The 72,089-nt window shown below is 41.7% G+C and overlaps 2 protein-coding genes across 5 annotated transcripts in view; one reads left to right on the forward strand and one right to left on the reverse strand.

Annotated features, from left to right (window-relative positions):
- Nucleotides 1-1,675: 1,675 nt before the first annotated feature.
- mag.S (myelin associated glycoprotein S homeolog) lies at nt 1,676-56,736 on the reverse strand. Of its 3 annotated transcripts, XM_041571721.1 has the most exons (12): nt 56,532-56,736; nt 33,755-33,808; nt 20,578-20,653; nt 18,441-18,809; nt 16,171-16,467; nt 15,795-16,052; nt 15,146-15,406; nt 13,485-13,772; nt 13,129-13,225; nt 9,497-9,590; nt 8,403-8,443; nt 2,020-2,106 (listed from the first exon to the last, which is right to left on the reverse strand). In XM_041571721.1, the coding sequence occupies exons 3-11, from the start codon at nt 20,624-20,626 to the stop codon at nt 8,411-8,413; spliced, it is 1,746 nt and encodes a 581-aa protein (XP_041427655.1). In that variant the 5' UTR covers nt 20,627-20,653; nt 33,755-33,808; nt 56,532-56,736; the 3' UTR covers nt 2,020-2,106; nt 8,403-8,410. The 3 variants fall into 3 exon arrangements, with proteins under 3 accessions (XP_041427653.1, XP_041427654.1, XP_041427655.1); XM_041571719.1 differs by lacking the exon at nt 8,403-8,443 and having other exon boundaries at nt 1,676-2,106; nt 56,532-56,700; XM_041571720.1 differs by lacking the exons at nt 8,403-8,443; nt 56,532-56,736 and adding an exon at nt 35,879-36,110 and having other exon boundaries at nt 1,676-2,106.
- Nucleotides 56,737-63,797: 7,061 nt separating this feature from the next.
- The window catches only part of lsr.S (lipolysis stimulated lipoprotein receptor S homeolog), a 20,568-nt gene continuing 12,276 nt past the window's right edge, over nt 63,798-72,089 (forward strand). Inside the window, exons 1-3 of one of the 2 annotated variants that reach the window (XM_041570479.1) lie at nt 63,798-64,113; nt 66,578-66,919; nt 69,146-69,265. In XM_041570479.1, coding sequence (XP_041426413.1) covers nt 64,062-64,113; nt 66,578-66,919; nt 69,146-69,265 — 514 coding nt within the window. In that variant the 5' untranslated portion in view covers nt 63,798-64,061. 2 annotated transcript variants of the gene reach the window in all.

Genomic DNA, 72,089 nt, shown 5'->3' on the forward strand with positions numbered 1-72,089 from the left:
TGCCGTTGGTGGGCCTATCGGGGAAAGATCTGCTCATTTGTGTTATCAGTTAGTGATTAGGGTCTTGGTTCTAACTCCAGCCATAGTTAGTAGAGGGGGTCTTGGGTCTAATTACAACTAGAGTTAGTGGGTCAAACTCCGATGAGAGTTCATGGTCAAGTTTTTGGGTCTAACTCCTACCAATAGTTAGCACAATGATGCTTTTTGTATTTTGCTATGTAAGTACTACCACAGTTCAAAAGCATACTAATAGGTCCATTGGCTCCTGATGGGACTGACCAAAGTGTGCATGGTTGCCTGTGGTAGGGATTAAAAATTGTACTGGGACAGGAGATTAGAAGTCTTTGCCTAACGTTCCAAGACTTTATCTGCTAAGCCATCTAATAGGAATGTGCTGGTTAATGTCTCTGCTGGAATGAAATGCACCCACAACACGAACAGCAGGAGGAAGGCTCAAACTGAATTATGTTTCCACCAGAGCAGATCAATAGGTGGAGCAGATGCTGAGGGCCTCAGGAGTATAGTGGGGCCACTGGGTCCTTACTGATGTGGGGTTTCCTTGAATTTCCCAAAGGTCAGGAATATTTTGGCATGATGCCAAGCAAGTAGTTTTTACACCAGGTACTGGCACTCTCATTTCTAATCCTTTCTGCTCATGCCAAGCGTACCGACTTGCATTTTCGGAGGCTTAGTAATTGTGTAAAATCCATGTAACTATTTGATGGAAAGGAGCCACAAATAATTCCCAGCATGTTGAACTAAAAATATCCCTTTTCACTATCTGTTCCAGCAAGTGAAAAATGTAAGCGAATATTATCGGGGGGGGGGGGAATAAATATAAGGTTTGGGTCTCAGTGGCTAACAGCACAGAGTATTATAGATACAGGGCATAAATAAATCCATAATACAAAACACAGCATGTACTCACCCACTGCCACAGGAATGAATATTTACAGTATTGACTGTTGTGAAAGACTACGATATTTCTCCATGGTTGAGGAAAAAGGGTTTTGATGGGTGCAACTCTAGACCTTAAAGTCCTTCTTTTGGGTCCAATATTTGGTCAGAGCCATTATAACTTAATAGCAAGGCTATAGAAAAATGGAAAGACTCAACCTGCTATTATTCCAATAGCTCCTAAGGCAGCATAATAATAATAATAATAAGCACTCAACCGGTCTTCAGGCTGGGCCCACTTAGCTCAATGATACCGATATATAGAAACATTGGGGTAACAGTCACCCTGCTATAGTTCCAGGGGTACCCAGGGTACAAATAAGCACTCACCCCAAATCTCCCCTTAACTAACCTTCAGGCTGGGCCCCTTAGCTCATAACAAGGTTACAGATATATAGAAACACTGGGGTATCAGTCGCCCTGCTATAGTTCCAGGGGTTCCCATGGCAGCCAATGTGCATCCCCCCAAATCTTACCCTTACTGGCCTTAAGGCTGGGACCCTCACTGCTGTGGTTTCAAATCCCATGCTTAAGGCATCCTGACTTCAGACAAGCTTTTCAGCCTCACTGTGCCCCCGTCTCTATAAGTGGACAATGTTTGTTGGCCAGGATCTCATAACATCTGGAAAATTCTCTGTTCAGAGCTGCACAAAATTAATACTGTACATCGAAATAAATGACTGCAGCAGGGATATCTAGGCTCAGTGTCAATACAATATTGGTACCACCACTGGTTTCTTTTTATAGAAAGAATTTTAAAAATCCAAAATGTACTGGAGATGTTGACAATGGATCATTGTTTTAGTTTGAGAAGCTTCAAGGAGGACCTTAAAAACAAATGGTTCTATTGTGAGTCTTTGATGCCTAATGGGGTAGGATGTTCCTATCCTAATAATAAATAAATAAAAATGGCGTCTCCGTAGTCTGTTTGGGGGTGGCAGGCCGCGAGTAGCAGTTGTGCTTGTGCTGTTAGATGAGTGCCCGTCATTTGACCCGAATTTCGGCATATTCGGTAAGCTCCTCGGGCGAAGTGAAGCTGTCTTTTACATTCCTCTTTGTAAAGTCAATGTTTGCATAGTCTGTATCTACGTGTGAAGGTTTCTGCTTCTTGCTCAGTAGGAATTTTCCCGAAATGTTGAGAAACTGGCTCTAGAAAAGAGAATGGGAGAACAAAGTTCGGCATTAGTGCGAGGGTCAGTTCCATGGGGATCTGGAACAGTGTCCTGGAAATAAATAATTTCCTTTTAATACATATATATATATAGCATGCAAGTTATAGGACACCGAGTGCAAGAAAAGCAAAAAGAAAGGGTTTAACACAAAGCACAAATTGTCATGACAACACAAAGAATTATCCAGTGTTTGTAAAGCAACTGAAATTCCCATGTCTTTATCGAGTCAGGTCAGTGACCCTGAGGTTCATGTCTCAATGGCAAGAAAGTTAGGGGACAGGTAGGGGTTGGACAGGTTCATGGACCCTGCCAACCAGGCCCACTCCACTGCCTGAACCACCTCATCAGGAGCCAGAAGTTATGCCAAGCACTCATGCACACTCTTGCAGGGAGGGCACAGGGTCCATACATTGAGTGAGTAGCCCTTCAAGTTGCAGCCCCTGTGACTGCCGCAGTCTGATGCCTGATGCTGGATGTGTTTTCACCTTCCCACCACTCCTGAATGCAGTGCTGCCGAACTCAGATGACACTGTATTCATGGGGGAAAGCCTTGCTTTACATTCTGGATTGCAAGAACCTTCATCTATGGGTGCCATTGGCAAGACGGGGTACAAAGTGCTTAAACCATGGTTGCTGGTGCCAGTTTTCCTCATGTTGCCCCTGCCCCACTCATGGTCACTCACAGGCCCGGATTGGTGGTGAGGCCACAAAATACCCAGGCCTAGGACAGCAAGTTTTAGGGGGCGCATGCTGCAACATAAGGAGAACCAGGGACTAGCTTTTTCGCCAAGCATGGTTTTTTCTACCTCGCGAAACTCCAGCCAAAGTTCTGCGGTGAAAAATTTGCTCTGAGTTTCGTGAATTTGCCTATCACTACCGGGGACGTGTACTCCTGTAATCCCCAATGCTCCAGCTCGCACATGCAGGGGGAGTGTGTGCTTGCGAGGGCACGGGCACTAGGAACCAATGGGCCTAGGTGTGGCTCAGCCTGAAATCTGGGCGCATATATATATATATATATATATATATATATATATATATATATATATATATATATATATATATATATATGGCACTAACAGGATTTACATACAAAAGTAAATATGGATAAAAAGCAAAAATAGGTTTATTAATCCAATGTTTCGGTCCCACACAGGAACCTTTTTCAAGAAAAAAGGTTCCTGTGTGGGGCCAAAACTAAATTGCACTCAAGGGAACAATTGCCGTTAATTATGTTGCTTATGTATAAATCATTGAGTCTAACACACCACTCTCACCTCCTTCTATTGGACTGTTAGAATTGTTATTTTTATTTCTATCTTTACTCTCTCTTAAGTTCCATTATTTATATTTCACAAACTGGATTCAGCACATAAGTATATGGGGCATGACTATATAAGTGGGGAAAACACTGATAATGATTTTTACAATATGGGTTCCTCACACAAGATAGTGTTTGCAGTAAGTGTGGTTTTGATGGGGAAACATATACTTGGATTCAAGGGGTTTCGTTTTGTTTCTAAATCTTTCTGGGATACATGATTAAGGGTATTTGGGGGAATGAGTTAGTTGTGGTAATGATAATATACACTGTGGGGCGTGATCATCCATATTAATAATGGTCTCTTGTTACCTCCAAGATCAGGGAGAATGAAACATATTACAAGAAATAACTAAGGTGTTTGGGCCGGTCCTTTTTTAGCTATTCATTTTGAGGACAACAATAAAGGGGAATCAGTATTTGTAGATACCCGTAGAGGCATTTTATCTGATCACGCCAGAGACAGGTGACTTCCAGCTAGAGTCCTGCAGCAGGTCAGGTACCAGCAGGTACCCGTGGGTTACCCACAAAAACCTGCAGTACCCTGAAGTTCCGGGTGCGTGTATAGATGCAGGTCGGCGGTTCTGCGGGTTTGCGGGTCGCGGGTCTTCTCAACATTTTTTACTCCTTTTTTCTGATCACGCCTACTTCCGATGATGTCACTTCCGGTTTACAATGATAGCACTTCCTGTTTTACGCCTTTTTTTCTGATCACACATACTTCCGATGATGTCACTTCCAATTTACAATGACAGCACTTCCTGATTCTTGATGGTCAGCGTGTCTGGGTTGCGGATAAGGTACTTGCGGGTTGGGTAGTGGGTCCAAGCGGGTAAAAATGTGGGTTGCGGGTCCGGGTTGCGGATTGCAGGTTGATGGTATGGGTTCCAAAAAATGGACCCGCGCAGGACTCTACTTCCAGCTGAGCTATAGATTAATAGGGTTAACAATAGGGTCAATGTGCTAGTGCGCTAATTTAAGTGAAGGCTATGCCTTATAATATAAATCAGTCCAATAGAAGGAGGTGAGAGCGGTGTGTTAGACTCAATGATTTATACATAAGCAATATAATTAACAGCAATTTAGTAAAGAAATGATACATGAATGATATAGGTAGAACTAGCAACATTTTGTAACATTTCCTGTTTCTGTGAAGCACCAGGACAGATATAGTTATATAATACACAAAAGCCATGAATATCTTGTAAATTATATCCTTATAAACGGTGAGTTCTGATGTCATCAGTTATAAACGGTGAGTTCTGATGTCATTTCTGTCACATGACTCCCTAAAACGTGTGTATTATAATAAATAAAGTACCCCCAGTTGCAAAATATGAGGATATTAGAAGTTACCTTGGAGTTCTATGACCTGTACGAAAACACTCAGCCTTTCGGCCTCGTGTTTTTATATGGTCATGAAACTCCTCGGTAACTTATAATATCCTTATATTTTACAAGAGGGGGTACTTTATTCACTATATTATTGCTACTATGTTGTTGTTTTTAATTTCGTCTTTGTACTATGAAAGATGAATAAGTACATTTTATACATACAGACTTGAAGTATATTTAGTTGAACATTTAATTGGTGTTTATTGACGACTTTGATCATGTGACAATGCCGCGGCTCTTGGTTTTTCCGCCAGTGCGTGGTTAAAAGACGTGTCCTGAGATGATTTTGGCATTTTGAGAAAGGCGAAACGTCAGTCTGCTGCTAATTTTAGTAAATACATCTTTGTTTATTTTTAAGACCTGAGAAATGCTGATCGTTTTTTGCATGTATACATATATATATATATTAGGGATGCACCGAATCCACTATTTGGGATTCGGCCGAATCCCCGAATCCTTAGTGAAAGATTTGGCAGAATACCGAACCGAATCCGAACCCTTATTTGCATATGCAAGGAAAAAGTGGAAAAAAATTCTTCTTTTGTGACGAAAAGTCACTTGATTTTCCTACCTGCCCCTAATTTACATATGCAAATTAGGATTCGGTTCAGCCTGACACAAGGATTCGGCCGAATCCGAATCCTGCTCAAAAAGGCTGAATCCTGGCCGAATCCCAAACAGAATCCTGGATTCGGTGCATCCCTAATATATATAAGCATAATTTCATTGGCACTACCATTCTACAAGTCACTGGCCGGGTGCTCACCATTATTAATATAATTCCATAGTAGAAAGTACTCACAGCACACGGCTTTCTACTATGGAATTATATATATATATGTATTGCATGTACTGATGTTCTTCTTACAGTATCTATATTTACATGGACTAACGAGGAACATGTAAATACAGTTTTGTACAAGACAAACCGAAACAGACTGTGATTAATCAAGATACAATGACAATTTCACATTAAACATGCAACAAATCCAGACACTTAGGGGCAGATTTATCAAGGGTCGAAGTGAATTCGAAGGAATTTTCAAGGTAAAAAAATTCGAAATCCCAAGTAATTTTTTAGATACTTCAACCATCGAATAGGATTCTACGACTTCGAATTTACTTCAATTGAAGTAAAATAGTTTGAATATTTGATAATCGAAGTACTGTCTCGACTTCAATAGTTCGCCAAATTAAACCTGCCGAAGTGCTATGTTAGCCTATGGGGACCTTCTAGACCATTTTTCTAAGTCTTTATACATCGAAGTAAAATCGTTCGGTCGTATGCTGAAATCGTTCGATCCGAACGATTTAATCGTTCGATCAAACGATTTTACTTCGATCGTTCGATTGCCAAATTTGGTGAAAAATCCTTCGACTTCGATGTCGAAGTATTTTAATTCGATGGACGAATTTCTTAGTATTTTTTACTTCGAAATTCGACCCTTGATAAATCTGCCCCATAGTGTCCTGCGTCATGCACTCAGCTGTGCCTGTGTGTATTAATGGAGGGTTCCACAGATCAGCACGAGCAACAGGTGACACTTTTAGTTAAATCCATTTAGCCCAATAGTGACAGACTGCTCAGGACAGATGTAATGGCACCTCGGGGGCTGCCAGTGGTGAAATAATCCGCTATCCAGAAATAAGAGCCTGGTCTGCTGGGCATGCGGCTATTACCCCTATTTGGGAAGTGCGGTACAAATAAATTCACTCTAATAATACCAACAGGACAGGAGAAATACCCACAGCACTGGGGCTCATTTATAAACACTGGGCAAATTTGCACCTGGGCAGTAACCCATAGCAACCAATCAGTGAGTATCTTTTTTTCAGCCAGCTGCAGGTTGAGCAGTGAAAGCAATCATCTGATTGGTTGCCATGGGTTACTGCCCAGGTGCAAATTCGGCCCACTGTTTATAAATGAGCCCCCTTGTGTTATGTGAGTGCCAATATTAGGACATAAAACCCACAGCAAACCAAAATGTCTTTGTATTTTATCAAAACCTTTCTGGAAGATTGAACATTTTGTGAATGTAAAATTGATGGATGTAAGAAAGTTTAATATCTGTAGTCATGGAGCTCATGGGCAACACTTCTGAGCCACAATGATTTAGAAACAACTCTCTTAAGTCTTTTGTTCTTTTGTTTATAAGACTCATTATTTTCCATAAACCAATTCTATTTCTCAAGAAGGGATTCTTAACCTTGTGCTTTGGGCGAGGTTTGTTGGAATGTTATTAATATCAGTTTCACAGAAGACAGAATTTGAAAAATCATCCTCCTTTCGTTCATCTGAGGAACGTCTTAAGTATTGCTGTGTCCAGATGTTGCCATCAGTTGTACTGTAACAATCAACTAAGGGGTTTTAGGTTGGGAAGCACTGATCTTAATTGTCACTGGCACCATACTACCCTATTATACCTGCAGCAGAAGCAATTATCCCTACTGTTACTATAGGCACCATCTCTCCCTACTATACCTGCTATCCCACAGTCACACTCCCTTCCCAGAGACTATTATCCACTGTTACTATAGACACCATCTCTCCCTACTATACCTGCTATCCCACAGTCACACTCCCTTCCCAGAGACTATTATCCCACTGTTACTATAGGCACCATCTCTCCCTACTATACCTGCTATCCCACAGTCACACTCCCTTCCCAGAGACTATTATCCACTGTTACTATAGACACCATCTCTCCCTACTATACCTGCTATCCCACAGTCACACTCCCTTCCCAGAGACCATTATCCCACTGTTACTATAGGCACCATCTCTCCCTACTATACCTGCTATCCCACAGTCACACTCCCTTCCCAGAGACTATTATCCCACTGTTACTATAGGCACCATCTCTCCCTACTATACCTGCTATCCCACAGTCACACTCCCTTCCCAGAGACTATTATCCACTGTTACTATAGACACCATCTCTCCCTACTATACCTGCTATCCCACAGTCACACTCCCTTCCCAGAGACTATTATCCATTGTTACTATAGGCACCATCTCTCCCTACTATACCTGCTATCCCACAGTCACACTCCCTTCCCAGAGACTATTATCCACTGTTACTATAGACACCATCTCTCCCTACTATACCTGCTATCCCACAGTCACACTTCCTTCCCAGAGACTATTATCCACTGTTACTATAGACACCATCTCTCCCTACTATACCTGCTATCCTACAGTCACACTCCCTTCCCAGAGACTATTATCCCACTGTTACTATAGACACCATCTCTCCCTACTATACCTGCTATCCCACAGTCACACTCCCTTCCCAGAGACTATTATCCCATTGTTACTATAGGCATCCCTACTATACCTGCTCTCTCACAGTCATTTGTTACATTGTGCACTGCCACCCTCTTCCCAATAATAAATGTAACTCTGAATGATCAAGGGAAGTTGGTCATGCCGGGCCCAATCTAAAGTCAGCTCTGATCAGTCTCTTTTTCCAGATTTGAATAACAAAATTATTTCACCAAATGCAGAACATTTACATTTAAGAGACAGAGTGCCACACAAGCAGGACAGTACGTACCTTGTCGGTCATTTGCCTTCCAGTGAGCTGATTTCTCCTGACTATTAAAGAAGGGAGATCGGTCACTAAGATAGCAGTGCCTTTCCAATTCTGCTCCTTATATCACTTAATATGTGTAATGTGCCATCTACTACAAAGAAGTCCAGCAGTAGTTGTTGAAATAAGACCCTAAGCAGCCCCAGCAGATTTTTTGGAGTCATTTGCTGGACATGTTTGAGTTTCTCCCTAATAAATAGACATAGCTGGGTTGTCTGTTTACCATATTGCATTTCTTGTACTGGGCTTGCCTGGTCTGTATATAAATACAGAATTCTCCTGACACCCATTGGGTGTGACAAAGCCTATGGAAGAATACCATTTTCCAAGGATTTTAGGAGATAGTTTTCTCTCCTCTGGCTTTTTATTGCAAGCACCACCTAGTGGCAGAATAGTTTATTTTACAATAATAATTAGAAGTTGCATGCTGAGTGAAGAATATACAAATTTATAAAACTTCAAATAGTTGGAGACATGTTAACTGTCCTCGTGTCTATATATCAGGCACATTTTATTTATACATCTAAAGTTGTGGAATGTCCCATTGAATTACTTGTCAAGCAAAGACTTGGTTCACATACCATTCCACTTCTCAGCTTGGATGACGCAGAGTTGTATGTAGTACAGAGAGCTGGTATCACTCTCACATACCTCTAAACTAGTAATATTATATGGCAGGGCAGTGTTCCATGGCGCATATCTCCCCACGTGGATTTAACTGTAATAAGATAACCCCCCGGGAAGCATAACTCTCTGCAACACCCAATGTTGATATTTTCCCTTTCCCGATTATAAATCTTGGAGAATCTGGGTGCCATAGGATAAATATTTTCTTCTAAATGCATCAGAGGAACTTCTGGAGCCAGAAAGGCCAATCCAGACGCTTTAGGGTCATGTTCTCAACTGCAGAGATCATTAAAGGTCAGTAAAAGATCAAGGTTCAGGATGCCTCAGTCATAGTGTCAGACATTTTTGTTCAAACCACAGTCCCGTAAATACTCTCTGCTGGTGTTAATCTCTGCAACTGGCACAGATTGTCTCCCTTCTTTGGGTCTTACCTCTTTTTTTCCCAGATTTTTCTTGCCGTTGCCGCTACTGGACGTTGGCGATGCCTCTGTTTGTATAAAACTCGAGCTTTCAGTGATTTTCTTTCTACAAAACCAAAGAAAAGGTATGAAACACAACAGATATTGGGGAACACTGATAGTTGACCATGGAAATCCTGGACTTATGGGCTGGTTTGGAAATGGTGGCTCCAGGGTACACCTGCTCCAATAGGGGCAACTGTGCTAAATTTGGAAAAGGAGGCAGGTGGAAGGCAGCAGCACTGGGTATAGTTATAAAGAAGTGCAAGCAGCATATTGATACATGCTCCTTGAATAAATGGTGTGGAGTAGATGACTCTTTTTCCAAGCATAAGTCATGCGAGAGCTTAGGGCAGACTAAGGGGCAGATTTAACAAAATTCAAATTTTCAAGTTTTTGTATGGATAAAACTGTCAAATTCAAGGGACAGATTTACCAAAATTCAGATTTTCAAGTTTTTGTATGGATAAAACTGTCAAATTCAAGGGACAAATTTATCAAAATTCTAATTTTCAAGTTTTTGTATGGATAAAACTGTGAAATTCAACTAGGGAGTTCAATTCGGTTCAAGTTTCTATAAAAATTTCAATTTGATTTTCAAGATTTATCACACTATGGCCCTTTAAGAACTCGAATTTGACTACTCGCCACCTAAAACCTGCCGAATTGCTGTTTAAGTCAATGGGAGAGGTCCAGGGATCAATTTTTTGTTGTTATTTGCAGCCTTCCCAACATTCAAGTTTTTTTTCGGAGAAAAAAAAGTCGAATCGAGTTTTTTTAGATTCAAATCAAATTCGATTCGAGTTTTCAGTTCAATTCTATTCATCCGAGTTTTAAAAATTTGATTTTATTAGTTGGAGTTTATGGTAGTTTTTAAAAAACAAACATTCATTCGAAATTGAACCCTTGATAAATTCGACCCTTGATAAAAGTGACACACAGGATATAGTACATATAAGGATCCCCCTAAGGCTTGAGGGTGGGTGTGTGCGTTTCAAAGCTGGGGAAGGAAATTCAATGCCAGGTTGGTGAATGCAGACGCCTATGGAATGTATATAAAAGTATAGGAGCATGAAACAGTTACAGCCAGAGCACAGTCAGGTAGTATTAGGGATAGAGTTAAACCTCATCAAATGTTCCAGTAATGGCCAGACAGTGGCAGATACACCACATTGCTTGTCAGTACTGATAGTTACATAGTTAAATTGGGTTGAAAAAAGACAAAGTCCATCAAGTCCAACCCCTCCAAATGAAAACCCAGCCCCATACACACACCCCTCCCTACTGTCACATAAATGATATATACCCATGTCTATACTTACTATAGAGTTTAGTATCACAATAGCCTTTGTATTATGTCTGTCCAAGAAATCATCCAAGTCCCTCTTATAGTCATTAACTGAATCATCACCCGGCAGTGCATTCCCCAACCTCACTGTCCTCACTGTGATGAACCCCCTACTCTGTTCCTTTAAATGAAACTTCTTTTCCTCTAGTCTGAAGGGGAGGCCTCTGGTACGTGATTCTCTTTATGGGTAAAAAGAGGCATACTTATGTTTTCATCCCTTGAGTTAATGCCCTTTTTTATACAAGACAGAACTTTATTTGCTTTAGTAGCCACAGAATAAAACTGCCCAGAATTCGACAACTTTTATCTACAAAAACCCCAAGATCCTTCTCAGTTAAGGAAACTCCCAACACACTGCCATTTAGTGTATAACTTGCATTTATATTATTTTTGCCAAAGTGCATAACCTGCATTTATCAACATTGAACCTCATTTTCCAGTTTGCTGCCCAGTTTCCCAACTTAGACAAATCACTGTGCAAAGTGGCAGCATCCTGCATGGAACCTATAGTTCTGCACAATTTAGTATCATCTGCACAAATAGAAACAGTACTTTCAATGGCCACCTCCAGGTCATTAATAAACAAGTTGAAAAGCAAGGGACCTAGTACAGAGCCCTGCGGTACTCCACTAACAACACTGGTCCAATTAGAAAATGTTCCATTTACCACCACTCTTTGTAGTCTATCTTTTAGACAGTTCTCTATCCAGGTACAAATACGATGTTCCAGGCCAACATTCCTTAATTTAACCAGTAACCTTCTGTGTGGCACTGTATCAAATGCTTTAGCAAAGTCTAAGTAAATCACATCCACTGCCACCCTAGAATCGAGGTCCCTGCTTACCTTCTCATAAAAATAAATAAAATTAGTCTGGCAAGATCTATTACACATAAAACCATGCTGGCACAAACGCATAGTATTATGATTTGCTATGAATTCCAGTATCTTATCCTTTATTAACCCTTGAAAAGCTTTCCTACCACGGACGTCAGACTAACTGGCCTATAGTTTTGAGGCTAAGAACGGGATCCCTTTTTGAATAGAGGCACCACATTAGCAATTCGCCAGTTTCTCTGCACTATGCCAGACCTCATGGAATCCTGAAAAGTTAAGTAAAGAGGTTTGGTAATCACAGAGCTAAGCTTGCTAAGTACCCTGGGATGAATACCATCTGGCCCCGGACCTTTGTTTATCTTAACATGTTCTAGTCTCTTATGAATTTCCTCATGTGTGAACCATGCATCATTAGTTGTATTACTAGAAAAGGGAAACCTTCATTAACTGTTTCCTCATTTGTGTAGACAGACGAAAAATATGAGTTCAGAATCTCAGCTTTTTTTTCGTTCTCATCAAGCAGCTGACCCCCCTCTGATATTAAGGGTCCCACCCCTTCCTGCTTCATTTTTTTACTATTAACATATTTAAAAAAAATTATTTTGTTGATTCTCCTGTAAACAATAATGCATCCTGCACTGTACTGCTAATACTACCATGCAGGACATTGCCAAAGACCTTCAGTAAGTATCAACAAGGATCTTGGATCACTCTGGTCTGCATAGTCTGCAACAGTGGCCATAGATGTAACAATTATGATCTTTCCTGCGACCATTGGACATTTTCAAAACCCTACAAAGGTGCACAATCAAAATTTTTTGACCAGTGCGATCAACAAGCCGACCAATATCTTCTGCTGATATTGGTCATCTTGTCCAGGAACTTCATTTTATGTATAATATTATTGGTCTGTCTATGGCCACCTTTAGTCAGTCTGATAATTAGAACCTTGGCCATAAAGCAATTGTGAAAGGAAGGAGACACTATCTGACCACACATTCCAGTGCAAGTATAAATCTTTACTTTTAGATAATTTTGCCTGTGCAGAATTAACTTGCTATGGCTAGACATATGTATACAGCCTTTCTGTTAAAAAGTAGAAAAAATTAAAATACGCCCAAATTAAGAATATTTTTGTTCCAAAATCCTATCTGCAGCAGACAAGAGATTCTTCTCCTTTATGGTAAATGTTCTATTTCTGTACAGTGTTTTTGTATTTCAAAAAGTATCATGTGAGCCAAGCATCATGTGTGCCTTTTTAAACATGTTTTTCAATTCCTATTGACATTTCTTTTCACTTCAGCATCCCAAAGGGTTTCTCTGGAGGCTCCAGTACAATTGCAGCTGTATCATATTAAGCCTGGCATTAAATTGGCAGCAAATAACAGAATTTGTTCTGTGCTTTGTTGAAAAGCAACTTACTTCTCTCTCGTTTTTATGAAGTAGCCTCCGACTGCCACTAAAATCACAAACACGACGACAGCTCCAACTGGTCCAACCTTCGCCCATACTAGGGTATCTGTTGGCAAAACACATAGTCATGAAGGATGTAATGCAGGCACAGAGCAAATAAAGTGAAATATAACCCAGTACTGCTGGCAAGAGAATGGGTATAACTAGGGCTCCCCTTATAATGAACCCCAAGCCTGGCCCAGCCATATGAGCATTGCTCTTATATTTACTCATGTAGCTTCCTTCTTCCTGGAGCACAGATAGAAAGGCTCACTTTATGGCTTTAACCTAACCAATTGTAAAGCATAGTGGAAGGTAGTTCTTACCAGAATCCTGAAATGGGAGCTCTTGGACTTTCTTGCCATATAAATTGACTGCTGTGCATAGTATTGGTTTTTGTAGATCTTTGTCCTTCTGTAGAGTCAGAATGCTGCTCACTATGTACCCATTTCTCTGGGAGTACCTAAAGTCTGGATCCCCCTCGCTGACAGTCAGGTTCATTTCAGGAAGCTCAAACAGAATGAAAGGGTCAGGATTGGCTTTGACTGAGCACATGCACTGAACCGCGTCCTTGCTTATGGTGCACTGGGATTCAGGCAGCACCAATGGTGAGACTGGAAGAACAGAAATATAGGAGGTTTCTACAGGAATCTTGTAACCACGGCCAACCTTTCTAGCATTGTACCTTGCAAATCTCATGTATATGCAGAACATTTAGTAATAGGATAATTGGGAGCAAAGCAAGTTAGCACCCTCCCATATAGAGGCCAAAGCAGACTCAAGGTCGTAGATTCGTACAGTCCCACCGTCATACTTTTATGCTGGACACTACGGGAGCAGTAGATGTGATCTATTTGGATTTTGCCAAAGCGTTTGATACCGTGCTGCTCACGCGACTGCTTTCTAAACTAAGCAGCTAAGTGGCAAATTAAATTCAATGTTGATAAATGTAAGGGGGATATAAAAATATCCACTTATACCCTTAATGGGACTGCACTAGGCAAATCCATAATGGAAACAGAGCTTGGAGTCCTTGTAGATAATAAACTTGTCTGTAGCAGCAATGCCAGTCAGCAGCATCAAGGGCAAATAAGGTCTTGAGTTGTATTTAATGGGGCAGAGAGTCACGGGAGGAGGGGGTCCCACTGTATAGAGCACTGGTAAGGCCCCATCTAGAATATGCCGTACAGTTTTGGTCTCCATCACTCAAACAGGACATTATTGTATTAGAGAGGGTACAGAGAAGGGCAACTAAGCTGGTAAAGGGAATATCTTAGAGGAAAGACTGGCCAAATTGGGGATGTTCACGCTGGAGGAGAGGCACTTAAGGGGTGATATGATAACTATGTATAAATATATAAGGGGATCATATAATAATCTCTCTAATGATTATTTACCAGTAGGTCTTTCCAGCTGACACGAGGTCACCCATTCCGATTAGAAGAAAAGAGCTTCCGCCTAAATATTGGGAGAGGGTTTCTTACAGTGAGAGCTGTGAAGATGTGGAATTGTCTCCCTGAATCAGTGGTACAGGCTGATACATTAGACAGGTATAAGGAAGGGTCGGATGCTTTATTCACCAGTAGCTCCTCCCAGCAGAGAGGAGGGAGCCAATGAGATTAGAGGAGGGAAAGGGGTGTTACAGGGAGAGCTGGGAAGTGAATCAGTGGTACAGGCTGATATATTAGATAGGTATAAGAAGGGGTTGGATGGTGTTTAGCAAGTGAGGCAATACAGGGATATGGGAGATAGCTCATAGTACAAGTTGATCCAGGGACTAATGCGATTGCCATCTTGGAGTCAGGAAGGAATTTTTCCCCCTCTGAGGCAAATTGGAGAGGCTTCAGATGATTTTTTTTTTTGCCTTCCTCTAGATCAGCTAGCAGTGAGTTTGAAATAGAGTCAAAAGGTTGAATTTGATGGACGTGTGTCTTTTTTCAACCTTACTTACTACGTTACTATGTTATAGCAATAAAGAGGCACTTACACACAACGGTGAGGTTAAACGAACTGTTGCTTTGCCCATATTGGTTCTCGGCCGTGCACCAGTACTCCCCGTCATGCTCATGGGTGATGGCCGGGATCTCCAGCACCAACTCATTCTCAAAGATCACAGAGGTGAGCACTTGTTTGTCCTTCACAATGGAGATAACAGGGTCTGGATTTCCCTGCGTGTTGCACAGAATTGTGACCGTTTCCCCTTCCATTGCAACAACCGATGAGTTTACTGATGGTTTCCACGGGGCATCTACAAGACAAATGTTGGTTATAGGTAATGGTGTACCTTAAAGTAAACTGGTGGTGTATTTTAGTATCTGCATCAATATATAAGGCCTCAGTGTGGAGGGGGGAGGTTGGGATGCAGATTAGAAACTCATTGAAGAACATTGGCCAGGCTTCGGAAGAGGCAGGGTTGGATCAGATACAGGCTGTTAAATGACTGCAATTGTTCATTTTTTGGGGAGCAGATTGGAGGAGTTGTGGGCTTCCATTAAAAATAGTGGATGGATAGAAAGGAGTAATATGAGGGGATGGGAGTTGGGTGGTATTGTAATAGAGCAGGGGTGGGGTATGAGTGATCAGACCCATAGAAAATGCTCCTACTCAGAATATTCAGCCGGCTTTGTATGACTTACACATCACTGCAAGCCCCATGGTTTTGTTGGTTCTGCCATACTCATTCTCTGCTGCACAGATGTAGATCCCATCGTGATTAAAGGTCACATAATCCAGTTCCAGTGTCAGGTTGCCAGTGAATTCTTCCTTTATCAGTGCTCCTTCTTTGTACCACCCAACTTGAGACACTGGGTTACTGTCGACCACACACACAAACACCACCTTGGTGCCCTCTGTTGTTTCAAAGGATGAGTTGATGTCGACAATCCGTGGTGCATCTGAAAGAGATACAATGCAAGACTCAATGTCATTTGAATGCAGCCCTGCAGCATGGGGGTTTTATGGCTGCTTCCAAATAGATGATGAGAAAAGCAAATAGCTTGCACTTTTACTTACACTTTACATTCATTGTAACAAATCCTTTATATTCCGTGTCCGTTCCTGGGAAGTTGACTTTGCAGCTCAGTCTCTGCCCATTATTTTTGTAAGAGGGAATGAATTTAAGGGTAGACACTTGTGTCCAGGTAGAACCGCTTTCCTCAAGGCTGGCATAGACTGAATGGTGTTCCAGTCCCTCAATCTCCATCCAGTTGACAGTCGGCTTCATATCAGGACAATTGTCCGGGACCCGACAGGTTAACTCTGCTTCAGAACCTGACACGATCTCTGGAGGTAGGCTTACAAATGGCTCATCTGAAAATGAGATGGATAGTTAGAGGGAAGCTGTCGCAAAAATTATAATTTAATATTAGCTTCATCATACTGAAATAAGAAAATTCTTAATACAATCAGTCAAAAATTCTATACCATTTCTGAAATAATCAAGTTTATCTTCACTATCCCTCTCTCAGCATCTGTTTCTCTTCATTCTGTCTCCATGCAGGAGTTGGGTGTCATATGAATGATCCAATATATCTTATACAGAGGCTCCCTTTGCCTAGAAGATGTATTAGATCTCACTCTATTAAAATCACCAGACATCGTGTCTCTCTACATGCAGAATTTATGCAAAAGGCAGTTATTTTGTTAGATTTTGTTTGCACTGGAATCAGTTATTTGAGTGAACTGTAATACATCTGCTAGGAAAGGAGCCCCCTATAAGATATATTGGATCATTCATCTTGTAAGGGGGTGTGAAGTGATGAAGAGTGTTATGTGCGGAAATGTTGTAATTGTTTTGTGTGACAAAATGTGCATGTATGTAAAATGTATATATGTTTAAGTGTGTTGGATGTCATTTCTGGGAGTTCTTAATTTTAATTTTAGGTGTAGTTTTTACCCCGGCCACCAGAGGCCACTGTGGGACATAGAAAGGTATGAAAGGAGGTGCGACTTGATAGGAGGGTGTGGCCGGAATAACATCTACTGGCAGGGTAAGTGAGACCCAACGGCAAGATAGGAAAAGTGAGAACAGGAAAGATTTAAAGTGAGCGTTAACTAGGTGCACGAGAAAGTGAGGGTATTTAGTAAGGGCAGTTGTGGCCCCATCAAGGTGAAAGTGGAGTTCGTTTCCTGTGGGCACTCCATAAGTAAGGGAACCAGTGGAAGTTTAGGACTAGTTAGGGAGGACACCAAGGCTTCAGGCCAGGATTTGGATAAAAAGGGCCTAACCTGGAAGAGCGGAGGGCCAAGCCGACTGGGCGCCTTAGGTGACCCAGCCGGCCACCTCGCGCCCCTCCGTGCTCGTGTGCATGCTCACGAAGGGGAGATTGCCAGTGGGGAGGGAGGGGGAAACCCGAAGGGGAGAGCTCTGGAAGGGAATGGGAGGGCAGAGGAGATCACCAGAGGGGAGGGGGAAAAGCAGGAGGGGAGAGGGATGGAAAAAAGCAGGAGGGGTGGGGAGAGAGCTGGAAGGGAATGGAGAGGGAGCGCGAACATAGACTAGGGGTAGGCAGAAGACAGGCACCTGCCCATCGCCCCCTTTTGTTGCACCCTAGGCAGATTCCTCTTCTGCCTACCCCTGTTTCCGACCCTGGTGAAGGGGCATCACCCTGAAGGTATCGGACCACTATTGGAGAGTGGAGGGAAACGGGTGTAGCATATAACGGACCACTAGGCGGTTAGGTGGGATCCAAAGTCCTAAGGAAAAGTAACAGAAGGTGTGCCTACTAAAAGAACAGGTTCCCTGGGGAAAATGTGAGTGTGCTGTGGTTTGAAGGAAAGAACAATGATGTGCCTAAAAGGAATCCTCTGATGTGTGCTGTGAATAATAATCTGTTTGTTAAATTTGTCATTGTGTCCCGTGTGGTGAGTACCGGTGTGTAACCCTGAGGCAGTCATTCAAGAGTTTGTGGATCCAGGCTACTTCCCCTTTAAAGTTGGAAGCCCCTCCTACAATCTGACACCCAACTGCTGCAAGAGAAACAGAGAAACATGCCAAGAGTGAGATAGTGAAGATAAACTTAATTATTTGAGAAACAGTGCACATTTTGTAATTGATTGTATTTAGAAAGTTTCTTGCTTCAGTATGAAGAAGCTTATATTAAATTTTCATTTTAGCAATAGTTCCCTTTAACAACAGTTAGGTTAAATGCACATGAATGAGCTCTGGAAGAAAAAGTAACAAGTTTGACTTGTTAATTGCTTGTTTGTGGGGAAAGTGTGCTGTGAATAAAACACAAGAGTATATCCACTTGAAGTTACACTGGGTGTTGCAAGTTACATACCCAACATATACAGGTTGGCATGTTCTGAATAGGTGTACTGGTTATATCCTCCCAAATCTACCCGGAAGTAGTATTTTCCCTGCAGATCCATGTTTAGTCTATCAATCTGTATGGTGCAGTTGTATTCTTGTATATCTCCCAGCAGTTTTGTGCGGCCCATGTAGTTGTCGTGGGCCGTGTTCGTCTTCGTTTTCAGGACCACTGGAGGGAGGTTCTTAGGGTACGGGCTGTTAAAGTACCAGATTCCATGAATTATAGAGGGACGGATGTCTTTAGGGTAGTCGAACGTGCATGGGATGGACACGCAGGTTTCCCTGAAGGCTGAGATCGATTGTGGCATCCAAGCAGCCCATTGTCTACTCAAGGCACCTAGGAGGAATAAAAACATATATATATATTAGTATTAGGCTGGGGAGATATAAGGAGCATGCATTGGCACTGGACCCGAAAACTGTAATCTGCCCTCTGAATCCCTTAGTGCAGGCCCGGACTGGCAATTTGTGGGTTCTGGCAAATGCCAGAGGGGCTGCTGTATGGTTCCATAGAAAGTTACCATATAGTGGGCTTGTAGGGGATGCTTGGGCTGGTAAATGGGTTGTTTGGGCCTCTGTGTACTTGGAATGGCAGGGCCTATTTTGACTCCCAGTCCAGGCCTGCCTCAGTGCCACTATCATAAGCCAATTTGTCACCCGTCCCAATTTTGACAGCTCCACCCACAGTCTCGGGTTTGTTACCCGACTTTCTCTTTGATCTCCTGCCCTGAACAGCCAGAAATAGATACAATGTTTCTAACTTAATTGGCTTTTGGCAGAGAGCCCAGGAGCAAATAAGTAATTGTAACAATTTAAGATAAGCTGGTCTCTTGGGGAAACTGTGACTTGCAGCTTAAATGGCAATTCACCTTCATTAGCAAAACACATAAATATCACAGACGTGTTCAAACACATTTATTTATTTATGTAAATGCAGCAGTGATTCTGTCTTTACCAGGAAAGAATAACATTTCATTATATTTAAATGCACATAAAACGCTTTCAAGATTTGGCGTTATTTTTATAAACATGCAAAAGAAATTTGTAGCATTCTGGTGAGATCTGAGATGTGATTTAGACTGTGTAACAGCGACACCTACTGGTCACTACCCACAAGTGTTCTGGCTGTTGCATTCTGTGAATGAATTTATAGGCCTTTTCAGTGTGGGACTGGGAATACTAAGGCCCAGCAAAGAACCTTATATCCAGGGACCAATTTTACAGCAGATAGTTGTATAGTTGTACAAGGTGCTACATGCTGTGGCTTTTGCACAGTCAAATGCTGGAAAGTAAGAAACAGCTGAACAATCCTTGGAAGTTGGGGTTCACTAGAGCCTCCAGTAGATCCTGTGATACTTTGAAAGGCCAGTCCAGCCCAGGACTTTGCATTAATTGGATATTTTCCAAAGGCTAACTGGCACCAGCTTCCACAGCAGCCTACACAACAGGACATGCTATAAATCATGCAGCATTAGATATAAAGATATTTGCAGCTACATATTGCCAAGAGGGGACCAATTAAAAATAGTGGGCTTGGAGATCATTTAGGAAACACTTGAAGAAGATTCTGGAAGTTTTGTGCAGTTCTAGGCTGACAATAGGATCCATACCTCCCAACTGTCCCATTTTCTGCTGGACAGTCCTGATTTTGACAGTCCGTCCACTTTTTATTAAAAAAAGACACCAGAAAAAGATACAAAGTTTCTGAAACATAATTAAAATAAGAGGCAGAGAGCCCAGAACACTCAGCATCTGCTAACCCGAAAGATTTGAGAACGGTTTTTGTTTTTCCTAAGCAGAAGAACATCAGCCTCTTTCTTTCTCCTGACAACTTTCTTGACTACTTGCTGGTCAGACTGGTGGGAAACTGACCAGCAGGTTGCGCTGTTGTAACAAAATTCATTCATATTAACAGCACATGTATCCCTTAATATCTCGGAATAAAAAAATAAAAAAATAAATAATGAATGTAAATTACATAAGTGCTTAGAATAGCAACATCGTCCATTTTACATTCACTTATTTTAAAGGGCAATTTCACCTTCATTGGCAAAACTGTAATAACATATAAAACATGATGTATTATGGCCAAGGGCCCTTCTTACCATCAGTGAAGATCCATAGCAACAGCAGAGTGTGCCACCTCCATGCCATCGTATTTGGCGCAAGATGTTCCTGTACCTGTAAGAAGACATTCAGTCTTTAGCAATGAGTTCTCTAAAAAAGAGAGTCTTGTGTTAAACCAAAATGAACAACTTAACTAACTTGCAACTTCTTGCAAGAAAAATATTCTCCATTTACTTATATATTGATGTATGTAAGCAGCGCTGTTTGTAACCAGAGATACCCAAGCAGTGACCCATTCAGCATCCAACCAGAACATGATGCCAACCCCAGGGGCAATACCTCCTGCCTGGAAATTGCAGATCTGACCCTGGTTGACCTTCCTGAGATCCTTATGTTCCATAGCTTTGGTCACAATATCCCCTCCTGGGTCAGGAAAGTAAAGAGTGGGGTCCAGCACTAATAGGTTGACTAGGGCATGTTTTTGGTATATAAAATCAGGCTGTGGGGATGCTGGGAGTTTACCAATAGCTGGAGGGTCTTCATTTCAATTTCATTCATTTCATTCATTTTCCAAGCCTGGGATCCGTGTTAGTTCCAAGTACCATTTTATACCATATCCAACTGTTACCACTAGAGGGCACGCCTAGAACATTTTTTTGTTAGGGGAAAAAATCAATTAGGTTAGAGAATTTCAAAAGACTTTCAAGGCATTGGGACCTCATTCACAAAAATAAAGAAAAAAATCTGTTGTTGTTGTTGTTTTTTTAATCCTACACTACACATGAACTTGCTACAAATGTTGCACCAATCCCTAATAACAAGCAATGCAATACGATACAGTAGGCGCAGTATACGATACAGTAAGAGGAGTATATGATACAGTAAGAGGAGTATATGATACAGTAGGCGCAGTATACGATACAGTAAGAGGAGTATATGATACAGTAAGAGGAGTATATGATACAGTAAGAGGAGTATATGATACACTAGGCGCAGTATAAGATACACTAGGCGCAGTATATGATAGATAATCAAGTTTATATGATAGATAATCAAGTTTCTTGGGAAAGCTGTGAGTCACAACTTAAAGGGCACCCAGTTGGGGATAACAGTAGTTTTTTCTTCTTTTTTTTAAATGCCCCCCGCCAGCGCTACCCTACCCACACAGGGAGGGACCATGTCTGGTCACTCGCATTCGCATGATGAAAAGCTGCCGAATTGCTCGTTATGTGCATACGGACATAGATGCTGCACCGGGAGCTCCATGCAGTAAGAGCTCGGCAATGAAAGTTCACAATGACATAAAATTAAAAGGCAAAGTAAACCCTCTAGTACAACATCTGTTTACAGCTATTCATTTAGCCCACATTCTCCCTAGTCATTTACCTTTAGGGTGCAAGTCAACTTTTCACCAAAATTATATTCTCAGGACAGATAGATGCCGATGGGCAAACTGCCCAAGTGCAGGAGTGCATGCAAAGAAGAGGTAGAAAAGTTGCCCATGAAGGCAAATGGCTAGCTTGGTGGTCAATGACATCTGGGAGGTGATAGAGCAGATTAAGCTTTAACAAGTATTTTATGAACATGTGGTGCTTTAAACCTATTAAAGGATTATACAGGCATGGGACCTGTTATACAGAAAGCTCAGGACCTGGGGTTTTCTGAATAATGGATCCTTTCTGATCTTCATACCTTGTCTACTAAAAAAAAAATGGAGTCTATGGGGGATGGGCTTTCTGTAATTTGGAGCTTTTGGGATAACTGATGTTTATTACTACACCAGTCCAAACACCAAGCAGCCAATTTATGGGGCAAATATATCCCTCTGAATATATCCAGCCCTCTCTCTGGTGTCAGTGGCACTGCACATGCTCAGTGGTGTAACTGGTACACACATGCTCATCGCAGGGCACTCATTGGCAAGGGCTATAAAAGACTCCATGAACATATGGGAGTAGCTTTTGAGGCTTGGGTCTTCTCAACCATTCTATTTTACTTTTATTTGTATTTATATATAGATATATATATATATATATATATATATATATATATATATATATTAATCGAGTTATTATGCAGGAAGCAAAGGCAAACGTCAATGTGTATAAATCACTCATCCCTTTAATGGTGGTTATATCCCTTTAAAAAATCAATGTTCATCTTGGAGACGTCTCACCTATAAAAACTACAGGGGAGCCTTTGAGACCAGTGCTTTGGTCAGAAGATACTTATCCTATAAAATGCAACAGACCGAGGGGATGCCAACTTATGGAAATTATGCCCAGAATATTTATAGTCTTATGGAGTCTGCAATTTAAAGCTCTATACACAACTCTGTCTGGGCTTCTCTGGTAATGGACATCATCTTATACTTCTAGTCTTCTGGTCATAAAGCAACCTGAGGAGGACCAATATTGCCCAAACCAGTAGTTGGAGAACAAGAAATATCCTACACTTCTGTTGCCCTAAGACGAGTCTGGGCATGCTACCTCACTTGGTACTCCCCTGATGACTATAGGAATAAGCTAAAATAGGGACTATGTGTGTTATTTAATGTAGATGTCTATATATTTATAATATGCCAGGGGTCTTCAGAAAATGCCCTGTCTTCTGGTCTAAGTTGATGATTTCTTCCATCCTAGATCCCAGCCTTCTGATTCTATCTAGAGAGCTAAAGTTCCAATTTTCTGATTGAAAACATAATGTACCATTTCCACCTCCCTCCTAACCCCCCAGCGGTGCCGTTCTATGCTAGGGACACAAATCAAAACAAAAGAGGCACCTCCCCACCAAGGGCATCTCTTTCCACTTCCTGGACCTCGGCCAGTCCGTCGGTCACACAATGCGGCCCATTGTATCGTAACGCCACAGGAAACCGTTGAACTCTATGGGATGGTACAAGAGCTGTTTTGATCTCCCCCAGTGCTGTGGGTTGAGCCAATGGCTGAGTCATTTGCACAAGCAGGAGAATTTGGGAGAAAGAGAAGGTGAGTGGGAGGTAAATTTCATCTGCTCCGCTATAAATCAGAGCTTGATGTTTTCTTTCCATTTTAATGGAGAAGGAAATTCTAAAATTAAGTAAACTTTATCAGAACGGTCTATATAAATACACCAGTAAAGCCTCAAAGTAATGCTGCTCTGAGTCCTCTGTCAAAAGAAACAACACATTTCTTTCCTTCTATTGTGTACTCATGGGCTTCTGTATCAGACTTCCTGTTTACAGCTTAAACCTCCAGGGCTTGGGCTTGAGCATGCTCAGTTTGCTCCTCTCCTCCCTGCTGTTATCTGAGCTCAGAGCTATGAGTCAGCAGGAGGAGACTCAGGCAGGAAGTGATGTCACACTGTAATGAGAGGACTTTTATTATTCATGGCTCATGGTAATACTTTGATACAAATTAAGACTTTGATAGAAATATAACAGAAAGCGCTGTTATCAATGGTGGCTCACAGTAATACTTAGAAATATAACACAATGAACTGTTCTACTGTTGAACACAATATAGTAGTGATGTGTCCGGGCCAGCCAGATACTCGCTGGGCCCACGGGTTCGGGCAGACCTCGCACTCCTCTTCGCAGGTGGCCACCTTCAAATGCCGACTTCCGATTTCCAGGTTCTTCTTTTGTAGACGCTGCGTCTACTTGCCCCGCTCCTTTTGTGACATCATCGGTGGCGCGGGCGGAGTGGGTCTATAAGCCATTTTCTAAAGTCGCCCGAAGTTGACTAACAAGGAAACTTAGGGCAACTACGGGAAAAAAAGCGGAGCGATTGTCATCCCGCCGGCGATTAAAATTCTAACCAACGGGAGGCAGTCCGGGGATTTAAGTTGCCCCGAAGAAGAGGAGATTTGTCTCTGGGCAACTAATCTCCCCAAATCTGAGCGTGTGTCTCTGCCCTAATAGTTTTACTAATCTCATTAGTAATAAAGCACGCTCTCTGTACTCAGTGTGGTTTGTGAATTATTTCTGAGAGACTCGTAGAGCCTCAAGTAAAATACACACCAAGCTAACATGGCAGCTGCTATCCTAAACAAACAGAGAGAGCTTCTAGAGCTGTTTACTCGGGTATGGTAAAGCATTCTGCAGAATAAATATAGTGTTATAGTTTGCACTATTTTGGCTAATGTATTTGTAATAATCTGCTTCGGTAGCTTTCCTTTTCTTTTAACACACTCACTGCTGAAAGGCCCTGACATCACAGGGATGCGTCTATGGATTCAAGAAGGACAACCAGGCACCAAAATGAAAGGCCTGGCAACCAATGAAAAACACGACCAGCTGGTACGCCTGTGTTGATACTGTCTATGGTTATTCCACACTATTGAACAGACGGCAAGGTCTAATGCTGCACACAATAGATGAGAGACAAATTGTCATAAATTCTGCAACAACAAAACTAAATGAAAACTAAATATTTACTCTCAAATCACAAGAACAAAGAGAGAAGGACTTGGAATGGGTTTAGAGGCGTTCCACCAGGCAGATGCCCTGGGCGAGTCTTCTGTGTTTGTTATCATAAGAAACTTCCATAAAACTCCGGGTCTCTTTCATTCTTCATTTTCCCAATGAATCTGCCTCCATGAACTGATTGTATAATGACCTCCTCTTGGCTTTTTCTCATCGAGTTTCTTTGAAGATGTTCCTGACTACTCTTTTAGTTTCAGACTTGCATAAGACACCATTGTTCAATCTATAGCTGCAAATGTCCTTATAACTTAGGAAGCCAACGGGTATTGACTGGCACAGGAATATGCTATGTAAGCATATATATTAAAAAAATATATATATAGTAAAAAAAATATATATAGTAAAAAAATAGATATATATTGTGACGTCTCTACATGTTGGACAGTCCTACCTTATGTGACACCATTCAAACTTACAATATAAAGAAACAATTCTTTTATAGCAGTTGATCCTCATCTTCCCTGACTCATGAGCTATTAATATTATAAATGTTTTTTTTATCTATTCACTAGCACTAAAAATGTCAAACTTTGATCGTTCCAGATACCAGTGACTCATTAGTGAGGTGCAAAGCAGCATTTCTCTGTCAGTTTTCTCGTACTGTATGTGCAATGTGCATATGGGTATTGTTTTAGGGCACAGCATTCATTTTTTATATTTTTATATTTTCTGATACCACCTATCATCTAAGGGAAGTGAAAGATTTCTCATTTAAACACCCAGGGGTCTAAAGTATTTCCCAAAAAATATATTTTTTTCACAGCAAAGTGAATAAATTATTCTTGTACATTATCCCTTATAATACATGAGTGATACTCAGAGTTCCCTGTATAACTCAGCCTGCAGCCTTGTGTCTTTATATGGTCACAGAACAACCCCTCAGTGACTTCTAATATCCTTATTATTTACAGTAGGGGGTACATTATCCCTTATAATACATGAGTGATACTCAGAGTTCCCTGTATAACTCAGCCTGCAGCCTTGTGCCTTTATATGGTCACAGAACAACCCCTCAGTGACTTCTAATATCCTTATCATTTACAGTAGGGGGTACGTTATCCCTTATAATACATGAGTGATACTCAGAGTTCCCTGTATAACTCAGCCTGCAGCCTTGTGCCTTTATATGGTCACAGAACAACCCCTCAGTGACTTCTAATATCCTTATCATTTACAGTAGGGGGTACATTATCCCTTATAATACATGAGTGATACTCAGAGTTCCCTGTATAACTCAGACTGCAGCCTTGTGCCTTTATATGGTCACAGAACAACCCCTCAGTGACTTCTAATATCCTTATCATTTACAGTAGGGGGTACATTATCCCTTATAATACATGAGTGATACTCAGAGTTCCCTGTATAACTCAGCCTGCAGCCTTGTGCCTTTATATGGTCACAGAACAACCCCTCAGTGACTTCTAATATCCTTATCATTTACAGTAGGGGGTTCATTATCCCTTATAATACATAAGTGATACTCAGAGTTCCCTGTATAACTCAGCCTGTAGCCTTTATATAAACATGTTACTCTTTGGTGACATCTAATATCCTTGTAGTTTATAATAGAGGGTCCCAGAGGGTCTGGGAGGTGAGCGGCACATGGGTAACCCCTTGAATGCCTCATAACTTGAACCTCATTCATAACACATGCTGGTGAGTGACAAGGGACGTATGCAGGGCACTTCCAACCTTGGAGCCTACTTATGGTAGCCATTAATGAAAGGGCTCACTTGCACCCCTTTGCCAAGCTCATTGCACTTTGATGCAGATGCAGAATGCAGCCAACGCTAGAGGTGCCAGCGCAAGTGTTCTACAGACTTTCTGCTTAGTTTAAACCCAGCCCTGCTCCATCTTTATGTGCGATGTAACTTTCTCCTACTATAAATATTTGTTTCTGCACGCCTTGTGCTAACAGACACTGGAGAGCCTGGGAAGGGAATACTAGTTTTTACCTCCTACATTTGTGCACCTACAGCACCTACACATACAGCTTTTATTGATACCAAGGGGCTACATTAACCAATGCTTTTAACTTTTCTGATTTGTATCAATCATAACAGAGGTAACAATATCACATTTACATAACTTTTTTCTTATTTAAAACCATAAACAATATTCAGATTTGGCAGTACAAACAATTCACAAAATAATGTTTCAGCATTATATACATATGTGTTTCTGTTTGGGCCAAAGTAAAGAGATCCAAATCTTACATCATTCCTCACCTCTCTCATTCACCCTCTCTTTCTCTCCCCCACTCCTGGCTCTCTTTATTGGCAACTCACTTCAGCCTACCTCCCACTGCTGCACAACATGTTGCTGTTTCGCCTTCCATTCCTAATCCTGCTTTTTGTTGTTTTCAAGGGAAATAAGTTGAGAGAGATGGTGCCTATAGTAACAGTGGATAATAGTCTCTAGGAAGGGAGTGTGACTGTGGGATAGCAGGTATAGTAGGGAGAGATGGTGCCTATAGTAACAGTGGATAATAGTCTCTGGGAAGGGAGTGTGACTGTGGGATAGCAGGTATAGTAGGGAGAGATGGTGCCTATAGTAACAGTGGATAATAGTCTCTGGGAAGGGAGTGTGACTGTGGGATAGCAGGTATAGTAGGGAGAGATGGTGTCTATAGTAACAGTGGATAATAGTCTCTGGGAAGGGAGCGTGACTGTGGGATAGCAGGTATAGTAGGGGGAGATGGTGCCTATAGTAACAGTGGATAATAGTCTCTGGGAAGGGAGTGTGACTGTGGGATAGCAGGTATAGTAGGGAGAGATGGTGTCTATAGTAACAGTGGATAATAGTCTCTGGGAAGGGAGTGTGACTGTGGGATAGCAGGTATAGTAGGGAGAGATGGTGTCTATAGTAACAGTGGATAATAGTCTCTGGGAAGGGAGTGTGACTGTGGGATAGCAGGTATAGTAGGGAGAGATGGTGCCTATAGTAACAGTGGATAATAGTCTCTGGGAAGGGAATGTGACTGTGGGATAGCAGGTATAGTAGGGAGAGATGGTGCCTATAGTAACAGTGGATAATAGTCTCTGGGAAGGGAGTGTGACTGTGGGATAACAGGTATAGTAGGGAGAGATGGTGCCTATAGTAACAGTGGATAATAGTCTCTGGGAAGGGAGTGTGACTGTGGGATAGCAGGTATAGTAGGGAGAGATGGTGCCTATAGTAACAGTGGATAATAGTCTCTGGGAAGGGAGTGTGACTGTGGGATAGCACGTATAGTAGGTAGAGATGGTGCCTATAGTAACAGTGGATAATAGTCTCTGGGAAGGGAGTGTGACTGTGGGATAGCAGGTATAGTAGGAAGAGATGGTGCCTATAGTAACAGTGGATAATAGTCTCTGGGAACCTGTTGCACATCAGTCTGTAGTTGAGCAACAGCTGAAAAGCAATAGTTTGCACAGTCCATATTTAGATAAAAGATTCAGCTCATATTAACATACATATGAGTTATACACTAAATGGCAGCGTGTTGGGGGTATCCATAATTGAGAAGGATTTGGGGATTTTTGTGGATAACAAACTATAAAACTATAAAAAATATAGTTTGTCACACCTTCCACCTTAATTTCCAATAAAGGAAAGGTGTGCAGCAAGACACAATATTACCTGGAGTATGCAGTGCAGTTTTAGGGTGCTTAAGAAGGATATAAATGAGCTGGAGAGTGTGACGAGTCTTGCAAATAAACTGGAAATAGGAATTGAACAATGAAACTAACAGAAAAGTTGGGTTTGTTTTTTCTAGAGAAAAGGCATGTATAAGGCGACATGATTACTCTTTGAAAGTTCTTTAAAGTACAATATATAATTAGATCATGAAGGAACTTTAAACAGCAAAAATTGTCAGACAGTGCAAGAAGTTATTCTTCAACAGCAGCTGAAGAATTGTCTTTTGCAGCTGAAGAATTGTCTCCACCTCATTCTAATGTCACCAATGTGCCCAAAGGTCTCCTCCTCATTCTAAAGTCACCAATGTGTCCAAAGGTCTTCACCTTGTTCTAATGTCACCAAAGTGCCCAAATGTCTCCACCTTGTTCTAATGTCACCAATGTGCCAAAAGGTCTCCAACTCATTCTAACGTCACCAATGTGCCTAAAGGTCTCCGCCTCATTCTGTCACCAATGTGTCCAAAGGTCTCCACCTCGTTCTAATGTTACCAATGTGCCCAAAGTTCTCCATCTCGTTCTAAAGTCACCAATGTGCCCAAATGTCTCCACCTTGTTTTTATGTTACCAATTTACAGAACTGCCTCCATCTTGGCCTAACACAACTCTCTTGCACTAATGTCACCAACGTACCATATTCTTTCAATCTTGATATTCAACACTGTGGAACCCAATGCATTTGCCCTTGTCTTCACCCCCCACCCTTGCATAAAGCAAAAACTTTAGATAAATGATTCAGCACATAAATTCTTGGGGGGTAATATTCTTATTAGACCCCGTGCCAGTAAAAAGCCTTAGTACTGCATTGCACTGACCCCAGAGGAATCTTATACAAATGGTCTTTGTCATCAGTGTTGAACTCCAGGACACAAACACAGCAGTCATAGGAAAACCAAACAGCAGAGTAACAATGATCTTTAGAGAGAGGAAAAAGGGCAACTGTGCTGCCCAATAAAGGCAAAACAAATGGGCTGCAATTATTTTATGGAGAAATTGGTTGACATGCTTTGCATTCCCTTAATGCCTGTAGTGGGTTCACCCCTCTGCTCTCCACTCTCTGGTGGTTTTTTTCATAGGACAGTCAGTGCCATGGTGTTGGGCATGTTAGAGATTTATATAGACTATTAAATTTACTTCTTGTTGTGATACACTTAGGAAATTGTATGTGTCCCTAAACTTTTGGAATCCTTGATTTTACAACTACAGTAGTTCATCACCTTAAGGGATTACAGTATAAACCCTACTTGAACTTTTGTTCAGGATCACCCTTGAAGGCCCAACCTTTGGCCAGGACCCCCCCCCCCTTCAGAAGTAGAAAAATATTGATGTGATTTTAAGGCAGCAAAAAACATAAGTCAGTAAAAACATATTCACCCAACATTTCACCCTAACTAACCATCAAGCTGGGCTTTCAGATGTATTTAGGAGCACAAATGTCCATTCACCTCTTAATGACCTTCAGGCTTCCATCCTTTCTCAGGTAGGACAGCTTCATAATTCAGGAACACTGCTCTTATTAATAAAGTACTAATATTATTATTAGTAGTATATTATTAATTATACCTGTTGACTAATGCTTGGCCCAGCCTTCAGGTACCCCACCTGCACTGTGGCTATGTATACAGTTTTCCAATAAATGAAAAGTAGGTTCCTAACTGCCCTGTTGGATTCCTTTTGGAATGTTTACGTGGGTCTTCGCAAATTGCTAAATGATGCCATTAAATACACTATCCTTCTGTCCTGCCAATTATTGCCCAATGAAGCAGAGTTGCCAGAGTAATTACGAGTCCGCCATACTGCTACATTTTATAGACCTGTCCAACTCTGATAACACAGGAGGGGGGCAGGACAGGTGGCTGCAAGTCTATAAAAGCTAGCCCCAAAGAGTTGGAGCCAGGGGAAGAGAGAAAGGGTGAAGAAAGTAAGTCCTGTGTATATTTAGGCCTACCACCTGCTCCTGACCCGTCAGAGCTAAATTGATGGCCCAAACCTACCAGATCCACGGGTTTTGACCCAGTCTGTGCACCTCTATCATGTACAGAGGTAACTCATTTGCAAAGGGACCAGAGTTAAAGAAGATGCCAGCTTACAGAAGAGGCCCATGAAGCTGAGGAGACCACATTACACACATAATCCAGCTTCAGAGAAGGCCCAACGTAGAGCATTCTGTTGGTTTATTACTGAATTAGGGTGTTGTATGTTCCTAGTCTGACAGGTCAAATATTCACTCATCTGGTCACCTTACATGGTAGCAAGTAGTACAGTGACTCACCCCCCCCCTATTAACCTGCCACTTTGTTTTTGAAGTGTGGGAGTATCCAGAAGAACCCATGCAAACATGGGGAGAAGATAAAGGCTCAGACATCATCAGAGTTAGCCAGGAATGTATTAGGTTCGGGTTGGAGATAGTCTACTCACTGCACTCACTGACAAATTAGCCCAGCTACAGAGGATGCCCACCTATAGAGAAGACCCACTAACAGATACAGAGGAGGCCCACATACGAATGAGAACAGGTACAATGGAGGCACAACAGCTCAGAGAAGTTCAGCTAGAGAAGACACAAGGACTCCATGAGTGTCAACGCTTCACCTAAACTGAAAGCATATACAATTCTTAAATATTACAGTTATTTAACTATTACAGTTGCAGTAGACTGATCTATGTTCATTGCAGACTGCTTCTTATGGCCTCATTTAAGATAGGATCACCAATAAGATGGATGAAGCCCCTAGGCTCAAGGATTTTATTCTTCCTTAGTTTTGCATCACATTTGTATATTATTGTATATTATTGTATTGAAGAGAATCATATGCCAGTGGTAAAATAAGACCCACAATGTTGAAAGCCTTTATATAAACCAGTAGTTTGAAGAAGTAATGCTAGGGAATGTAGTCTGGTAATATTAGGCACGTAGAAGGTTGTCTATCTCCATTGCAAGCACAGACTTCATTTCCCATGACCTGGTTGCCCTACAATGCCTACAAAATACAAAGCAAGACATGGATTTCCAGCCTCCATGTCTCGACAAATGATAAACTATATGATATTAAAATGATAACGCTCTTTCACTCCTCAATGGAGGTAATTTAACCTGGGCATCATTTCATTCCACAATACTTTGCCATATCGCTCCTGACAAGGAGCCAATTTGTCTTTTTCCGTCATGACATTAAAGTTTTAGAAAGTACATCTTGCTCCGCCCATAAACAGACATTGACTTTTTACAGACTTTTTGCAGTAGGCAGTAATTACTAGAGACAATTACACCCTACACAGTGTTCCCTGTTTATTAATAGCTGGGGTTGTGTTAGTGAATCAGAACCCTTGTTAAACCAAGTTCTGTGCTGGATTGATGCAAATATGGCTTAACTCATTAGCTGCCATGGATGTACAGGTCTCTTGAAAATGTTACTATAGACACCATCTCTCCCTACTATACCTGCTATCCCACAGTCACACTCCCTTCCCAGAGACTATTATCCACTGTTACTATAGGCACCATCTCTCCCTACTATACCTGCTATCCCACAGTCACACTCCCTTCCCAGAGACTATTATCCCACTGTTACTATAGGCACCATCTCTCCCTACTATACCTGCTATCCCACAGTCACACTCCCTTCCCAGAGACTATTATCCCACTGTTACTATAGGCACCATCTCTCCCTACTATACCTGCTATCCCACAGTCACACTCCCTTCCCAGAGACTATTATCCCACTGTTACTATATTCACCATCTCTCCTACTATACCTGCTATCCCACAGTCACACTCCCTTCCCAGAGACTATTATGCCACTGTTACTATAGGCATCATCTTTCCCTACTATACCTGCTATCCCACAGCCACACTCCCATCCCAGAGACTATTATCCCGCTGTTACTATAGGCACATCTCTCCCTACTATAGCTTCTAAACCACAGTCACACTCCCTTCGCAGAGACTATTATCCCCACTGTTACTATAGGCACCATCTCTTCCTACTATACCTTCTATCCCTAGTCACACTCCCTTCCCAGAGACTATTATCCACTGTTAGTATAGGCACCATCTCTCCCTACTATACCTGCTATCCCACAGTCACACTCCCTTCCCAGAGACTATTATCCCACTGTTACTATAGACACCATCTCTCCCTACTATACCTGCTATCCCACATTCACACTCCCTTCCCAGAGACTATTATCCCACTGCTACTATAGCCACCATCTCTCAGAACTCAGAAATTTGGCTCTTAAAGTTACAGTGTCCTAACTACTCAACAGCAACCCCACAACTTTGGGTGGGGCGGGAGAAAGGGGGCCCAGAGTGGTAGCTGGCTGCCACTTTCTGACTCCCACAGAGCTAGCATGCTTTGGTGAGTGCACACATGTCGGTAAAGGGGAGGGTTTGGCCTGCAGCTAGGGGTCTGCCTCAGATGCGGCGGATTAGGGCCCAAGATTATTTTTTGTGGATGGGCCCCTTGTAGGGTTGCCACCTGACTGGTATTTTACTGGCCTGGCCAGTAAAAATGAAGCCTGATCCCAATGTTATTAATAGGGGAAATGCATAAAAATATAGGAAGGCCGGTATTTTTTTCAAGAAAAGGGGGCAACCCTAGCCCCTTGGAGGGTAGTTATGTTACTGGCTGCCACAGCTGCTTACTTCCCACAAGATACCTCCCACAAAACATCACTGCAAATCCAAGTTAAACACATCATCCATCATTCTGACATTTGCTGTAATTTGTCCTCTATTTTAATGTTTAACAACAGTTAATGAAAATCAGATGAAAGAACTTTACGGTCAATTATAGGGTGTGCAAAAACAATGATTGATTAGTGAAATGTTAACTAGCAGAACCATGCAAAAGCAAAATCTTATCAATGCAATTCGATTTTTCACTTTTTCAACCGATATTATCATCATCCTACAATGTTAAAAATCATAAGAAGAAATAATTGTGATGCAAAAGTAAAATACTGAAGCTTATGCAATTAGGAAGGAGTGATGGGATTACAATGACTCTGAGCAATTCATTTTGCAGTCTTATGAAACGTTCCTTAATATTCTGAAAAGCACAATCTTACCTGTGGAGCTCTAGGCTGCTTTTAAGTGTTGTCGCTTCAAGTAAAGTGCCAGATCTAATGGATAAAATAGAGAGTATCAGATGTAATACTGTACTGCGTCCTTACTCCTTTCCACCAGTGTAATCTGCTTCACAGTTCAAGCAATCTGTGCGCAACATATAATTATATAATTACAGTCATTAGCTATGAATCGTATCCATCACGTTCAACCGTTCCCTCACTGGCAGTTCCTGTTGTTTTGGTCCAGAAGATGAGGAAATCATCCAGTAAAACTTATTCCAAATTCTGACTACAAATAGGACAACTAATTTCACCTTGTTCCGTATCTATTATTTTATAATGTAACTAGTGTGTTATTTCTCTATTTTAAGCTTTCTACTGAGCCAACAGATGCTAGCTCAGCTGGTAGGATGTTCTATATATACATCACTGCCCTAGGAGAGCCAAGGAACTGTAATAAAAATGACATCAGGACTGGTAATGTCATGGATTTTATCCTAGTTTTACGAGTTGTAGGATAATCCATTCCCTTTGAGAAATAAGGAACCAAATCGGGTTATGGTGAGAAGAAGCCAAAACGCCCTTAACTAGCAATTATATGCAAAGTGATGCCTTCTGGAATGTATTTACTCGTCTTATGCCATATACACAGCACTGCCTAGATACCAAAGATGAGAGTTTTGATTCTCCCATAAGGCATCATGGGCGGAGACAAGCAAATCACTCCTTTATGTCCCTTTGGCCAACTATGCATCCAGAACCGCTGGTTTATAGCACAGATACAGCCTAATGGTTCAGAGCCATATATCCAAACTTGCAGACAGCCTGTTTCGATCTTGTTAGATCTCATCAATGCAAGATATTGAAGGCTTTTGAGAGATAGGACTTGGAGAGTAGCAAAATAAGAAATCAAATCTGGTTATGGTGAGAAGGGCTGAAAGGAGCCAAAAAGCCCTTAGCTGGCAATTATATGCAAAGTGATGCCATTCCCTTTGAGACTAACACCATTCCCCATATCTGTTTAATGTATGGTGTGCACCTCAACCATTTAACTGGGAAGTGGCACAGGTCAACAACATTTTTTATACTGTTAATTAAGATAAATATATTATCATAGTTACAAACACATTTGTACTACTGTAGAACTAGTATATATAAAGTTCATTCATAAGGAACATTTTGGTTGCATCCCTGTAACTGTGCACAAGCACAACATCAATCATTCATCTTTAGATGAGGAAAAGGAGATCTTAGCTACCTAGAGCAGTTGCCTTTAAGTTACCTAGACCAGTTGCCGTCAAGTTCCCTATGCCTTCAAGGTACCGACTACAGCTGCCTTCAAGTTACCTAGAATAGATGCCTTCAAGTTACTTAGAGTAGATGCCTTCAAATTACCTAGAGCAGATGCCCTCAAGTTACCTAGAGCAGATGCCTTCAAGTTACCTAGAGCATATGCCTTCAAGTTACCCAGAGCAAATAACTCCAAGTTACCTAGAGCAGATGCCTTTAAGTTACCTAGAGCAGATGCCTTCAAGTTTCCAAGAACAGAAGTTACCTAATGCAGTTGCCTGCACACTTAAACACAACATCAATTGAATAAACAATAGAGGAGGAGTGGAAGAAGTTTATTAACTACCTTGAGCAGATGCCTTCAAACTCAGACACAACATCAATAGACTCAAACACTAGAGAGGACTGGAAGACCTCTTCATACTTCCCTAGAGCACAAGGTTCTTAGATCAGATGCATTTAAACTCAGACACATCAGTGGCATTAGAGGACATGGGGAAGAAGTTTTAACAAATGTGTACAGCAGTTGCCTACAAATTCAGACACAGCACGAAATGCATTAAATACTACAGGATGAAAGGAAGACGTTTCAAAGTTACCTAGAGAAGTTGCCTTCAAATTCATAGCATCAATGGCATAAACCCTAAAGGGTTAGTAGAAAGAAGTTTTATAGCTACTTACAGCAGTTTCCTTTAAATTTACAGCATCAATGTCATCAAACACAAAAGGGTTAGTAGAAAGAAGTTTTATAGCTACCTAGAGCAGTTGCTTTTAAACTCAGACACAACGTCAATGGCATCAAACATTAGAGGAGGAGTGAAGTTTCATAGCTACCTAGAGCAGTTGCCTTCAGGCTCCAGGTTCCATAAAGACCTCTCTCCAGCAAACAAGAAAATGCTTAGTTCCACAGTATGTTAGTGTCTCCCCTCCAGAATAAAGGCTCTCTGCTGGGTACGGTATGACAGTAGGAGTTCTGAAATGCACATTGTCACATTTTCAGCAGGCACTGAACCCACACAGAAATTCCTATGTGTGTGTGTGCTGTGCAGAGATCCTTCCATAAAACTGGTAAGTAACCAGCTGCATGGCGATGGCATATAGCAAGTTACTCAGTGTTCTGCTGGTGTCTGACTGCCTCTGTGTAGGTGTAGAGGTGGGTGTGCAATCTGTGTCGATCCTGGCAGACAAGAGAGATAGAGCATCACACAGTCTCTAAAGGATAGCTACATGTGTGTGTGACCAGTATCTCACGTGTTACGAGTCAGATTAAGACTGTGAACATACTTTCATCCATCTCATTGCATTCTACAGATCATTAAAAATCTGAACCAGTGCCACGCCGAGTCATGTGTATTCATCTGCCTAGAGATAAAAGTCAGATTTGGAAAGAACTGTGACCTGCTACTAGCATTATTTACTCCCCTACTAACATTATTTATTGCCGATAGATGATAACTAGTAGTAGATACAAGTTAAACAACATTTATGTCATGTGCCATCTTCTCAAACACTGCATTGGGTGGTTTCATGTAAAGAGGAGTTTAAACATTCATGTCATTGAAAAAAAAGGTCTGAATGGACCATTGTTCTTCATCTTGGTCACTGCAGAATATTTCCCGTGGTTCATGCAAACAAAAGCCAGCCTCAGTGGATACCCAATGGGAGGTAGCAAGTTATAGCACAGACAGATAGCATAAACAAGTTCTGATGAAGGTACTGTATCACCATACCAAACAAATCATTAATTTCATTCCTGCCTCTATAGTCATAGGTTCTTTTTCATCCTTTAATTTTGTACAGCCTGATGCCTGTGCTTAACTGGTACTTTGCTTTTAAGTAAACGACCTATGTTGGTGACCTTCATCAGACATTGGAATAAGGAAACAATAGGGACACTGCATTCTTAGGATAAGAAAGCAGAAAGAAGAGCTGAAAAGTCATCCAGCAATGGGTTGGATAACTTAAAAGTCAGCTGTCAAGTCAAACCAGATTAAAGGATGGAAATCAATCAGAACATATGGCATTCAAGGTGGCCCAGTCAAAAGAAACACTGCTACCTCTTCTAGAATACTATTTTAATGCGTCAAAACAAGTTCCCGACCGTTTATTAGCTACAATGTATCTTCCTTAGGAGAATGGGAATATCATCTCTGGGTATCTTATAAATGTGGGTATACCCGTGTATGTGATTTGGTGGACCCCCACCAGCCAAGGCTCTAAGCCCACAGGGTGCAAGCCCCATAGGTTGGGGACCACTGCTTTAAGAGGTAATACTGGAAGTAACCCATAGGGTCGATGATTTAAGCTAGTGTTTGATTAAAGGAGTATGTCACCCCAAAATAATTTATGTTTTTAGAGCAGCAAGCGGCTCCAGCTTCAAGAGCAGAAAGGTTAGTACCATAGGCGTCACTTGCCAAAGTGGGGACTCATCTGGCTTAGCACATTGATAAGGATACAAACAGACACTATTCTGAGGATCTTTTACCCTGAGACTGGACACCTGTTGTGTGTCATGTTGGAATCCCTTCTTTCGATGTGACAGTAGGGGCCCACCTGAAAAAAAGAGCTTTGTGTAGCACATTTACAAAGTTGGTTTTCCAATTCACACCTTCAATAATGTAACCAAGCAACTAATGGCAGAAGTGCCAGGCCAAGCCCTAGGCAATCCCATGGAAAAGCACATGCACGCACCAGCTATAGCAAAGGGTAAAGATAGAACTGCTGGAAGTGGGGGACAAAAGGCCCAGAACAAGGGGAAGGCATCAAAAGGTGGTGCCTTAGGCATGACTATAAAGATTTTCATTCATCCAGGTCATGGTATATCTAGTATAGGTCAATCTAAAAACAACTGGACTTGCTGAGTAATCAATGAAGACGTTTCACTACTCATCCGAGCAGCTTCTTCAGTTCAACTGACTGGTGTGGGAAGTTTTCGGCATATAGGCATGTGCCTCGTCTATCTACCCCTAGTTCCAGGCCTTAAAGCCAGCTCCAATGAGTTTTGTGGTCCTGTTGTGACAGGATCAGCCAACACCTGCCTGAAAAAGTCCATTGGATCCATTGTGATTGCATGAAAAATACCAGGTTTAATTGCCAACCAATTTTTGGATAAAAGAACTACTTTTCAGAAACATAATGACCATTGTGTCCTCTAGTCAAAGACCCACAAAATAGTTCTCTCACCTGTAGCGGCAATGAAAATGATGGTCAGGGAGTAATGGTGCACACGTGTAAGCAAATAGCATGGCACGTTCTTTTCACCAACTACCACAAAGTGCTGCTGTAGTAAATGAACCAAGAGAATAGAATAAGTGAACAAGTGATATTACAGGGGAATTTGTATGTCAGCCCCTGTAATTCACTTGGCATTTTTCCCGGCACCTCCTCCAATAACTAATATGTCAGTGAGACAATGGCAGATTGAGCATGAAAATCACAGAGCTCTGGGCTAAACGCAACACACTTATCAAGCCCATAATAACCGTGTCCAGCCATGTGGATTCAATGGAGCTACACAGTGACAGGAATTCTTCACATCCCACCAAGGCATTCCAAGCACACGTCACACCTACACTTGTGGAAAGCAATAGTGGAACGGGCAGGGCACACACAAAAGATTAGTGTTGCTTGGCTGTGTGCTGCTACGCCAGTCTCATTTCCCATGTCTGGCAAGCTTATGCTGGAAAAGGTCAACTACTTGGAGAAAATGTTTCAGTAGCAGGGATGGTAGTGATCTGTTCAGTACACATATAACTATTAAGAGCCACAGTCAGGATCCCTCAATATGTTCCCTGTATGTTTGGGCCCTACACCACCTTCTGGGTCTGCTGTCCCTATTGATATACACCAGTTGTAAGGGGAGCTACTATGGGTCCTGGTGAAGGGCAGTCTTCACCGAACTCCAACACACCCAGCCAACCTAGTACATTAAAGCATGGTGAAAGGTAGTCTTCAAGGATATAAAACAAGAACGGGGCTATCCGGCACTCAGAGGAATCCACAGGGCCAAAACGCAGTTACAAAAATGTCTTTATTGATCAAAGTTAAAAGTATACTTTACTTTTTTGGGTGGATGGGCAGTCCGGGTCAAAACCAGACAGGTGGCAACCCTAGTCCAACCGGCCCTAGCAAGCTGGAATATGATTAGGAGGGGCCTGACTACAAAGATGATTTTTAAAAAGTAGCAATAACAATACATTTGTAGCCTAACAGAGCATTTGTTTTTTACATGGGGTCAGTGACCCCAATTTGAGAGCTGGAAAGAGTCAGAAGAAGGCAAATAATTCAAAACCTATAACAAATAGAAATGAATTAAAAAGTTGCTTAAATCAGTCATTCTATAATATACTAAAGGTTAGCTTAAAGGGATTCTGTCACAGGAAAACATGTTTTTTTCAAAACGTTAATAGTTAAACGTTAATAGTTTCCCAGGTGCCCCCAGGCATGTGACTTTTGCTGTGATAAACTTCAGTCACTTAGGGTGGTGGCAGACGAGGTTACTGGGAGAGATTAGTCACCCAGCAACAAATCGACTCTTCTCTGGTGCGACTTATCTCCCCTAAATGCCTTCCCGCCAGCTAGTAAATCGCGGCGGGATGGCACTCGGAACTCTTCACTTTCCGAAGTCTCCCATCGCCCAGTAGCCTCATCTGCAACCACACTTACTGCTACAATGCAAGTTGGAGTGATATCACCTCCTCCCCCCCATCAGCAGAACAATGGGAAGGTAACCAGATAACTCCCTGGTAGATATAAGAACAGCACTCAATAGTAAAATCCAGGTCCCACTGAGACACATTCAGTTACATTGAGTAGGAGAAACAACAGCCTGCCAGAAAGCAGTTCCATCCTAAAGTGCTGGCTCTTTCTGAAAGCACATGACCAGGCAAAATGACCTGAGAGGCACCTACACACCAATATTACAACTAAAAAATACACTTCTTGGGTTAGGAATGAAATTGTACATGGCAGAGTGAATTATTTGCAGTGTAAATAGTGTCATTTAGAAATAAAAACTACACCATAAAACTCAAGTATCCATTTCAAGGTTAACCACTCCTTTAAACACTGGCAAGAACAAAATGGTAGTGAGTAGAAACATCAGTAGGCGGTCTGTGTGCAATGCCATGGGCTGACAGCAGGGGGAGCTGATAGCCAAAGCTTTAATGACGGAAGTCACTTTGCAACAGTGTTAGCATTGACTTTATTAAATAATTCATTTTTCCCAGCAACTAGCTGATCCCTGCAATGTATTGTACTTAATTATAGGCCTCATTTCCAAATATCTTACAAACACAATTGAAATATTTCCCATTTACCTCTTTTGCAGCCTCCTTTTGATGCATTGTTTCCTTTGTCAGAACCAGTAGTGCAGAGAATACAGACACATACTGTTGCCAATATACAGTATAATCTAAATTTTATGTTTTTCGGGGGACCAGAAATGGTGTAAACTCCCGGAAAATGTAAAATCAGGGAAATGCATTACGCATTCATTATACATATAAATAGTGTTGAAACGATGAAAAACCGTAAAATTGGGGTATTTAAAAATGTGGGTTTACTGTATAGTATTGAGTTATAATTTCTTGTGCAAAATATAGTTTTTGGGTGGAGATTCCCTTTAAGAAAGGAATCAGGCCCTGAGCCGACGAGGAGCAGCTCACCATCATGCCAGCACCAGTGGTATTTTTGTCATTCAGTGTAAATGAGCTTTGGCAATGAAATACTGCCCTGAAAGACTGACCTTCTGTTAAAGTCAACAAATGTCTCTATTCAGACAGAGAGCTGCTAACACGAGGGCCGACAAGAGCCCAAGGGCACCGAGGATAATCAGCAGAGCCACCACCATCTCTCCAATTTCACATTTAATTTGGGGGAGTTACAAAATATGAATTATTTATTTTTGTTTAAATATTATTGTCTGGTGTTAACAAATGTCAAAGAAATTGGTCAAACTTTGTTCCATAGAGAGGAGTCATATTCACATTTTATTGCTGTTTTAGCTGTAATTGGCTGTCAAAGTCTGAGCGGTGAGAGTTTTACCATTCTCATTGGCTGTAAGATGGTCCATTCCTGGCCCATGAATAGTCTAACAATGTAATTGGATACAAGTTGATCTTGGAAGAAGAAGGGAGGACGTTTCCACACAGAGTACTTTAAAATCCAAAATCTTTATTGATCCATAATGATGGGCACACAGCACGTCAAGCTTAATGCGTTTTGGGCTCAGGCGCCCATAATCATAAGCCTAGGGATGCTAATGCTTACGATTAAGGGCGCCTGAACCTGAAACGCGTCAAGCTAGATGTGCTGTGTCCTCTTTTCTTCTTCCTACTCGTGGCTTTGTGTCCTTCGGCTTTTCGGAACTTTCACATTTTGGCTGTTCGGGACTTCATAATATGTCTTTGGCGCTCGCTTGCACTTTCAAAAGTGCAGCACTTGTCCCCCCCCCCCCCCGATGGTGGCCCTGATTTCTCATAACCCTAAGCTCAGCTTCTCAGCAGCAGCCCAGAACTCACTGAGCATGTGCAGAGCCACTGACACACAAAATATATAGGGAGCTAATGGGGGACAACTGTGAAGGCCTGGAGCATTACTGTTTTAGGGCTGAACCTGTGGGCTGGTACAGTAACATCAGTATATTAAATACAGCATTTCTGGCCATATTCATTTTTGTCTTTAATTCTTCTTTAAAAACAATCACGGTTTGTGAACAGGACTTACATCTCTTTTAACTTTCCAGAAGTGTTTTTTCCATCAATGATCAGCTATTGTAACAGATAAAAGCAGCCCAATATTGTGGCTGCAGCCTTCCTTTACAAGCAGCCCTGTGACCTAGGTAGGCCTGAACTGGTGCTTGCTTCCAGAAATATTTTATAGTTAATCATTTACTGCAGTGTTTGCGTAGCTAGAGATAGAGCTTCAGTCTTTGCTTAGTCACAGGTCACTTTTTTTTTCAGCCTGAAGGCTAATGACACATTTTCAGCCTCTGTATTTCCACTGGTGAAGAAACCCCTCATAACCCACCCACTTCTGCTGCCTGTAATTAAAGGAAAACTAAAGCCTAACTAAAGAAGTAAGTAGAAATGTTGACATTGTGTTTTGTGATTCTGTACCAGCCCAAGGCAACCACAGCCCTTTAGTAGTAAAGATCTGTGTCTCCAAAGATGCCCCAGTAGCTCCCCATCTTCTTTTCTGCTGATTCACTGCACATGCTCTGTGCTGCTGTCACTTACTGAGCTTAGGGACCCACTCACAATATACAGTACACAGAATAGAAATGTCACAATATAAAGCTGATTAGTAATTAATACACATAATTACTACATGGCAGCACAGAAACCAGTGCAATTAGCATCAGAATTTAATAATCAGCAAACCTGTAGCATCAGCTTATATTACAGCCAGGGAAGCTCATTTTCTGCTGGATAATTAGTGACGAGCCCTAAGCTTAGCTTCTCAACAGCCAATCAGAGCCCACTGAGCATGTGAGTGTCACAGACACTTTCCAAGATGGTGACCCCCTGTGACAAGTTTGAAGTCCTGGATCATTGCTGCTATTGACAAGCTGAAACTTTAGCCTTGTGCAATACGTTCAGTATAAGATACTTTTTTTAGATTTTAGTTTTGTCTTTTCTAGTACGTAGAGCAATTGTGCTCTCTACACTAGCGATGGGCCCCTTGCCCAACCATTATGAAAGATAAGTGCTGGGTGTGGGCAACATCTGAAAGGCTACCACAGGGACAAGGACCCCAGGAACAACCCTAGCATAGAATGCTTCTAGTACATGAATTACATTAGTACATGAACCCCCTTCCATCAACTCAACCACATTAAGGAGATGTATCAAAATTACTCCTGTCACTCTAAGGAAAATGCAGAGCTGCATGTAGAGTTGATGGCCACCATGTCTGGACACATGATTTGTTGTCCCTTTTCTCTCTGGGGACGATAGCCAAATAAAAACATGTTTCCTGCCTTTATTGCACATGTTCAACCCATCTCTGCCCGGTCACTGCCAGAAAGCAGGGACAAATAAATCATGAGTACAGATATCGGGGCTTCCAACCCTGTTTTAGTTATTCTGGGGGAGACTCCTTGGTTTGCTTGTGCAGATAAAGTAATATCAGGGACCCTGTGGTTAATATTTGGGTATTGTTCTCCTTTAAGTGCTCTGCTAATTCCGGGCAGCTACTGTCAGTCCTTGCTGAGCGATACAGAAAATGCCTGACAGAAGAGTCCTGTTGGTATCAAGGCCTTGGCACAACAGCCGATAGGATTGTTACATTTGGTCCCATTCCAAGGAGACATATGGGTGCTGGCAGGCAATCAGCACCCGCAGAGTTGTTTATCAGATGAGCAAAAAGAAACATAACATTTGTGACATTTGTAAGATCAGATGACGGAACCGTCACACAATTTGTACAAATGTAACGGTTTCTCTTGACCTTTCAGCAGGAAACGGACAATGGGAACCTGTGATCGGTCTTTGTTTCTTTCTTATTCATAGGAGATTTCGGAATTATTAAAAAAATTTCTGCTGGTTTCCATTTTTCTTTTGGAGAATAAACAAATGGAAACCATATTATCTCTTTAATATACGTGACAGATTGCATGACAGATTGGTGAGTCACAGGAGTTCATTAATTAAGGTGCAAGTTTATGCCAATATATATTTATTGCTATGACCATGTTATTTAACTAAAATGCTTTTTACTTAGTTTAGTTTTTATCCCCAGTTTTAGGCACATCACAACAGGAAGATGCAGATAATATATTCGCTCTCAAACAGATCCAAGGTGCTTCTAAGTGCATGGGCCCTACTGGGGAAATGCCATTGGTACCATAATAGAACTACATTTATCAGTTACTTGGCACAACCACTATAGTGCACTTATTGCTCACTGGGTTTTTTCTCTACTAGCCAGTGGAAACCTCCCCTGCCACCTCTCATTGACTTACGAACCACCTGACAGTTATAGTACAGGGGGTTTATTGGCTCATTTAAGCCAATGGGTGTTTTTCCCCATTAAGTTAGGGGCCTGTGCCAATCCACCCCCAAACAATATCCCCCACTTCTTCCTTTCTTCTCCTATACTGTCTCTGGTAATGGTAAACTAAAACCCCTATTACCGCTAACATCTTAAGGAAGGTTAGGTAACATAAAGTGTCACTGTCTCAATCTTGCCCTACTGTCATCATCTTTTCTTTCTGTGTTGACCTACAGTCAGTCAGACAGTCATACTGTTTCCATCTTGTCCTAAAGTCATCACCTTGACCTACTGTTTTTATCTTTTCCTACTGTTTTCATCTTGTCCTAAAGTCATCTTGACCTACTGTTTTTATCTTTTCCTACTGTTTTCATCTTGTCCTAAAGTCATCATCTTGAACTTCTGTTTCCATCTTGACCTACAGTCACCATCTTGAATTCTGTTTCCATCTTGTCCTACTGTCATCATCTTGGACTTCTGTTTCCATCTTAACTACAGTCATCATCTTGAACTTCTGTTCCATCTTGACCTATAGTCATAATCTTGAACTTCTGTTTTCATCTTGTCCTAAAGTCATCATCTTGAACTTCTGTTTCCATCTTGTCCTAAAGTCATCGTCATGACCTTCTGTTTCATCTTGTCCTACAGTCATCATCTTGAACTTCTGTTTCCATCTTGACCTACAGTCATCACCAGCTTGAACTTCTGTTTCCATCTTGGCCTATAGTCATCATCTTGAACTTCTGTTTTCATCTTGTCGTTAAGTCATCATCTTGAACTCCTGTTTCCCTCTTCACCTACAGTCATCATCTTGAACTTATGTTTTCATCTTGTCCTAAAGGCATCATCTTGAACTTCTGCTTCCATCTTGGCCTACAGTCATCATCTTGACTCACTGTCTCTATCTTGCCTTACTGTCATTATCTTTTCTTTGTTTCCATCTTGCCTTACTTTCACCAACCTTCCCTACTTGTTCTATGTTGAAGTACAGTTATCGTCTTATCTTACTGTTTCCATCTTGCACTAAAGTCATCATCTTGACCTATTGTTCCCAAATTTCCCTAACATAGCGGCTAAACCCCTACTCTTCCTACCAAAAACTACTGCTCTGTGGAGCCCCACTGGCAGAGCCTAAAACATTCAACCTTATTTGCACCCTTTACAGCTAAATGACAGACTGCTAATTGCTCTAATAAAGATATTGTTGTCCCAGTGGCGTTTCCGGGTTAGAGCCAGCAGACATAATACCGTCCCCATTTACCTACCTAAGTTGGGTAAATGAACTGGGGTAGGTGGGGGCTGGAATCTATACTACAAAGACCAAATATTGCTCATAAAACCAGATATTCATCTCTTTTCTTTACCAGGGTGGGCTTTTTGCTGCCTCTGTCTGGGAAAGTGCTGGCTCATTAAGCCCTGTATTATCCTTTATTAACATAGTGCCTAAATATTCCAATTGATTTTTTAGCAGAACCAAAACAAAACATGTCCATTGGTTGAAAGAATGTAAAATATGCACCCTGAGCTCTGACAACTGTTACAGGCAGAGTTAGTTCCTGTAACATATAAGTTCCTTTACTGATAAGATATTTTGCTTCTGTTTTCTGCCAGGAACCTTCAGAGCCACTCCCTGATGCGTGGAATTAGCCTGATTAGCTTTAAAGAGAATGTAACCACGAAATCCATGGCACTTTTATACTGAACTGACTGGTTCTGCATTCAAGTGGATTAAATATATCTTTAATAGAGGAAGCTGTTTTCACTTCCTCTGCATAGGTAGAAAATTTAGGACTGGTTAGTGAGCACTGACTAATATTGAGGCATAATGAAAAAGTAAATATTATTGTTGTCTAGGATTCCCCTAGCCTGGAGAAGAAGTTATGTTCTGCAGTGAGTGTTTATTTGTGCCCTGGGTACCCCTGGAACTATAGCAGGGTGACTGTTACCCCAATGTTTCTATATATCTGTAACCTTGTTATGAGCTAAGGGGGCCCAGTCTGAAGGTCAATTAGGGGGAGATTTGGGGTGAGTGCTTATTTGTACCCTGGGTACCCCTGGAACTATAGCAGGGTGACTGTTACCCCAATGTTTCTATATATCTGTAACCTTGTTATGAGCTAAGGGGGCCCAGTCTGAAGGTCAATTAGGGGGAGATTTGGGGTGAGTGCTTATTTGTACCCTGGGTACCCCTGGAACTATAGCAGGGTGACTGTTACCCCAATGTTTCTATATATCTGTAACCTTGTTATGAGCTAAGGGGGCCCAGTCTGAAGGTCAGTTAGGGGGAGATTTGGGGTGAGTGCTTATTTGTACCCTGGGTACCCCTGGAACTATAGCAGGGTGACTGTTACCCCAATGTTTCTATATATCTGTAACCTTGTTATGAGCTGAAGGCCAGTTAGGGGGAGATTTGGGGTGAGTGTTTATTTGTGCCATGGGTACCCCTGCAACTATAGCAGGGTGACTGTTACCCAAATATTTATATATATCTGTAACCTTGGCATTCAGATTTCTAAAGCTGCACCATCTAAGCACAAAGAAATTGTCAGGTATGGGATCTGTTATCCAGAAAAGCTCTGAACTACAGGAAGGACATCTCCCACATACTCCAATTTAACCAAATAATTAAAATTTTTAAAATTGATCTCCATTTTCTCTGTAATAACAAAACAGTACCTTGTGCTTTATCCTAACTAATATATAATTAATCCTTAGTGCAGGCATAACAATCCTATTGAGTTTATTTAATGTTTAAATAATTTTTTGGAACACTTCCAGTATGAAAATTCAAATTATAGAAAGATTTGTTAGCCGGAAACTCCAGGTACCAAGCATTCTGGATAACAGGTCCCATACCTCTAGTCTGTATATCAGCATATACATCTTTCATTACTCTTCACCTTTCCACCCCATACTGAAGTATTTCATTCACCAGTCTGCCTTTTGTCTGGTTTCCCTCCAGACTTGCTCAGCAGGAATCAGCAGTTTCACAGAAAAGTAAAGGTTATACCTGAGAGTATGACACATGCCAGGGTTCATTTATAACAGGGAGAAAGTGCTGGAGAACTTGGTGAGCTGTAATTGTGGGCACCCTCTGGAAACCAATGGGTCATTAAGGGATCTATATCTGTCTCCGTCGATTTCTATTGGGTGCTGGATGCACTTCTGCCTACACAGTTAACGTCCATTATAGACACCTTCAGCCATGTGCCAAGTGATAGGTTCTGCAAAGGTTAGCGGTAACAAAAATATCAATTAAAATAAATATCAATAAAAAGAAAAAAGAATATCAATAAAAAGAAACAGATAATAGCTGGCAACAGTCCCAAATGCATCTAAATACCCAAAATATACCACCTGTGCCTCGTGCCATTGACTTTAGTGGTATCTGCCTGTCACTGGCCGACTGGGCAAATGCCCGGAGGGCCGGTCAATCTAGGGTTAAGTGGGCCAGGGAAGTGGAGTCGCTGAATGGGAGCGGAAGGCAAAAACTCGAATGGGGCCAAAGCCTAATGGGAGCCGAAGCCAATGAAAAGAATGAAGCTGCTGTTGCCTAGAAGGAAGAAGACCACCTGCCGAATTTTAAAGGTAAGTTTCCACTGAGCACCAATGATCTTTTTTTTTTTAATGGGGGGCCCTGGCCACCAATAGTTTGTTTAACTTGGAGGCCACCAATTTTTTTTTTACCTTCTATGGGGGTCCCTGATCAATGTCTTTTTTTGTTTGTTTTATTGGGAAGCCCTGACCACCAATGTTTCTTTTTAACTTGTGGGGGGTCTGGCCGCCAATGTCTCACATTTATACAGTATGTGGGCTGCTTTGATTTTTTTTCGCCAGGGCTGCTTTTTCTTCTCAGTTCAGCCCTGGATCATGGGGTGGATTTGGCCCAAAAAATGCACAAGCTTATACACCCCATGTAGACAGGGTGCATCCTCGGACATCTGCTGCAATTGAGACTATATATGTCCACAGCCAAGCACCATTACAAACACGAATCAAATACAAAATTCAGGCATTTTCAATTGAGCGTTACACACTGGTTTATAAAAATGAATAAAATATAGTAAGTGCACAGAGCGGAGAGGATTAGTGAGGCAGATGAAATCTGTCATTAAGTGGATGAAGAATAACATGCGTTTCTCAGCAGTCGTAGTGTCTAGAAAGCAAGGCTGGTAATTAGTTGTCTGCTTTCTCTCGGAGACTCCCACGTTACACATGGTGGAAAAGCAGCAAGACTGTCCCTAAGTAGTTGCAACAAGCAAATAAGAACGAAAACCTAAAAAGAATATGGTGTATTTTATACCCTGAATGTATTTTAACAGCCCTGAGGTTTAATAGCCCTGGGACGGTAATTTCTCCATAGCAGCTCCCCATCTTCTGACCTTGTTAGCCCACTTTGTGGGAGTCAGTGGCACTGCACATGCTCAGTAAAACTTTTTAAGGCTGAAGGCTGGTACAGGTATGAGAGCTGTTACCCAGAATGCTTTGGACCAGGGATTTTCTGTATAATGAATCTTCTGTAATTTGGATCTTGATAAGTACTATGTCATATAGGTTTATGACAGATAAGTACTACTATAGTTTATATAAACAAGCTGCTGTGTAGCCATGGGGGAGCCATTCAAGCACAGGATACACAGTAGATAACAGATAAGTACTACTATAGTTTATATAAACAAGCTGCTGTGTAGCCATAGAGGCAGCCTTTCAAAGCTGGAAAAGGAGAAAAGGTACAGGATACACAGTAGATAACAGATAAGCTCTGTAGTATACAATGGGATTCTTCAGAACTTATCCGTTATCTACTGTATATCATGTGTTTGGCTACACAGCAGCAGCAGATGAAGGGAGGGTGTTTCCCCCCCGAAACGTTGATGGTGTGGTGATTAAACAAATAAAGTGAAGGGGTGACCCCCCACTGCAAAAGAAAGAAGTGTGTGCGGATCCTTTTATCAACATTCAAGGAATTATTCTGCCACTGATCAGTACGACTGCTGATTTCAGTACCTTCTCTCTCACTCTCTATAATGTTTTCTCTTCTGCTGTTGGGTATGGCAGCACCTCCCAGGCTGTGTGTTACACTAACCATATGCTCAGACATGTGTTGTTACCAAAGCGATTATTTAATTGTTTTTATTATTATTTAATTCTCTTTCTTTATTTTAGCGCGAGGCTGATTTGCAGCAAACTAGTGTCGTTTTCCTAAATTTGCTGTAAAGCCAATGCAAAGGTGCCCTGTAAAATGTATACTAATTATTTTCTAGGGAGAGTCTGTACGTGTGGGATAGTAAGGCAAGAGGGGGTCTCATACTTAAATTTATGCACAGTAAGAAAGAGAAGGGGATGTAATTGTCAGTGTGTATGGTAAACAACTTAGGGGGTTATTCACTAAACTCCGAATGCAAAAATCACGAACAATTTGTGATTTTCTTTTTTATATAAAATCAGACTTTTAAAAAATCACACATTTTTCGGAATTTATTAAACCCTGAGGATGGAAAAGTCCGAATCAGAAAATCTGGCACCTCAGACCTGTCGAGGTTACATATAAATCAATGGAAGAACTAGTCCCAATGATTTTTTGATGTGCGCTGGGTTTCATGCTATACCCCGAAGTTTTTGGGCAAAAATCTGAGTTTTCTGGTGAAAAATCTGAAAATAATTGTGAAAATCGGATGAAAAACCCCAAAAGATCGTGAAAATCTGATTTTTTTCCCGCAAAGCAAATTTTCGGGAAAATGTAATAAAAAATGAGCGCAAAAAACCTGAGCGGAGTTTGTAGCAGAAAAATAACCCCCTTTGTATTAGTCATGCAATCCATACTGCATAGCTCCCAACATTTGACAAACATAAAGAGGGACAGAAACATGAGGAGCAAGTAGCATGGGAAAAGGTTTTGACCACGTCCATTTTATGATCACCCCCCCTCCCAATAACCATGTTCATTTTACATAATTTGGCAGGTTGTATAAATTTGAACACATTTCTGAGAGTTTTGTGACCATGTTTTATGTGTTATAACAGTTTTGCTAATGAAGCTGAATTGCCCCTTTAAACTGTGTTCTCCCAAGAGACCTGCTTATCTTAAATAGTTACAATTGTTTCTTTGCTCATCTAAAATTATTAGAAATGTATTGAAGTGCAGCTGCTCAGTGTTTCGGGCTCTGCCAAAAAACTTCTTATTTTAATTAAGTTGCAGAAACGTTATATCTTTTTCTGGCGTCAGTGCAGGAGATCAAAGAGAAACTCAGGACATTTTAGTAAGAAACCCGGGACTGTGGGCTGAGCTGTCAAAATCGGGACTGTCCCGCAGAAAACAGGAAAGTTGGGAGGTATGAGTTACTACTCTAAGTGACTACAGAACATGTAAGGTTGCTTGGGTTACCCAGCTTTTTTGGGATATCCCAATTAAGGAGCTGGAGAATATAACCTACCTAGGAGCCCCAAGGAAGGCAGTGAAGTTGACTGTTTTGTAGAGATATGGCAAACCTGGAGATACCATAATGTTGGCCATCAGATATCCCTGTACTAAGCACAATTCAGCAGGAACAGCCCCTAAGTTTGCTCATAGTCTGTACAGAGAGATCCCATAAAACTATGACAGCATAGGTATTCCCCTGTACTAAGCACAATTCAGCAGGAACGGCCTCCTAAGTTTCTTATAGTCTGTACAGAGAGATCCCATAAAACTATGGCAGCATAGGTATTCCCCTGTACTAAGCACAATTCAGCAGGAACAGCCCCTAAATTTGCTCATAGTCTGTACAGAGAGATCCCATAAAACTATGGCAGCATAGGTATTCCCTGTACTAAGCACAATTCAGCAGGAACAGTCCCCTAAGTTTCTTATAGTCTGTACAGAGAGATCCCATAAAACTATGGCAGCATAGGTACTCCCTGTACTAAGCACAATTCAGCAGGAACAGTCCCCTAAGTTTGCTCATAGTCTGTACAGAGAGATCCCATAAAACTATGGCAGCATAGGTATTCCCTGTACTAAGCACAATTCAGCAGGAACAGCCCCTAAGTTTGCTCATAGTCTGTACATAGAGATCCCATCAATCTATGGCAGCATAGGTATTCCCTGTACTAAGCACAATTCAGCAGGAACAGTCCCTAAGTTTGCTCATAGTCTGTACAGAGAGATCCCATAAAACTATGACAGCATAGGTATTCCCCTGTACTAAGCACAATTCAGAAGGAACAGCCCCTAAATTTGCTCATAGTCTGTACAGAGAGATCCCATAAAACTATGGCAGCATAGGTATTCCCTGTACTAAGCACAATTCAGCAGGAACAGTCCCCTAAGTTTGCTCATAGTCTGTACAGAGAGATCCCATAAAACTATGACAGCATAGGTATTCCCCTGTACTAAGCACAATTCAGAAGGAACAGCCCCTAAGTTTGCTCATAGTCTGTACATAGAGATCCCATATATTTATGGCAGCATAGGTATTCCCTGTACAAAGCACAATTCAGCAGTAACAGTCCCCTAAAGCTGACCCTACATACGCAATATCTGACCAATTCTTGGCCAAATATTGGTCAGGCAGGCACATCAGAGGGCCCCATGCATGGGCTGATAAGCTGCTGACTCCGTACAGAAACTTTTAGTGGACTGTGTATGGCCATCTTGAGTTTGCTTGTAGCCTGCAGAGAGAGGTACCATAGAATGACCGCAGTAGAGTGTAGTATTCTGTTAAATAATTCATAATCCAGACTTATGCAGAAGATCCTTTTTTTGAACTGCTTTAATTACCAATGCATTTCCTTTTAGCAGGCACCTGTTTCTGAAAATCATCAGATTGCAATTAATTTCTCAAAATAGATTTATACAAAAGATCACTCATATGATATTTTGAGTGACATTTTCTTCCCTGGAAAGAATAAAATACCAAAACTGCATCAAAATCCATGTGTAAGATGAACGTAACAGGATTACAATAACAAATGACTGTTTCTTGGCATCCCGTGTTTCCTATATAACACGTTTTTTCTGAGCGATGAATCATCTTGTCAAACGCAAAGTAACAAAACGCCATATGGAGTCGACTTACTACTCCGTGTTATGAGAAATACATTTACATTTTATAGAAACAGAAATAGATGTATCTGCATTCTCTTTATGCAAGGAGTTATTAAAGGGGAAGTGAAGTTCCCTCCAACCCTCCCTGCTGTAACCTGAGCCCAGAGCTATGAGTGAGCAGGGGGAGACTCAGGCAGGAAGTGATGTCACACCAAACTAATATGGCAGCTGCTATCCTAAATGAACAGAGAGAGTTTCTAAAGCTGTTTACTCAGGTATGGTAAAGCATTCTACATAATAAATATAGCATTCTAGCTTGCATGATTGTGCATAATCTATTAGCAATAAACTGCTTCGCTAGCTTTCCTTCTCCTTTAAGAACGGCCAGTTCTGAGCAACTTTTCAATTGGTCTTCATTATTTAATCTTTTTTTTTTTTTTTAATTAATTGCCTTTTTCTTCTGACTCTTTCCAGCTTTCGAATGGGGGTCGCTGATCCCATCTAAAAAAACAAATGCTCTGTAAGGAAGGACGTGTATTGTTATTGCTACTTTTTATTCCTCATCTCTCTATTCAGGTTCTCTCCTATTCATATTCCAGTCTCTTACTCAAATCAGTGCGTGGTTGCTAGGGTAATTTGGACCCTAGCAACGAGATGGCTGAAATTGCAAACCGAAGAGCTGCTGAATAAAAAGCTAAATAACTCAAAAACCACAAGTAATAACGAAAAACTATTGCAAATTTTTTTTTTGCAAATCTAGGAGAACAACCCCTTTAATATCAAGTAAGAAAGGGGGGGGTCATATTGACCAATTATGTTGTATATACTGGACATGTTTTATCCTGTTTTATCAGAAGAATCTAAGAATGACCTATTGTTTTTTTTAAGGAAAAGAACGTTTAATGGCATCTCCCACACATACTATACATGGTACAATTACTGGCAGACTTGAGCGAACATTAATGTACTTATAAAATGCCTGTATTTTTCATTTGACAGGTTTCTGCATTAATGTATTTTATGCTCTGGATAAAATATCATGGCATGTTAACACTTCCAGGGATGCTTTTAAGCAATTCTGATAACAAATCCAACAAGAAAAGAGAGATGCCAAAACAAAAAACTTGCTATCTGTATAACAGAACATTCTGTCCCAGTGGCTGCACAGATCCTATCTGATCCCCATTGTAAGCAGCAGTCCTGTCCTGCTTATGGCAGCTGAGATTCTAGCTATCTGTATAACAGAGCATTCTGTCCCAGTGGCTGCACGGATCCTGTCTGATCCCCATTGTAAGCAGCAGTCCTGTCCTGCTTTATGGCAGCTGAGATTCTAGCTATCTGTATAACAGAACATTCTGTCCCAGTGGCTGCACAGATCCTATCTGATCCCCATTGTAAGCAGCAGTCCTGTCCTGCTTTATGGCAGCTGAGATTCTAGCTATCTGTATAACAGAACATTCTGTCCCAGTGGCTGCACAGATCCTATCTGATCCCCATTGTAAGCAGCAGTCCTGTCCTGCTTTATGGCAGCTGAGATTCTAGCTATCTGTATAACAGAACATTCTGTCCCAGTGGCTGCACGGATCCTGTCTGATCCCCATTGTAAGCAGCAGTCCTGTCCTGCTTTATGGCAGCTGAGATTCTAGCTATCTGTATAACAGAACATTCTGTCCCAGTGGCTGCACAGATCCTATCTGATCCCCATTGTAAGCAGCAGTCCTGTCCTGCTTTATGGCAGCTGAGATTCTAGCTATCTGTATAACAGAACATTCTGTCCCAGTGGCTGCACAGATCCTATCTGATCCCCATTGTAAGCAGCAGTCCTGTCCTGCTTTATGGCAGCTGAGATTCTAGCTATCTGTATAACAGAACATTCTGTCCCAGTGGCTGCACAGATCCTATCTGATCCCCATTGTAAGCAGCAGTCCTGTCCTGCTTTATGGCAGCTGAGATTCTAGCTACTGTATCTGTATAACAGAGCATTCTGTCCCAGTGGCTGCACAGATCCTATCTGATCCCCATTACACTTACGGGGAAAGAGCCTATGGAATTGTAACTAATGACCATCCTCTGGATAAAGAGACCCTCTTTGTTATTTTCTCAGTTGTTCGATATTTCTTATGGATGAGGAGATGTGGTAAAACTTTTGGGAGAGAAGAAGGATCTATAGATTTGACAACCAAAAAGATTTTGAAAGAATTATACCTGATAAAATTGAAAGAAATAAATATCAATAAAGAAAACAATAAATTGTGGAGGGGGGTAGATTTTTCATGGGAAAAAACTATGGATTTTTGAATATGTATCTGTTGTATGTTTTGATTTGTTTGTTATGACATTTTGATTTTGTTTATTGTTATTGTTCATATTTTTAATAAAAATCCCTATCTGATCCCCATTGTAAGCAACAGTCCTGTCCTGCTTTATGGCAGCTGAAATTCTAGCTATCTGTATAACAGAGCATTCTGTCCCAGTGGCTGCACAGATCCTATCTGATCCCCATTGTAAGCAGCAGTCCTGTCCTGCTTTATGGCAGCTGAGATTCTAGCTATCTGTATAACAGAACATTCTGTCCCAGTGGCTGCACAGATCCTATCTGATCCCCATTGTAAGCAGCAGTCCTGTCCTGCTTTATGGCAGCTGAGATTCTAGCTACTGTATCTGTATAACAGAGCATTCTGTCCCAGTGGCTGCACAGATCCTATCTGATCCCCATTGTAAGCAACAGTCCTGTCCTGCTTTATGGCAGCTGAAATTCTAGCTATCTGTATAACAGAGCATTCTGTCCCAGTGGCTGCACAGATCCTATCTGATCCCCATTGTAAGCAGCAGTCCTGTCCTGCTTTATGGCAGCTGAGATTCTAGCTATCTGTATAACAGAGCATTCTGTCCCAGTGGCTGCACAGGTCCTATCTGATCCCCATTGTAAGCAGCAGTCCTGTCCTGCTTTATGGCAGCTGAGATTCTAGCTATCTGTATAACAGAACATTCTGTCCCAGTGGCTGCACAGATCCTATCTGATCCCCATTGTAAGCAGCAGTCCTGTCCTGCTTTATGGCAGCTGAGATTCTAGCTATCTGTTTAACAGAACATTCTGTCCCAGTGGCTGCACAGTTCCTATCTGATCCCCATTGTAAGCAGCAGTCCTGCCCTGCTTTATGGCAACTGAGATTCTAGTCTCTGCTGTATAATATGTACCTCGATATTTTTGTCCGATTAGAATTTACGAATACCAAAATGCAAAGTCAGTTGCATTAAAAACGTCACTCCATTGGATGTCAAGGCATAAGACAAGCAACACTTACAATAAATATGTTAACTGTAACTGCATCTAAAAAAACCTTTTATGAAAGTAAATATAATTATTTTACAGAAAATTCTTTGGAGCAGGCACTCAATAAAGGCAATCTTCCACCAGGCTGTTGGTTTAAAGTGAAAAAATAGTTTTGTGTTACAAACACTAATCATAATAATTTTACAATTATTTTTAAAGGGGTTGTTCACCTTTGAGATAACTCTAAGGGGCACATTAACTATGGGTCGAATATCGAGGGTTAATTAACCCTCGATATTCGACCATAGAAAGTAAAATCCTTCGACTTCGGATATCGAAGTCGAAGGTTTTACCGCATTTCGTTTGATCGAAGGAAAAATCGAACAATTCGAAGGATTTTAATCCATCAATCGAACGATTTTCCTTCCATCAGAAATTACTTAGAAAGCCTATGATAGGCTAACATTGCTGCTCCGTAGGTTTTAGCTGGCGAAGTAGCTAGTCGAAGTTTTTTTAAAGAGACAGTACTTCGACTATCAAATGGTCGAATAGTCAAACGGTTTTTAGTTCGAATCGTTTGATTCAAAGTCGAAGTCGTAGTCGAAGTAGCCAATTCGATGGTCGAAGTAGCCAAAAAAAAAACTTCGAAATTCGTTTTTTTCATTCTAATCCTTCACTCAAGCTAAGTAAACGTGCCCCCAAGTATGATGTAGACTGTAGAGAGTGGTATTCTGAGACAATTTGCAATTGCTTTTCATTTATTATTATTGATATTATTAAGTTATTTTTTAGATTATTTAGCTTTTTATTCAGCAGCTCTACAATTTGCATCTTAACCAATCTAGTAACTAGGGTCCAAATTACAAAGAGTCAGACGAAAAAAGGCAAATAACTGTAAAACTATTAAGAATAATGAAAACAATTGAAAAGTCGCTTAGAATTGGCCGTTCTATAACATAATAAAAGTTACCTTAAAGGTGAACCACCCCTTTAAATGCAATTGCTATTGAAAGCTGCATTTGTTTATCCCTTTCTTTCCTATGATTCTGACTCTGGAAACAATGCAGTAGAAGTCAGATCTGAATGTATACTGCAAAGCTGCTTAAAATTTGTATCACACCTTTAATGCGAGATAATAACCAGTGGCAGTAACATATCATTAGGGATACATGGCTTTTATAAGCCTCACTCACCAGTACGGATTCAGGCAGGATCCCTTGACATTCCCTGTTCCTGCGGAGCGATGCCTCTGTTTGTCCTGTTACTGGTTCACCCACGAACAGTACCAAGTGATACCACCCTTGGTGAGGGACAAAAGACAAATAGTGCTCTAACTGTGAGGATTGTCCCATGGGATGAAGCTTCTGTGACCCTCACAAGCAGGTCTTTGTTATGGCTGCTCCCTGGGCCTTTAACCACTTTGTTGCTTTGCAAGGGTCCGGGGACCTGTGGCTCTGCAACTGCTCATGAACTACAATTCCCAGCATTCCTGAGAATGTTAGAAGCCACATATGCCAGTGTTAATAGCACTATATAGTCCCATCAGGAGGGCACAGGCGAAACCCAGACAAACACTAATACTTCTCAATGAAGATACTTAGCAAATGCCTGCAAAAATAATAAAATAAAGCAGTGAAATTCTACCTTACATACCGAGATGTGCCTATAGCCCAGCGACCCGCCAATGTTTACAGCAAAGTGGAGCCCTCTCCCTGGGGTCAGATTGTTTGCTTCTCTCTTGCCACTTTAAAGAGTGGTAGCTCTGTTGACATTATATATGCATGATTGGTGCCTATGTATTAGTCTTTTGTTAGTTTAGTTGTTTGGATGCCCTTTGAATAAATAGTGATCATACAGGGTAATACAGAGAGGGGGCTTTACAGCCTTAGAATCCCTAAGGGGGGTAGATAGATGATAGAAAGATAGATAGATAGATAGATAGATAGATAGATAGATGATAGATAGATAGGAAGTTAACAATAGGAAGGAAAGCTACCAAGGCAGTTTATTGCCAATAACCACAACAATGCAAGATAGAATGCTATTTTTATTCCTTACAATGCTATACCATACCTGAGTAAACAGCTCTAGACATGGTCTCTGTTTGTTTAAGATAGCAGCTGCCATATTAGCTTGGTGTGACATCACTTCCTGCCTACGTCTCTCCATGCTCACTCATAGCTCTGAGTTCAGATTACAGCAGGAAGGGGACGATGGAGGGAGAGAGGAGCAAATTGAGCATGCTTACTGTAAGTTCAAGATAGAGTCATAAACACTGATAGCTGATCATTTTTAAATTCAAGCTTTCCAAGTTGATTTCAAAATTTGTCAGACTAATGAAAAATGGAGGATAGCACGTGATATATATTTTTTTTTTCACGTTTATAAGCAATCAATTTTTACATATTTTCTGTAATAAGCACACAGTTTTTTGGATTTCAAAAAAAACTCTCAATTTTAATAAATCTGCCATCTATTTATCAAATTGTTGCTCAAATTCCATGACTTCAATAGCATTTCAATGACCTCATGAACACAAATGAAAATATTGTTGCTTTCTATATATTTTAGTACCAAAGGACGTTGTTGTAACGATATCTGGTGGTCTAGTAGGGAGGTGGAGAAGCTCTACTTCTTTATAGTCATTCAGGCGTGTGCTTACTTTTATTCGGTGTACCGCATCTAATGTCGTCACGCTTGGTGTGAAATTCCAATATTTAAAGGCGCCTCGTCCATTTTCACATTGCCCAACGTTGGTCTAGTTTAGATAGTTCTTGGGTGCACTTCTTGCCTGATTCACTGTTCTTAGACCCTTGCCTGTCCATGACCACTTCTGTATCATTTCTTTAACCAACCTTTGCCCGTTTACTGACTACGTTTATGGATAACTCTGTATCACACTCAGTAACGGAACTAGGTGGGGGCGGGCCCTGGTGCGGGCGGTGCAGCCGCCCCTCCCCTCGTCTGTGCGCATTTACTTTGCGGCTGCAGCGGACTCCAGCCGACTGCAGCGCACGCGATCTGCCGGGGGGCCCGGCAGGGGTGCAAGCCCTGACCCAGTTGCACCCCCTGCTCCCCCGGTAGTTACGCCACTGATCACACTGACCAATTGGTTATTGACCTCGACCTATTCAACACCTACACATAGGGGGTTATTAATCAAAATCCGAATTTTTCACATTTTTTAAATGTAAAAAGCCAGACTGAATTATAAAACCCAAATCTGAATTTTTCCCAAATTGCTCGATTTTTTCAGTTTTTTTCCCGAAAAGCCATAATTTTCTGATTTTTGCCTGAAAAGGTTGGATTTTCTGGGTAATTCCAGCACAGACCACAGAAACGTCAAAATAGGATAGGGACCTCTGCCATTGACGTATACTCAACCTTGGCAGGTCTAAGATGGCGGATTTTCGGATTCAGGTGTTTTGCTGCATTCAGTTGGAGACCAGGTAAAGTTCAGATCTCTATGTATATGGCTAACTTTAATGACAACCTAGACCTGCCTGCAAATTAGCAGGCATTCAGATACCTACAGGTTAGCCATTAAAGGTGGGTTGCAGGTAGGACTAGATGATAAGCAAGTTTTACTCCATTAAAACTTTTTTTTCCCTGTTTTTCTGCTGCACCCATATATGTGGACATGGACTGAGACCGGGTTTCAAAAATTTGACCAGTGCAGGACTCGAACAGTTTGTTGAACAGTTTTTTTTTAAAAAAAATCTGTTGAAATGCAAATTAAATTCAAATAGCCACATGAAAATTAGAAGGACATAAGGTACTCCTGCAATGCCATAGAGAGAATAGGGATACGATTATCCGTCATCATTTTTACGGATTTAAATCTGAAACTGAAAGTTAAGTCACATTCTGCTTCCTGTTCTTATGAGCACCATCAAAATAAATCTGTAATCCACTGGGAAGCCCTTGTATCAACCAAACCAGCCCTTACCCCTTTCACTAAAGGAACTTTCAAAGACCAAAAGAGCATCTGCATTGCTTGCCACATGATTCACCTTGATGTGTTAGTTAGCATTAAGTATACATGATCCGCATATATGCATGTTAAGCAGATAAAAGCTCAACTCTATCCAGTTAATGCATATGTCATACAACAAGGCCCAGATGAGTAAATTACTAGATCGCATATAAAACAATGTGCCCTTGTCGATACCAACTGGGATGATTTAGTCTATTGATGATGTTCCTGAAAGGGGTTGTATAAGAATAACAACAGTAACGTAACGCTGCTGTACTTCGTCCGTGAGTCATGGAGACTAATAAACTGACCCATTGTTTGACTCACACCCTCATCATTCGTTTTGGTGCCAGCACTGACAGACACAGCTCTCCCAAGCCAACCTGCCCCCAGCACAAACTCCTAGAAAAAACAATAAATATTATCCCCATGATGTGTTATCTCCATGGTATTGCGGCCTTAGGTTCAATATGTATGTTTTGCTTCCCTGGTTTGCTTTGCATGTCCTTACCATTCATCATGCCTAGCACCACAACATCACGTGTGAAGTCACAACCTTCCTGTATCATTAGTTTACATATCAATAGCCTGTGTCCACATGCATGCAAGCAACTTGAAATAATAAAACAAATATTGAAAAACTGAGGATGTCTAGAGACTTACAGTCATTGTAGCACAGTACATCACTTCTATTTTTACCAGACTGCATTTTTGGTGCCAGTGGGACACAGGGAAAAAGCCAGTGGGCCCCACTGACTGAGACCCGCTCCCTGCCAGTAACTCTGTATGTTCAGCCTGAACTCCTCCAATCATGGCCGCCATTAGAAATCACAGGGCCCTGCCCACCCCAGTCCCTAACCCAGATCCCACCCCACATTAGTTAAAAGATCACACAGCCATCCGTGCTGAAAACTGTTAAAAAAAAAAACGATACACAAGTTATAAAAAGCCAATATAAGAAACTGTGGCACCAGGGCCCCCATAAAAGTTTTTAAAAAAAACACTGGTGGTCAAGGCTCCCCTACAAGTTAAAAAAAAAGAATTGGCGCCAGGGCCCTGCATTTAATTTTTTTTCTTTTTTTAAACATTGGTGCTAGGGCCCCCCATAAAAGTTTAAAAAAAAAACCATTGGCGCCAGGGACCTCCTTACAAGTTAAAAAGAAACATTGGGGCCCCAGAGAATATTTAAAAAAAAAAAAAAAAAAAAAAAAAAGATTGGTGGCAGGGGCCTATAGAGTATTAAAATAATACATTGGTGGCCAAGGCTTTAATAAAATAAAAACATTGGTGTTCAGTAGAACTGAACTCGTGACTTCAGGACTTCAACTTTGGCTCCTTTCGTGGCTACGGGTCTTTTTGCGGCTTCGGGTCTTCGCCTCTTCGGCAGCTTAGGCAAGGCTTCGGCCCTGTCGAGGGGGCCCGGCTGTCTCTAAAAGTTCAGCACAACCGGGCCCCACTTTAGGCCGGGTACAATAGTACCCCTGATGGCGGCCCTGTCTCTAATCACTGCTGCACATGAAAGGCACAAACAACCCACAAGGTACAACATTCACTTCCCAATTATCCTTTGGTGCTTTACTCCCTTAGAGGCTTATCATTGACATACATTTTGCTACAGAATTGTGAAAAAAAGGAGCCGAAGAAATGAAAAGTAGGGTGTAAGGGTCTTCAACTCATTTATTTCAGTGACAGATTGTGGCACAAAACACAGTGTTTCAGGGGACAAGCCTCCCTTCATCAGAATGTATAAAACAGCTTACAAAATGCAACTACACACAACCCAACCCATACATAGGCTATAATTAAGGTGATTAAAAACTGAAAATTATCAGTTGTGTTTTTACCTTTACACGTATTCTGTACCTGTTCCCAACAGTCATCTATATCTGTAAAGAAACACAGAATTATAAGTCGCTGTTTAAGCAGAGGAATGTGTAGGGCTTTTTTGCACAACCCCCATATCTAATGAAGATAATGAAAACTCTAAAGCTTTTCTATTTTCTATAGGAAAAATAAAGTGGATTCTTATTCCCTATTCATTTTACAGATTTAAACTGCACCAATGTCTTTTAATCACGTGTCTATTAATGTTAATGTGAGCAATATGAATTTTACAAATTGCTGTATCTTTAGTCTTGACCGGGGGGGGGGACATTTCTAGCTGAGGATGGTCTACTGGCAGAGGAGCAATGCCTCTTCATAAAAGGTTAGAACTGATTAAACTGAATCATTTATCTGATATCCATGCATTCTCAGCCTGAGCTGAGAGCAGCAGAGCCAAATCCCGATGTTCCCAGGGCCTAAAACTGGCCATAGACGCAAAGATATAGTCGTACTAATCAAAGTTTCGTACGAATTTCGGACTGTGTATGGCTCGTCCCAACATTTTTCGTACCATGTTGATCTGACGATCGATGATAATATCTCTGCATGTATTGCTTATCTGACCATACCACTGGGTGACTGTTTGTCAGACATAACTGTCATACAATTGTTGACACTGGCAGAACATCGTCTGATTTATTCTAGTTTATTTAATCTGAATGGTTAGTGGCAGGTCGGAAGATTGAGACGTCCGATTGTTAAACTGGCCACAGACTCAAAGATCCGCACGTTTGGCAACATCGCCAAACGAGCGGATCTTTCCCCGATATGCCACTAACGGCATTGCTATATCGGGGGTAATTTGAACGTTCGGCCATATGGTCGAACGATCGAATTACGATACTCCAAGGGACGCCGACGGGTCGGTCGGGTAAAAATCAAACCTTCCTCGAATCCTGCTGAAAAAGGCCGAATCCTGGATTTGGTGCATCCCTACTTCCGACATCCGTGCAGACCAGCCCTCTGGTGTGCTGGATCCCCTAACAACCCCTCCTCCCCAGCAGGCTTGGGTTTGTGGGGTCCATGGCCAACCAGCTTTTTCCAAATGTGCCGCCAAACCAGTCTGACCCTGATCATATGTGCACCTGGGTGGGTGCTGGTCCTTTTATAAAAAAAATAGACTACAGATAAAAATCTCTTCTCCACTCTTCCAGGAATGATGTCACTCCCAGGGTACAGTGACATCACTTTCATGTTATAGTGACATCACTTTTAAGGCTAAGGTCATGTCTACTAAGCCCCCCTGCAGGTTGGGTAGTGGTAGTTGGGGTAAAAGCATTGGTTGGCTGGTTAAGCGGGAGTCATTGGTCAGTGGGTCAGTGAAGCTGTGCAGATATAAACACAGTTCGTGGTACAAAAGGGGTCAAGAAGAGGGGTTGTCAATCCCGGCAAAAGGTCAGTTCAGGAAGCAAGTTTTCGTGGTCAAGATACAGGCAAAAGGTCAAGATCAAGAGTTCAGATAATAATAACACCCAGGAACACAACAGAGTTGAACCTATATCGGACAATGGCTGAAATCCTCTGGCGTCCTTTTATAGGCGAATTTTCACGCCAAAACGTGCGTGATGACGTCATGCGCCATGAGCTGACATTGCGCGTTGATGCTGCATGCTTTGACACTGGCGTTGTAACGATTGATGACGGCGTCATGACGATGCGTCCAGATTGCTGTGCTGACGTCCAACGTCCACGTGGTTCTCCCTGGGCGCCGCCATCTTGAGAGGACGCACTGGTGAGTGCTCCTTATATCACCCTTCATTATGATCTGATCGTTAGGCCCTAGCAGGTGTTTCAGGGGCTGCTGCTGCCTGAGGGGGAGTCATTGGGTCTCTGGCTGTAGGCTCAAAGTGAAAACTTCTGCCAATTAAAGGCAACATTCTTCAGTGGAAGGAAGTCATAGGTTGCAATGCTACGAAATATGTTGGCCCTATAAAAAATACATCCATCTATATCATCCATCAAGGTTGCCGTACACATACCAAGTCAGCAGCCCTTTGACGGTCTTCCCTAATCGCCACCCGAGGCAACCGCTCTGATGCCGCCCCCTCTCCGCGCTTCTAAATTCTAGCGTCAGAGCGGGTCGAGGAGGGGCCACATTGCTATTGCGCTCGCTGCACTACAACTCTTAAAGTTACCAGAGGCGGCTTTTTGTTGCCCCTGGTTACTGGCTGCTCTGTTCCGCCGGAGGCAAGATTCTCACCTTACCTCATGGCAGGAGCGGCCCTGGGCCCAAAGTCGGACCAGCCTATCGCCCACCTCAAGGAGAGATCGGCTTGTTTGGCAACATGTGTAAGTAAAAGTAAACTCTGTTCCATTATTTGGGAAAAATTCAGGGCCAGTATGAGAGAAAAGTGGGAAGTGAGTATTTCACAAATGAGGTCAAATCCCCTTCCCCCCTATTATTCAAGCATGGGCTTCTCCATTCCTCTGGGGAGGGGGGGCTGTGAGTTGTGATTTAACAAAAGCTGCAGGACAATAGGCTGCACCTCCCTGTGAGGAATGTTATATAGCAGCGTCCTGTCCCTCCCCTCACACGGCTTCTGTTATATCCCAGCAAATGTCCTTCCACCCCAATAATAAGTCAAAGCCCATCCCAGACTTGCACTGACCAGGTAACGCCCCATTAGGAAAGCCGGAACGCCCACCTCAGGACTCACAGACTACGGACAAAGGGAGGAGCTTGCACCTGGGCGAAACCATTTCGAACATGTTTGAGGGCACACCCCCTGCTACCTGTGCCTCCTTTTCCTTTCACTCCGAGCGCAGCTGCTCCTGGTAAAGCAGTGGGGCGCCCCTCCCCGGGAGTTGGTACGTGCCGCTGTACCTGAGGGGAGCTCGGAATATCGCTGAGCGGAGGGAGAACATGGAAGGGACCGGAATTGCCGCCTTTATCGGTTGCCTGTTCCTGCTTTCAGGTAAAGAGACGTCTCCGCTGCCGGGAATAAGTAGTAAGAGGGCAACAAAGCGTCCCACTGGCGCCTAAACTACTTTGTACAGATAATCGCCTTGCCCTGAGGCCGCGCTCATTCCCGAGGTGGGGCAATGGGGTAAATAGTTTTAAATGAAACCACAGTGATATTTTATTGCGCCCGTACAATTTCTTACCCCTACCTGTCTGCCGTCTCTATTTATTTCCTGGACACCGTCATTATCTCGGGGGGAAAGGGGCGGAAACGGACTCATTGGCAGGTGAATAGGATCCCCCCACGGGGGGCTGAAATGGTTGCACCGAAACTTCAACAACAAGAATGAGGGGGGAGGGGCTGATCCTGGGACTCGAGCACCTGGGACTTTCCTAGTAACTCTGTGCTGCTCCCCAGCGCCACCTGCCGGCCTCATTTCCTCATGTGTCTAAAGGGAGCCGGGCCCAACGTGGACTCACTTATTTGCTTTATTTTCTGGTTTATACAAAGCTTGATCCACATTCTTCTGTGCAGTTGCTCAGTGTTGTTCACCTTTAAATGACATTGTAGTATAATGTAGAGAGAGGGATATTCTGAGACAATTTGCAATTGGTTTTTGTTTGTGAGATTGGAGTTATTTCGCTTTTTATTCAGCCGCTCTCCCGTTTGTAATCTCCGCAGTCTGGTTGCTAGGGGCCTACATGCAAATTGGAGATTAACAACCTTTCATCTGTTGGAGAAGCAAACGATGGTTCAAAGTTAAAGGGATCCTGTCATCGGAAAACATGTTTTGTTCAAAACACATCAGTTAATAGAGCTTCTCCAGCAGAATTCTGCACTGAAATCCATTTCTCAAAAGAGCAAACAGATTTTTTTTATATTCAATTTTGAAATCTGACATGGGGCTAGACATTTTGTCAGTTTCCCAGCTGCCCCCAGTCATGTGACTTGTGCCTGCACTTTAGGAGAGAAATGCTTTCTGGCAGGCTGCTGTTTTTCCTTCTCAATGTAACTGAATGTGTCTCAATGACACATGGGATTTTACTATTGAGTGTTGTTCTTAGATCTACCAGGCAGCTGTTATCTTGTGTTAGGGAGCTGTTATCTGGTTACCTTCCCATTGTTCTTTTGTTTGGCTGCTGGGGGGGAAAAGGAAGGGGGGGGGTGATATCACTCCAACTTGCAGTACAGCAATAAAGTGTGATTGAAGTTTATCAGAGCACAAATCACATGACTTGGGGCAGCTGGGAAACTGACAATATGTCCAGACCCGTGTCAGATTTCAAAATTGAATAAAAAAAAATCTGTTTGCTCTTTTGAGAAATGGATTTCAGTGCAGAATTCTGCTGGAGCAGCACTATTAACTGATTCATTTTTTTTTCCCATGACCGTATCCCTTTAAATACGTAAATAGAAAGAGAAAAATAAATGACCCGTTTCATTGCACCATCCCATCTGCTGAATCCACAGTCTCCTGGCACACACAAAATGTAACCCTTTAAAGGAGAAGGAAAGGCTTTGTACACTTGGGGGTGCCAAATGTTAGGCACCCCGCAAGTTGGGTTGCCACCTGGCCGGCATGTTAGCGGCCTAGCCGGTAAAACACCTGCCGGGGCCGGTATTGCAAATTTACCGGCAATGTAGTTACCGGTAATTTGTAATACCTCTAAAACAAAAAAAACCTTGGCCTGCCCCCAATTCGCTGAGAACTTGCGTTTTTTCAGCCTTCTCGCCATCGCGTGTGTTGCATCACATTTTGTGGCCCCACCCCCTTTTGCATCACGGACCACCCCTTTAGTTCCTGCCACCCCACCGGCCAGTAATATTTTTCAGAAAAGGTGGCAACCCTACCCCCAAGTGATTGTATTGACTTACCTGAAACCCCGGGCCGGTTCTCCTATCAGCAGAATCTGCACCGGCCCGGGGTTATACCAGTGAGCACCATGGATCGATCCTCTTCCGGCTTCCTCTTTCCTTTGCACGGCTGAGCATGCGCAGTAGAAAGAAAAGACTAACTTTAAGGGGCAGATTTATGAAATGTTGAATTTCAAAGTGAAATATACTTCGAAATTCGACCATCGAATGGCTATACTTAGAATATCGAAGTCTACGTTTTTTTTTCCCGAATTTGACCGTTTTGCGGTTGATTATTGAATGCTCGAGTATTCGAACAATTTTACTTCGAGTCGAAGATGTAGTATGCTATTCGATGGTCGAAGCATCCAAAAATTGCTTCGAATTTCGATTTTTTTTTTTTACTTTGAAAACGGATGTGTTTTGGGGAAAAAAACATTTTTTCCCATGACGGTATCCCCTTAAATGTGAACCACCCCTTTAAAGGATATAATGGTTTATGATTAAATGTATAGGCATAGGGTTGCTGTAGTTCTAATACATAGACTGAACCTAGTTATAAATGTAATAATAATACTGCTTTATTTATTGTTAATAATTCCTTTTCTTCTTATTCCCTTAGGATCGGCCTATGGAATCCAAGTTACTGTGCAGAACCCTTTCAACGTGGTCATTTTATTCCAGCAAATCACCTTAAAATGCAACTACCAAACCTCCTCCACGCAGCCGCCAATCGTCGTCTGGAAATACAAGTCGTTCTGTCGGGATCGTCTGACGGACGCGCTCAATCCAACGAGCCAAGATTCCCAGATCAATAGCCAACTCCAGCAGAATAATCCCGGCTACAACCCTTACGTGGAATGTCAGGACAGTTCCAGGACTGTGAGGATCGTGGCCACCAAGCAAGGGAACACCGTCACTCTGGGGGACTTCTACCAAGGACGCAGAATCACAATAAGCAACAGTACGTGGGTTTTAAGTGTTTTTAAAGGGCAAGTCAAGCCCAACACACAAATTTGCCTAATTAAAGGAAACCTAATTCTAATTAACTTTCCAACATACACTTATTGAAAACATTTCAGTGCTTTTAAAGTTATTTGCAGAAACAATTGCTATTGAAAGCAAGAATTTGCTTAAATCCTGGTTACCATGTTGCAAAAGTTCCCTAACGGCATAGACAGGTCTGTTAAAGGATAATTTTCCCACCAGTCTGACCACCAAGTAGTCAAGGAAGTTGTCAGGAGAAAGAAAGCGGCTGCTCTTTTTTTTTTTCTTGCTTAGGAAAGATTTGCGAAAAGTTTCTAATTTTTTTTCCTAAGCAAAAGAACATCAGCCTCTTTCTTTCTCCTGACAACTTCCTTGACTACTTGCTGGTCAGACCGGTGGGAAACTGACCAGCGGGTGGCGCTGTTACAGAATTCATTCAAATTAACAGTACATGTATCCTTTAATATCTTGTACTAAAAAATAAAATTATATAAGTGCTTAGAATTTTACATTCACTTATTTTAAAGGTTTACTTATACTTTAATCAGCTTCCTTGCCTCACATTGTATCAACAGTCTGAGCCAGCAGTGCAGAGAATAGAACATTTGTAATGAATGTATAAATTATGCTTTCTTTTATTAGGCAAACAATTATATTTTGGGTTGAGATTCCCTTTAAAGGAAAACTATACCCCCCAAGCAATGTAGGTCTCTATTAAAAGATACTGAGTAAAACAGCTCATGTGTAAAACCCTGCTCCATGTAAATGAACCATTATCTTAATAATATACTTTTTTAGTAGTATGTGCCATTGGGTAATCATAAATAGAAAATTGCCATTTTAAAAAATAAGGGCCGCCCCCTGAGATCGTAAGATTCACTGTGCACACATACAAACCACATGTAAGGTCACATGAGCCAATTAACAGACAGAGTTCTGCCTTTTGCTTCCTCACTTCTTCCTGTTACAGTTAGTGTTGTAGTATTTCTGGTCAGGTGATCTCTGAGACAGCACAGATAGAGTCACGAAATGGTGGTTCAAGCAAGAGATGTAAAAGGGCAATATTTATGTAAATATATATTCCAGTTTGGTAAGATTCTTTAATATGTCATTCAATTTGATATAAACTATCTGTTGCTTAAGTATTCATTTTGGGGGTATAGTTTTCCTTTAATGTGAGTTAGTGATGCCTTTATAGAAGCTAAGAGGGAACAAAGCAAGACTCCATTTTTACATGCACTGATCAGGAAGCAGATTGGCTGATAACCGTTTCTGGCTAAATTGTACATGATTCTTTTGTCTGGGAGATCTGATTAAAACTGTCTGCCCTAGGCTATATAGGAATTGTTCAGTGTAAGACAATTATAGTTAGTTTGACAAAATGTAATGTATAAAGGCTGGAGTGACTGGATGTGTAACATAATAGCCAGAACATTACTTCCTGCCTTGCAGCTCTCTTGGTTTCCACTGATTGGTTATCAGGCAGTAACCAATCAGTGATTTGAGGGGGGGCATATTGGTCATAACGGTTGCTTTTGAATCTGATCTGAATGCTGAGTATCAATTACAAACTCACTGAACAGTTATGTCCCATGTGGCCCCCCTTATAGTCACTGACTAACTCAGAGTTAGAGAGCTGAAAAGCAGGAAGCAGTGTTCTGGCTATTATGTTACACATTCAGTCACTCCAGTCTTTATACATTACATATTTGGCTAACTAACTATATTAGAAACATTTTTTATATTTGCACAGCCTTTTTACTAGGGATGCACCGAATACCGTAACCGAATCTGAATCCTAATTTGCATATGCCATGCAATTTCCCTTCCTGCCCCTAATTTGCATATACAAAGAAGGTTTTAGCCGAATCCTGCTGAAAAAGGCAGAATCCTGAACCGAATCCTGGATTCGGCGCATCCCTACTATTTACCCAGTTTTTATTTTTATACTGAACTGTTCCTTTAATGCCAACCACCAGCAGTAACAGGCGAGATTCTGCCTGAAAATGCTCTAATGCACTCTTTCAGGGCAAAATCCGGTGTCACTGTTGGTGAGAATTGATTGTTCACTCCAATAGCAGGGAACCTGATCAGTAACAGCCCATGGAGAAAATGCCTGATGTTCCATGCGTCTAAAAGAGCACTGTTAAGGAGCCTTCCATTTCTCTTCCGATACTAATGCATTTATTTTCTAATCTTCTAGCTGCAGATCTGAGCATTGAGCAGACAGCATGGGGAGACAGCGGAGTGTATTACTGCTCTGTTATTTCCAATCAGGATCTCTTGGGGAACAACGAGGCCTACTCTGAGCTGTTGGTACTGGGTAAGGCTGTCCTCTCCTAGTTGTGTTGTAAAGGATCCCAGGCCTGTATGTCTGAACACATTTGCATTGTAATGTTACATTTTGCATATTGAATTGCTTTTTATTAAAGATCTAGGATCCATTATTTAGAAACCCGTTATCCAGAATTAAGGGATGGCCTTCTCCCATAGACTACATTTTAATCATATAATAATTTTTGAAAACGTTCCTTAGTAATAACATGGTTCCTTTTACTTGATCTTAACTAAGATATAATTAAAGGATCAGTAACATAAATTTTTTTGGGAAAAAAAATGTGTTCGTATAGAACAAAAAAAAAAACCACAAAGGCAAATTAAGCTTTTAAATTGCCGAGTCTCTATTAAGAATAACTTACGGAAACTCCACTTCCGCTCCTCTTCTGAAAAGGCGACAGGGTGACGATCCATCGTGCTGCGCTCGATTTTTCCTCCCTGGCTAAATCGAGCGCCGCACGATGGATCGCCGGATTGCATTTTCTGAAGAGGAGCGCAGCATTTTAACTCTGCAGGAAGAGATCTCTGGGGAAAAAAGCATGTTTTCTTTAATTGTTAATTTCTTTTGCAACTAGAATAACAGGTTAGACAGGAACAGGCCGATACAGGTCTGCTTTCTGCATTTAGTTTCTCCCTTTCAGGTCATCTGATTATTTTGTTACTGATCCATTTTGCCCCAATATCCACACAATGTGCAGCCTGAAGGCAGCTTTGTCATTTCGCTGTCATAAGAACTTCCTGGACCAAAGCAGATCAATATTTTCGTTACGATTGGTTGTGTCTGTTGACTTGAGCAGAGGTTTTGAAAGAGGCAATAAGACAGGGGTTACATAAAAGCAATGTTGTCCCAATTATTTTCTCAAATATTGCATGCTCACCTTTCAGATTGTATTAAATTGCCATATAAAGGTATCCTTGGAACTCAACATACTGTATAAAGGACTGTGTCTAGCCCCCGGAACAGCATTTATATTAAGGGTGAGACTTAAAGGGGTTGTTCAGCTTTAAATTAACTTTTAGTATGATGTAGAGAGTGATCTTCTGAGGCAATTGGTCTTAATTTTTTATTATTTGTGGTTATTTAGCATCTCTCCAGATGGCAATTTCAGCAATCTAGTTCCTAGGGTCCAAATTCCCCTAGCAACCATGCATTGATTTGAATAAGAGGCTGGAATATGAATAGGAGAGACCTGAAAAGAAATGAGTAATAAAAAGTAGCAATAACAATACACTTAAAGCCTTTAGGGATGCACCGAATCCACTATTTTGGATTCGGCTGATCCCCCGAATCCTTCGCGAAAGATTCAGCTGAATACTGAACAGATTCCTAATTTGCATATACAAATTAGGGGCGGGAAGGGAAAACCATTTTTTACACCTTGTTTTGTGACAAAAAGTCAATTTCCCTCCCGCCCCTAATTTGCACGTGCAAATAAGGATACGGTTCGGCCCGGCAGAAGGATTCTGGATCCTGGAAGGATTCTGGATTTGGTGCATCCCCAGAAGCCTTACAGAGCATTTGTTTTTTAGATGGGATCAGTGACCCCATTTTGAAAGCTGGAAAGATTCAAAAGAAGGCAAATAATTAAAAAAACGATAAATGAAGACCAATTGAAAAGTTGCTTAGAATTAGCCATTCTATAACGTAACTTAAAGGTGAACCACCCCTTTAAGGTGGCCATACATGGGCCGATAAAAGCTGCTGACAGACCGAGTCGGCAGCTTATTGGCCCGTGTATGTAACCCTCCGATGGGCTTCCCTGATCGATGCTCAGGCAGGGGTAAAAATTCTGTCGCATCGTGAACCACATATGTTATGGCCACCTTTAGAATTATCTAGTCTTTGCACTTGTCCTTTTGCTCCATCCAGTCTGAGTGGCGAAACATTCTGCTATGGGGGAGGATGCAGGGTTGGCCAAATAGGGGGCCTCTTTGTTCTTAGAAGGAACATGAGTGGGATAAACAATGAAGAATGATACTCCCAAGACTAAGGGCAGAGACACACACTCAGATTTGGGGAGATTAGTCGCCTGGCAACAAATCGCCTCTTCTTCGGGGCGACTAATCTCGCTGAACTGCCTCCCGCAGTCTAGAATCTAAATTGCCAGTGGAGAACCTAAATCGCCTTATGAGGAAACTTCGAGCGATTTTGGAAAACAAGGCGCTCAAAGTGCCAAGCCGCCAGCGATTTAGATTCTAGTTCGGGGAGATTAGGCGCCCCGAAGAAGAGGAGATTGCGACGGTCTCCCTGAGTCGCAGCGTGTCTGCCCTAAAACTGGGTAAATAGGCTGTGCAAAATAAAAGATGTTTCTTAGGCAAAAATGTAATGTGTAAAGGCTGGAGTGACTGGATGTCTAACATAATAGCCAAAACACTACTTCCTGCTTTTTAGCTCTCTTGCTTTCCACTGATTGGTTACCAGGCAGTAACCAATCAGTGACTTGGGAAGGGGGGGGCACATGGGGACATAACTGTTGCTTTTGAATCTGAGCTGAATGCTGAGGATCAATTGCAAACTCACTGAACAGTTATGTCCCATGTGGCCCCCCTTATAGTCACTGACTAACTCAGAGTTAGAGAGCTGAAAAGCAGGACTTAGTGTTCTGGCTATTATGTTACACATCCACTCACTCCAGCCTTTATACATTACATTTTTAACTTACTATATTAGAAACACAGCCTATCAATTTACCCAGTTTTTATTTATACACTGAACAATTCCTTTAAGTTATTTATTGATCTCCCTTGTGGCTGTGGACTTTTTTGGGGCATGTAGTATAAATCTATTGTTGCTGCAGTAAAGCAATACT

This window comes from Xenopus laevis, chromosome 7S (assembly GCF_017654675.1).
Source record: "Xenopus laevis strain J_2021 chromosome 7S, Xenopus_laevis_v10.1, whole genome shotgun sequence".
Lineage (NCBI taxonomy): Eukaryota > Metazoa > Chordata > Amphibia > Anura > Pipidae > Xenopus > Xenopus laevis.

What these genes read in the sequence shown, in the direction of transcription:
- mag.S (XM_041571719.1), bottom strand. Translation starts at nt 20,626, where the DNA reads ATGGCATGGAGGTGGCACACTCTGCTGTTGCTATGGATCTTCACTGAT. An exon ending in TGCCAACCTGTATATGTTGG is followed by an intron (nt 16,468 to 18,440) that starts GTATGTAACTTG and finishes TCTCATTTTCAG; the next exon opens with ATGAGCCATTTGTAAGCCTA. An exon ending in AAAATCTGGGAAAAAAAGAG is followed by an intron (nt 2,107 to 9,496) that starts GTAAGACCCAAA and finishes TCTCTTTTCTAG; the next exon opens with AGCCAGTTTCTCAACATTTC.